Source organism: Malus sylvestris, chromosome 9 (assembly GCF_916048215.2).
Source record: "Malus sylvestris chromosome 9, drMalSylv7.2, whole genome shotgun sequence".
Classification (NCBI taxonomy): domain Eukaryota; kingdom Viridiplantae; phylum Streptophyta; class Magnoliopsida; order Rosales; family Rosaceae; genus Malus; species Malus sylvestris.
In genome coordinates this window covers 14,522,100-14,594,188 of record NC_062268.1, presented here as the reverse complement: position 1 = coordinate 14,594,188, position 72,089 = coordinate 14,522,100, and the positions used below count along the sequence as shown (strand labels likewise).

The following is a 72,089-nucleotide window of genomic DNA, read 5'->3' as shown; positions in this document are numbered from 1 at the left end:
AAAATAATGAAATCATACTTTTCATGAATGCAAGCCTAGTATTTTAATAAAATCATGCAATTTAACAAGGGGTCCACTCACAAAACACAACAAATCACAATGTCATTCATTATATTCGGCCAATACCACCCAAAATTCCATAAAAGGAACCTGAAAAGTGCTACATAACATACATGAAACCACCGACCAGCATGAATGAACATAGGTTTCAGTGTAGCCTAAGACAAATGTAAATAAGAACAAAAACATGAGCTCAATGCACCTTCATTGTCGGGAATAATAAAACCTAGATTTAGTCTTTCTTATAGAGCATATCAAGATTCAAGTCTCGCAAACAAAGTAGCATGATGGTCTCATTTTCTGGGAGATTTATCATTATATCCTCGTCAACCTGACTCAATCCAAGATCTTACAACAACAAAAAAAGATTGTTCAAGCAAAAAAGAGCATAAAAATTATAATAAATAAGAACAAAAATAAGTAAGTACATGGATGCGATGTTTAACAAGATTCCAAGCCGTTATAAAGTATTGTACTCCATCGTTCAATTGTCCATTCCATCTGCTAATTTCATCACCAATAGCACCCCCATAGACAGGGTGTAACATGTCCTTCCACAGCGGAATTATGACTAAGCTTCTAGCAAGAGCGAAGTGGTTATGTAGTAAGTATTGAAATGAACTTTTAATGATAAGGACGGTTTAAGTTCAGTTAATTTTAAAAACATTAATCAAATACATAAATTTTAATAAATAAACGAACACTTACAAGACAAGAGTAATACAGAATCACAAAGAACAGCATGGGAAATGCACTGGCCCACAAAAAATGTCTTGGAAAATTCCTACCAGACCCTCTCGATCATCAATAGCATCACTATCACATTTGTTCTTTCTAAAAATGACCACCACTTGGCTTCCAGTCCAAAACATATTTTGCATTCTTATGTTCCAGTGACCATTTACCCTTTCAAAATCTTTAGCAAATGTAACAAAGTCCTATGAAAATAGGCAAGACAGTACTATGTATAGTCGTTATGTTAAATGGCTCCCAAATTTCCTTCCCAACCAAAAACTTACAAAGTGGGCTTGAGATCCCATCTGTGAATAGCAACAGACCATTTAGGCCATTTACGTGAAAAATTATCCTCAGCAAATGTTGAGAAATAAACGATCTCAAATCAGATATCCACTTTTTTTTATTCTTTCATATCTGTTAATTTAAAAACCGAAACGTTCAAACCATTTAATGTACCGTCATATAACTTGTATGATGGCGTACAACAAACAATTCTACCAATCATATATAATGTTGTGGTTGAATAAACTATTGTGGTTATAAAGCACCTAGAACCATCATATATATACCCAGTGTTTAAGATATCAGTATCGGTGGAAATATCGATATGCAAATTTGTGAAAATATCAATGGATATATCAATATTAATATATGTATTGATTGCCTTAGATGAAAATGATGAAAATTTAAAGTTATTGTCTAGGAAATGTCATATGAAGCCCCAACACACGTATGAATCATGAATTAATGATTAGATACTATGTAAAAAATAAGGTGAAATATCAATCGATATACCTAACTTGTATGATGGCGTACAACAAACAATTCTACCAATCATATATAATGTTGTGGTTGAATAAACTATTGTGGTTATAAAGCACCTAGAACCATCATATATATACCCAGTGTTTAAGATATCAGTATCGGTGGAAATATCGATATGCAAATTTGTGAAAATATCAATGGATATATCAATATTAATATATGTATTGATTGCCTTAGATGAAAATGATGAAAATTTAAAGTTATTGTCTAGGAAATGTCATATGAAGCCCCAACACACGTATGAATCATGAATTAATGATTAGATACTATGTAAAAAATAAGTATGTGAAATATCAATCGATATACCTAAAGCTACTAGAATTGTTGCTATACCGCCAATAAGAATTTGGGGCATTTGGGGTTATCTGTGTGGTTGATCCTACTATGGATCCTACTATGAACCAGCCTTTGAGGATTTTCATCAAACACCTCCTTGGTGTCCTAGGCATTCTCAGTAGAGCCCACATTGGAGAAGAAGTAGTTAGGCGAGATCTTGCCGGAGGTGGCAATGCATTGTATGGAAGGGGAGAATTGACTGGCGATGGCAATTGATTGGATGGAAGTGCAGAACCTAAGATTGAGAAGGCGGTGGATTGACATTCCAAGAGACATGTGTGTGGGAATTTGGGCGGTTTTCTTAAAAAGTTAGAGAAAAGTCAAAGAGTTGGAGAAATGACCAATGGAGAACTTTCCAAAACCTTATTGAGATTTGTTCAGTGTTTAAAACATTAGTATCGACGAAAATATCGATATGCAAACTTATGGAAATATCGATAGATATATCGATATCGATTGCCTTCAATAGAAATGGTGAAAAGTTGCTCAAAAACATGAAAATTTAAAATTGTCTAGAGAATGTCACACGAAGCCACAACACACGTATGAATCATGGATTAATGATTATATATTATGTAAACATAAGTACGTGATATGTGGAAGAAAAAAAACTTATTTCTAATGAAAAGTAATAAAATGCTTTTAAAGCATTTCACTAAAACAAATAAATTAAACATAATTTAATTGAAATTTTCGTCATGAAAGCAACACAAATTTTATTAAAGTAAACAAATACCATAAATAAAGGAATTAAACCAAATAAAGTAGCATAGGTGAAAGAGAGAAAAAGAAAAGAATAATAAAAGTACCGTTGTAGGCATAATTTACTAAACAATTATGGAGGCCATATAGAGAGAAAGGTGTGGCAGTAGTAGAAAGAAGAGAGAGATGTGTAATTGTGAGGTGTGTGTTATTCCACCCCATTGTGCCTTTATTTATAGTAGTAGGGAAGGTTAATTCCTTACCATTTAGGATTACAATATTTAATTGGTAATCTACTCCTAATAGGAACATAAGATACATTCTCATATCTACTAGGATTTACACAATCACATTCCTAATCTAATAGGATTGCAACATTTCCCCTTGAGTGTGTAAATACTCAAGTAAATGGCGCATTAAGTCTTCAGCGATGAAGTAAGTACAGTTGATGAAGTTGTCGGCACAATGAGCGAATGCGAGTCTCAAATCAACGAAAGAATATATAAAAAGTAAAACTCACGAAACCTTGCTATGGTAAAACCCAAGGTGGGAGAAAAACCCATAGGCTAAGGAGAAAAGTGAGAATTTGCATTAAGTCAAAACTATACGTCTTTTGGAAGCAAGTAGAAGAGCTCACAAGGGTATGATCAACCCAAGATGAGTGCCTCATTAAAACCTAGTTAGATAGCAAAAACCCAGAGAAAAAAATGATCATAATCGTAGGGAAAAATAGTACATTAAGATAAAGTGAGTTTACTTCTGGATACTCCCCCTGAGTTTGACATAACTTCCAAATGAGAACTACAAGCATTGCATATGATAGTTAGGCATACCAATTCCTCGGAGAAGTTTCTGGAAGGTTAACTTTGGCAGTGACATCGTGTAGAGGTCGGCAAGGTTGTCTGGGATCGGCTTGCATGACTTCAATCTCCTAATGCTTTGCTGATGTAATGTAGACGCAATATGTCTTGGTGTTAACTTAGTTGATGTTAACTTAGTTGATGTATCATGGCTTGGTTGAGTTGATACATGCGACATAATCTTCATCGATCGTCATTGAGACTTAACGATGGATGAAAAACAGCAAGTACTTCGAATATGCTCAACAAGAACTCCTAATCATGTCTCACTTGTGGCGTAGTGAAGTGAGGTAAGTCTTGGAACGATTTGAAGATTTCGCAACTAAGGTCATATCGTGGACCTCCAAGATATTGCGATATCCCTAACGGTAAAGACATCACCATTTGGGGATTTTTCCTTGTGCGAGTTTGATAAGTAACCTGCATCAGCATAACAAATAAGGCAAGCATCATTCCGAGGATCATGTGGGTTAGATCTGCTCGAGATGCGTTGGGATTTGATTTACCCAAATTCGTAGTACCTTTAGGGTAGTCTTTAATACTAATTCAGTGGTTGCATGTAGGCGCGGTGCTGCATCTTTACCAATAGATCAACAGTGAAGGAGATGTCCTGTCTAAATACAATGAGCTAAGTACAACGAAGCGCAAAGTTGAACATAGATATGGAATTTCAGATTCTATAACCTCTTCAAGGGTCTCATTTGCATATAACCTATGGACGATCATAGGTATACTTAAGGGTAACACATTCAGGGTGTAGTTCGATTAGTAGACCAAGGTACCGTCAGAACAACGATTGAACTTCAGGTCAAGGCATAAACGAGTTTTCCTAAGATCCTTCATCTCAAATTCCATCTTCAGGTGCGAGACGGTTTTCTCAAGCTCTTCCAGAGTCTTAGTGAGATTCGTATCAATGACATAAAATGTAACTCTAGCAATTTGTAATAAGACTTCATAGTTTAACATGCAAGGCCATAATCCCTAACAGATCAAATAATCCCTTAGATGGATATACCACATCCGTCTGATTGTAAGTGAACACCTTAAACAAGTTAAGAGGGTGTTCCGTGGTTTTGGAACTATTTGAACCAGTCCATGTAATTCTTCAGGAACTTACATGTAAATCTCTGTATTTCTATCCCCATGGAGAAAACACTAACCACATTTCATAATGTTACTATCAATCACATGACGTTTTGAGAGAAACCTTACGCCGTAAGGCATGCATCATATCGTAATATTTCATTCATCTCATAATGTTTCTTTTCCCATTTGTCACGCAACAAGGTTACCTTGGGCAGTGTAGGAACGACAGGTCTAATACACACTTTGGTAAGGAATTTGACCTGGATTGTAATTTCGATTGTCCAATCAGTTCTACGTTGTCACTTAATCAACGGAACATGGTTCGATATCGTCGCATTTCATCTATATATGTAGCTACCATATAAGTGAAAACATCATCGATGGTAATCTCATTTCAATTCCATTTAGCTCATCCAAACTAGTATACTGGACCAAGAACTTCAAGTCTTGGGAGTAATCCGGATTAATCTCATGAGATGAAAATGATTTGAAACAGCGATCAAGTATGGATTCATTGTTGTGTCGTGTCTTCCTCTTCTAGGAAAGTGAATCCTATGAACCGAGTGATATGTCGTGCTCCAGGTTAAGACAAATTGATTGGCTATCCGCCAGTGTACTGGATCGTCCAACAAGGGCATCCAAACCATCCAACAAGGGCAGCATGCCCTCCAGAGATGTTAACTCGACGTCCGTTAAGTACGTCTATCCTTGCAAGCATGTTTGCAGCTGGTATATGATCCTGTCACTTTAGCTAGATCAGAAGAATGCGTCTGAAGCAACATTCTGAAAGCGAGAATTCATCGCATTTACTTATCGTACATATGCGGTACGGGGATCGAGATAAGACATAATAGGTAACGTCCACACAAATTCGCACCGTTCTATAGAAAGGTTGACGTTCTTATCTTCCCCTAACGGCGGGAAGATTATTTCATTAAAGTGACAACCCGTAAATGAGCGGTAAAGAGATTACATGCAAGGGTTTTAAGAGAGCTGGTGTGAAAGAGAATCGTGATCGACAAAAGATACACATCATTCTTTGAGAACCCATGTTGGTACGTTGCAACGGCGCAACTTGGCACATAGAATGCACACCCAAATGCTTAAATACAAAAATCGTCAGGTTCGTACCCAGTAACCAACTGTAACGTCAAAATGGTTGGGTGGCAGTGGGCCTCAAGGCGAATCAACATAGCTACGTACAAGATTGCATAGCCCTAGGCAGAAACTAAAAACTTGGTACGTTTACCAAATTCAAGCGATCATTTAAATTGCAATACTTTGGGGTGAATCATGGGAATTCGATGTTCAATTATAAACCTAAAATACATGCAATACTTTATCAAAAACCGTTGATATAAACTCTCTGACATTATCCAGTCTCCCAGACCTTAAGGGATAAGTAAGGTGGTGAGCCCTTAATCGGCCAGGAGGTTTAGTAGCAATGTGTGTGGACAAACATGTGACCAGTTTGTCGATTCATCAACCAAACCATAAGTATTTATATGGTCCGCATTTTGGTTGGATTAGTCCACATATATTCCCTTGAATCCACTGTGAACAGAAAGTCATTTTGTATCTTTGCAAGGGATGATTTAGAAAATCAATTTCCCAAATGAGCGGGCTTTGGGAAAGTGTGCTTATAGGCACAAGATCCTTACTTCGGGTACGGAGATGCATCGTAGCATCATTTTTGACCCAAGTGTCCTAAAATGTGGTGTCAAAGCAAGTAAACTGCTCAATCACCAGGCTCCAGGCCGGCTACATGTGGTGTTTTCCTAGTTGGGAGACAACTCATTGGCCTCAAATCAAAGCTTCAACCTCATTTTTGGAGGTGGTGCAAAGATATTTCACTCTATTTTCTTCAATGGTTTCATTTATGATCATTGTTCTCTCAAATATCCTTAAAAACTCAACGACATGGAGAATTTAAGGTCCCTTAAATGGTGATGCAGTACCATTCATACAACGAGGAACGTGCCAATGCTCTTAATCAGGTTGGATAAACCTGAAGTTGTTGTTAGAGATGTGATTTATGTGTAAAGTTATTATGCGTAGTACACATTCATCCAGACAACTAACTTTCCCACATTCCCACCTAATCACGTGTTTAATTGAATCGGTCACATGTATTAAGAAACATGATTCAATTAACTCATATTCGAGGACAATATCAATAAGATTATCCATAAGTAAAACAAACACCAAACGTGAATCCAAGAACATGGAAAAGTGTTCACAAAGTTAATAGTTTACTAAGGGGATTCGGCCAACAAGGTTATTGTTGGAAATGTGCCCTAAAACTAATCATGTGATGATACTTTACGGACATTTCACATGTTAAACTAATCTAGTTTAATATCAAGGGCAAAGATTATTGTTTTAAGCCGTCTCATATAAATGTTATATGCTTAAACGATAAGTCCAAGGAATATGTAATTAGGAGAATGTAATTTAAACAAGTTAGATTTATGAGACCATTCTCTTTCGTATACATATCCTAAACATTCCTGATCATAGGATTGCCAATTGGGCATTGACAGTCCGTTAAGATCAGTATGTGTTATGTCTTCTCTTAGTGAGAGTGACTGGTCTCGAGTCATTAGTGTGATTGACACCAAGATAAGCATGTAGGTGCTCAATAACGAATGAGTCCACTGAACACGATCAACGAGGAGTTCTCATACTCATGTCACATGAGAACTCATGGTTGGGATAATGCAAAGTAGTCATTTGACCTAAGGCATCATAGTTATCTTGTGGTTAGGTCCTTGATCTTTGATTATGTCAAAGTCACTCCATTCGCGGGTGTCCATGGCATAGTTGGGGTTAAGCCACTTAGCCATGGAGGCAAGTGAATGCGCAACAAGGGATCTCTAACCTTCAAACCGTTTGAGGGAGAATAATCTATGATATGATTAAGAATCTATGGCCAGAGTATGAATGAGATTTAGGAAGTCGTTCCAAATCACATTCAAGGTAATCATATAAGTAAGAGAATCACATTGGATAGAAGACATGAATAAACTATCAAACCAAACAATGTGGTCAAGAGTATTGTATTAGAAAAAGACCGTATTGCATTGTAATCCTAAACTGAATAGGTTCTCCACCTCTTCTGATTAGCTTGGGTAACCATGACATACTGCTAGGTGTCACTCATGGTTTGTGGAAGCCCTAAACATGTATAAACACTAAAGGGAGTATTGAAAGTAAGTTTCAATTCACAATCGATTTGAAAGAGTTTTAATCGCCCACTGCCTCGCTAAAAGGAACATAATGGATCGTACACCGTGTAAGGTAGAGATTGAAGAAACAACGGAGATGAGTAAGAATAATTAAATGGTTTAATTATTTATGGTAAGGATTAATTAATATGTTAATTAATCAAACGAATAAGTTCGTTAAAGACCTCGTGATAGTATTGGACCTTAAGGCCCAATGGGCTTTGAACGTCAAGTCCATTGACTTAAGTTGTATGACAACTTAATGAATAATGATTCACAAAGGCTCAAATAGCCCAATAATACCCTAAGGCCGGCCATTTAAAGGAAGGGTAGTGAACTTTCTTTAATTACAAGTTTGCCACTCCAATGAATAAAGGTATAAATATGACTTTATAGCCAAAATTTATTTAGGGTTTTTTGAGGAAATTGGAGAGAACACAAAGCTCTCCTTTCTCTCTAAAAAGGCCGGCCACCCTTGGAAGGATTAACTAGTAATCTTTATCCTCCAAGGTCACTCATCTCTTCTTCACATCTTACCTTGGTGTGGAGACTTAGAGGTTCTCAATTTTGGGAACTTGGAGAAACCTATTCTTCCATCCAAATCCATGGATCTAAGAAGCAAGGAATGAAGGCCCTATCTCTTGGGTGATTATCCTTTGCTTTTGCAAAGAGGAATCTACAAAGGTATAAATTTCTCAACTCACTTAATTTTGAGTTGAGTCTTGGTTCACCTAACTATTAGGCTTTGAATTTCATGGTTAATGTTTTATTTTTAAGTGCATACAAGCATGATTCCGCCTTTAATTTGTTTATTGCATGCTATAGATGTTGCTTAAATGAACATGTTTTTCACAAAATTTCCTTCAGTTATCCATGTCAAAATTCTACTCTTTAAACGGTGTTCGATTGAGCAAAACTAGTCTCACATATTGACTACTAGAATGGTACTCCTTAACAACATTGGTAAGGACACGAACAGGTGCATAACCAATGATTTATTCCATTAAGACGGAAGTAGATTTTGCAGGGTTAAGGTTTGGGAATACTATCCCTTATTCTTGAAGTTTTAGGTCTTAGGTGCCAACGATCATGCTTCGGGCATGATGCCACACCTTGGCAAGCCCTGATTCTACCATATGTTGTGGTAGTAATCATATCTAAGAATTTGGTAAACTTCCGCTTTCTACATTACTACTTCAGAGGCGAGTTAGAAACATGGAAGGTCGAGAAAAGTATTCCCTAGTTAAAATTCGATCGGATTTATAAACTTCAAAATCGTACTCATTCATGGACGTAACTATGGTGTGCTTCAGGCAATGTCTTTCATGATTAGACAGTCTGAGGAGCAAGCCAAAGAGTCATGGAATCCTCGTTCATGAGGTATTTCCATTTGTAATGCTTCCGATATAAGTCTTCGAATGAAGATCAGAGCAAAGACTTATTCAGCTCTTCCATGCCATTGTTGGCTACAATGGTTTCTCAACTTCTTGATAATCAAGTGGAGATTCATGTCTTGTACCCCACATAAAGTGGTTTACGTTAGAAACGTCCAAATAAGGGAAATTGAACTTGTGACGATTTGACAATCCATTGAATTTGGGGGGAACAAGATTGTGATTGGTGCTATGGGAATGGATCATCCATAAACATCAAAGTTAGAACATTCGAGTTCTAAGACATGGTTTTCATGAAAAACATCGGCTTTTCATGGGTGTATTGTTTTATGAAAACTTCGGGTTTCAAGAGCACTATATTTGAAACTACAAGTTCAATTTAGTTTATGAACGTTTAGTTCATAAAAAAGAGGTTCCTGTAAGAACACAGAAGACAATATACAACTAAGTGTAGTCGATTTAGGTTGCTTCAAGAACTCAAGTGTGAGTGCTTCAGGACTACGAAAGTATGTCAACAGTTCAAAGTATAAAAATAAATTATTGAATCATTAATGTCCAAAAGTGATCTTCAGGTCAATAATTTTGGATTCATTATCAAATTAATGGATTGCATGTCACTTTTAATTAATTCAATAAATTAGGTCATACGGGGTTGATTGTAGAAGCAAAAATAATAATAACATTCGGGTTAAAATGATTTAGAATGCTAAAAATTAGCATTGGATCGAAAAATATAGCCTCAAAAATATTTTAGGCTCGGGTTGGCTACAATATGCAGCCCATGGGTGGCTTAAGGCCACGAGCTGAGAACATGAAGCTCAATAACAGCAGCTGCTGGCTTTTTGGGCTAAATAGGGGCACATATTAGGCCCAACGAAATGCTGACATGTGGGTTGAGGCGCAGGAGCCCAGCCATGTGGCTGGCGTTATGCAAGAACCAAGCCCAATTATGTGGGCTAGCATCGGAGCAGGCTTCAAGCCTTGGTGCATGTGGGACAAAAGCCGAGCAAGCATGACATCTTGCTGGCATGGGCCGAGAGTATAGGGTAGGTCCAAAAGGAAAGCTGCAGGCTTCCTTAATAAAGGTGAGCTACAGGCCCAAGTCAAACCAACAAGGCCGAAGGCCTAGGGTGTCCATATACTCACAGCAAAGATGCTGCCAAGGTCCATTGCAACAGTTTCCCTTTTTTTTCAAAATCCCCTAGGGTTTAGGAAACCCTAAATTTGCTTCTAATTTGATTTACTTTAACTTACAAATTCCACATAGCAATTTAATTGCGCGATGCATGAAACAAATATATATATATATATATATATATATTGACAAATATATAAACATATACAATATATATATCGGAAGGAAAATATAAACACAAAAGGGTTCATGCATTATGGGGAATGTTTTCATGCTTCATGGTCGTTTCAAATATCTTACTTTATTTTAAGCGTACCTAATTGGCAGAAAACAACAAAAGCCTTTGAATTTGTAGAAGATCCTTTTTGGAAAGTCGGAATTGCATCTCCAATGTGTTGTATCATGTTCATCACAAAAAAATTAAATTGAATCAATAGCATGTATATCAATTCAATAAAATAATAAATTAATCATAAAAAGAATGATTAAAACGTAATACTCCTCATATTGAAGATCAAACTCTCTTTAGCGCAGCGTCAAGAGTGTGCTAATAACGTGCTAATAACGTGGTGTATGCATAATTTACTGAACAATTATGGAGGCTATAGAGAGAGAAAGGTACGTCAATAGTAGAGAGAAGAGAGAGATGTGTAATTGTGATGTGTGTGTTATTCCACCCCATTATGCCTTTATTTATAGTAGTAGGGAAGGTTAATTCTTTACCCTTTAAGATTACAATATTTAATAGGTAATCTACTCCTAATAGGAATATAAGATACATTCCCATATCTAATAGGATTTACACAATCACATTTCTAATCTAATAAGACTGCAACAAGTAAAACATAAAACTTGTAGCTAAACAAAACTATGTGGATATGGATCCAATTGAAGGATTGAAAAAGCAAATCCACACAAATTGGAAAAGAAAAACAAAATTAACGAGAGTTGTAATTTATTTACAACTTGAAAAGAAAAGAATAAAAGAAGTAAATCATAAAATTAATACCTAGCTAAATTCGATACAATAAATCCACATAATTGTGGATACGATTGAAGTGAAGGACATTCATCTAGTGATTGGATGGATAGAAAATTTATAAGACATGATGAAAAAAATTAGGGAGAGTTTGAGTTTTGGGAAAAATTAGAGAGAGTTTTGAGTTTTGGGGAGTTGATTTGTGTGTCTTTGCGTTTTTGTTCAAAACTGAAACCAAATTGTTTTTTTGTATTACGGTTAGATTTCAAATCGAAATCGTTTCAAAACCGTAAAAATCAAGTTGTTCAGCGCAATTCGGTTTATGTTTGTGTTTCGGTTTTTTATTTCAAGTGCCCACCCTTATTTGTAATGGGATAAAACTACTTTACGACATGTAAAAGTGCTTCTAATTGAGCTTGACGAAAACACATAGAAACGGTTTTAGCTCATTTAAGCGTCACATCTAAGTGTTTTATGGTAAAAAACACTTGTGAGTGTTTTCCATAAACACTTTAATTATCCTATAAATGTTTTAAATAAATATAATAAAAACACTTTTAACTAAGTTCCCTTTAGATGTAACTTCAAATATGCCTTGAGATGAGAGATGTGGCCGGATCGTCGTTTAAAAGTTGGCCCATCCTTTACTAGACATCAGGCCTTTTGTTTTTATTTAGGAAAGGACCAGTTTGTGACTCTACGCGACAAGTTAGGAGTTCACGATATTTACTCTCCAACTTGAGGGGGAGTATTAAGGAAATATTATTATTCATTTCCTTACCTGGGCTAAAACCCTACAGATCAGGGAAAAGTCATTATAATTATATCCTACCATTCTAGCCTAGGTCAATCCCACTAATTGGGGATCACGGCTTGCATGCCATGATTATAGATGTGTATTGATTGTACAATATTGTATATAATACCTTGTACGAAGAATTGTTTGGTAATCGAAGAAATATATTCAAAAGCCATCACGTCTCCTACATTCTTTACAGAAATGTTATGGAGACTCACTCAAAAAGTGAGTATCTCTGGACTCTCCACCACCACGTATGTCATTATCTTTTCTTTCTATTAAGAGAAATGCTAAAGAACTTTTAAAAAGTGAGACTCTTCATTAACTTTATATTACCTCATGTTTTTTGCATAATATTTTATGATCAGGTGACAGAGAATCAGTGAAGAGTCTCACTTTTAAGATAGTCCTATTAGCATTTCTCTTTTATTAAATCAAATATTGAAGAGGAGTCCCCTCATTAGTACATTAAAAATTAATAATTAAACGATGAAACCCAGAAGCACCAAATTTTAAGAACTCCATGAAAAACTTCTCTAAACCCCATTTCTAATATATATAACCGGAAAGAAAAATATGAAGTTTGAATCTGTAGCGAAGAGAATCCTAAGATCTAAATCTTCATCTATGATTCTCTTTCTCTCACCCAAAATCTAAGTTTGGAATGGGCTTCTCTCAAAATTTTCAACTCCTAGTAGCAAGAGCCCAAACAGATGAGGAGTTAGAGAAGCAGGACATTTCTGTTCATAAATTTTATTGTTTTAAATTTAATTTCTAAATCTTGTAAATCGTATGGCCATGACCAAATTCATAGAAATAGAAGCAGGGAAATTTTATAGACTGGTGCACCCAAATTAAAGTTAGATTAAAGTTGACTTCTGAGTGAAGTGACAAGGGTAAGGGCAATGACATTACCATTATTATTCACTTTATTATTTATTTTATATATATATATATATATATATATATATATATATAAAGTCTATATGAAGTCTATATAAAGTCTATAAATCTATTTTTTATTTATTTATGTTTTCTTGGCCTTATCTTGTCATTATTTCTTAAATAAAGTCTAATTCCATTAATTATTTCAAATACAAGGGAACATCACAACATTACAACAAATATAATTAATTTTAAACAAGAGGATAAATCTTCTTCTCATTCCATCTTCTCTTAAGAGTGTATGGAACTTTCTCATCTTCCACGGAAAATCTTCTTCTCATGATGCAAGGTGTCGGGACATGATCTACCGATCTTTCTCCTCGTGCCTTTCTTGCCTATTCAACTCATTTTCTCTCACTTTTGCTTTATCTCTAGCCTTATTTTGCTATGTTAACCTGTCTCGTTCCATATTCAGTGCATGTTGGCGAGCCAATTCGTCATCTAATTTTGAATAATCATTATTCGAAGAACTCCCTCTTGCATTTTTTTTCTTAGTAGCATTCTTACCAATAGGCCTCAAGATTTTTTCAGTTTGTGCTACCAATTCATTTGGGGCCCTCCAATGTCGATTTAGTAGTTGATTTGTGCAATGGAGTCTCGTTCAATTAAACTTGTGGACCAACAGGCTGAATTTTGTACTTCAAAGTATGTTTCATAATGTTAACATCTATGCCTTGTCGATGATTTCTTGTTATCAAGATTGAACCACATTTGAGCTTGTAGTTGCTATACAAAATTGTGAAACAACATAAAGATTTACATAAAAAAAGTAAAAAAAAAACATATTAATTACATTTTAAAGTTATTAATAATAAAATAATATTACCACATCAGCTAGATTAAGCTACTTCAATAAATTCCTTCAACTTTTCAATGGCATCTTGCCAAGCTTTCAAATCTTTATGCAGATTTCTGTACCTATTCGGCATAGATTGCTCACTCCTGGATGTGCCTTAAATCTTCTCAAGAAATTGTGCATGAATCTTACTTCGCATATGTTGCACCCTTATCTCATTTCCCATGATCAGGTCATGAGTAACAAGCACCCAAGCCTGAAGCATAGCAACGTCTTCCCCAGTCGACCAGTTTGACTTCTCTTTCATTTTTCTTGGTAACAAAAGGATTTGGATTAGAAAACAAATATAGGAGAGATTGTAGTAAAAATAAGTATTGAGTTGTGGTGTGGTGTGGAGAATAAATAATAAGGAAAACTAATGAAAATGACTTGAAAACTTTGAGTTTTAATGATAAGGACAAAATAAAGGGTAAAGTGAATAGTATCAGGTTTGACTTTTTAGTATAAAAATATGGTTTTTTGTTAAAGTGAACAGTACCGTGGGTTTTTCGTTAAAACTCCCATAATAATATGATTGGGTATTTATAGAAAAAAAAATTGTGTATTTTTTGGTATTTTGAAAGTTATTATTATTGGATGCCCAAGATCTTGCCATGTGGCAGCTACATATGAAAAGACAATTTTTTTCACCGTTGGAAGTCCAAAAGCTCGGATTAGGCTTCAGTTGAAAGAACAGCCCAATGGATTGCCTCTTCTTTTGTGGACTGGTGGAGGGCTCTTTTTGGGACCAGAAGCAATTCAACCCAATTGTCTAATCAATTGGAGAATTGGTAGAATTGCTCTGAACGTTTCTATTTGAATTTAATAAAATTTGTACCATGTATTGGAGAAATAAACCCAGTAATTAAAAGATTAAGATGACATATGGTGAGAAAGCAACAACTGTTTTCGAGGTTACGGCCGATTCAATTTGTCGGCCTTGATGTGAATAGGGATTGATTGCTTGAGACTAGCATGGCGGCATAGGACTAACTAGAAATAGTGCACGACCATTTCTGCGGAATTAGAAACCGTATGAAAAAATACGTTTCAAAGCTAAAATATATTGTTACGGAATATTAATGTTATCTACAATGAAAGATGTTTAGGTCTTTGAAAGAATTGTTACATAAGGAACATGAATTGGGTAAATGAAGCTCTTGGAATTCTTTGAATCACTCTATAATTAGCATTACATCTGAATGATTGATCGTGTAACAAAAATTAACAAGAGAGTGTAATATATGAAAGTTTCGTATGTATAATTCAAACTTGCATATATTTATGCGTATTTTACCAATTGTTAGAAACTGCTAAGATAACAATTGGTATCACATAATTGGTATGCTATTAACATAATGAATTCTGTGAAGCAAAAAAATGATATGGAATTTTAACTAATGATGCTAAAGATGTTGTATAAGAGTAGATGGGTCCTCTGTATTTTATCCATCAAAGGCATTGCAACTGTAGATTGTGGAAACTATAAAAATTCATCCAGTCAAAAGACAAAATTCAATAGTTATGGGTAAAGTGAATATGGAACCATGAATGTAAGATATAGTTGACAAATTTGCAAATTCATTACAATTTCATAAAAATTACTAAAACTGAAAATCTTAAATTCATAAAGTATTCAAAATTTGATAAGCATGTTAAAATAAGTATTCATCACAACAATAGCACTTAAATTGAGTTCTTTTGTTTGCCAAGATTTTTCCAGCAACTAAACAGATGAAACTATAGATAATGAAACAATCAATTGAATGAAAGACATTGAATTCAATCTTTATGACAACAAAGAAGAAAAACAATCGATGTTGTTGTAGGTCATTTTAAATGAAATGAAGAACATTGGCTTACATAGTTGGAGGCAGATAGGTGATATGAAATCTATCATCTATGTATACCGCAAAACATTACGGAAGTAGTAAAAAACAATCCTCACAAATGACAGTAAAATAATAAGAAGATAGATTTGTATCAAACGTACAAACAGGACAAATGCATATTAAGAGGAAATAACCAAGAATAAAAAGATGAGGCTTTTTAAAGCTTACCAAATAGAATCACCAAGGAATTTTCCAAAGCATTAGCTAATTTTTTGTAATCCTTCTCTTGTAATTCTGCTAAAAAACACAGGAACAACTATATAAGCTCCTAATAAAAGTTAAAAAGCCGATATAAATTGAAATTAAAAAAAAACTTAGCACAAATTAATGATTAAAATCTTTGTATATCTATAAAGTAACGATTGTGATTTTTTTCCTATTTGTCTTTCCTAGTAGCTATCTATAGACTAATTCTAAGATATGCTGATTGTAATAACATTGTAACGCTCTTCCCCTTGCCTTCTCCCAATCAACTTTGGACCTGAAATGTAAGAAAACCGTATAAGGTAATCAAAAGATACACAATGCTCAAGTATACAACATAGCAGTGAACTCAACGGTTCAAAGTTCAAAGTATGATATCCACCTCTGGTAACAAGACATCCATAGCAGTCACTGTCTTTAAACTATCGTTAAGTTTTCTGTAGAATGCTTCGATCCCTTTAGGATAGTTGTAAACCATAATAGGCTTTTGAAATAATACCTCCGTCACGTATCTAGACAAAATCAGAACAATGAATTGATAACCTCTATTTAATCAGTAAGCATAATAAAACAAACCAGTAGAATAATTCTAAAGGGACTACCTTTCGTGCTCAAATGCCAAATCAATCTCCCACTCTACATGGTTGTCAAACTTCTTACCTTTTTTCACATCATCAATTAGCAGATGCATTGTTTCTGTATAAGTAATCCGTTTAAAGGGTGTTTTAGCAATTATTATTAGACGATCAATGCAAGTTTTATGAAATTAATGATTAGTTCTTATATTTAATTTTCACAAAAACTTGCTACCACCTAAGCTAAAATCCTTTGCAACACAACATGAAACACCAAGTTATTGAACACCATTCAAACTTGTTGGAAATTTTGAGTAGAAATTTTTTTGTCCCACATTGGTCATTCCCAAAAGATTTCTTCACTTTATAAGGCTTTATCCCTTATAGAAAGTGATTGGAGTAATAGGCATTGGAGAATAAAATTAGGCTCACCCTTAGGGTTGGGCTTTGGGTGTACTAATTAATTAGTAATTAATATATAATTAATTATCAAAAGATGGGTAGGCTCTTGGGCTTTGAAAATTAAATTCTTTAATTAGTTATTTTTAATTAATTTCAAATTTAATTAAATTATTTTTTAACAACTCATCTTTTTAGATGAAGTTTGAAGTTAATGAAAAAAACGCAGAGAGCACAGCACCCGTCTGAAGAGATGTCTCCCAAAAATCACATCCCATTCTCATACCTGTTACGAACAAGCATAATCCCATTATATATACATCCATCTGCATGACATTTAGAACACGAAAAATCAACATTCTTCTTCTACAATTACAAATATCCTTTTTGAGAGAACCACACAAAAATTTGTTAGAAGTCAAGTTTTCCGGTGCTAAAATTTTGACTTAATCGTTGAATTCTGGTGAAGCAAACATCCGTAGAATTACAAGCACTAAGTAGGGGCAAAATTTCTGTTTCAAGGATATTGCAGTATGCAAGCCTCGATCTTCAATATTTCTACTAAATATTATTTCATTGTTCATACACTGTTTGCATTTTATTATTTATTAGCATATATAAATTTATCACAAATTGTTGACATATCTCCAACAATCTTGAAACAGAAATTCATGGATCAACAATCTATGAATGTGAATGGTGCTGTGCCAAAATACTCTGAAAAGCCTGAGAAGTTCAAAGGGCCGGATTTCAAGAGATGGTAACAGAAGATGTTGTTTTTCCTCACACCTATGAATCTCGCTTATATTGTCAAGGAATAAGCTTCGAAGCCTAATGAGAATCCAATGACGAAAGAGACTGTCATGGCAATTGAAGCTTATAATCATTCTGAGTTTTGTTGTAGGAACTATATTCTGAATAGTTTGGATGACAATCTCTACAACATTTATTCTCTGTGCAAGACTGCAAATAAGTTATGGGAATCCCTGGAGAAAAAGTATAAGATTGATGATGCCGGTTCAAAGAAATTTGTTAACGGTAAGTTTCTCAAATATACTATGTTGGATTTGAAATCTGTCGTATCTCACGTCGAATAAATCCAGAAATTGATCTATGAACTGCACTCCGAGGGATGCGAGATCAATGAGCATTTCCAAGTTGGGGCGATAATCGAAAGGTTGCCAATTTCCTGGAATGACTTCAAAATTTATCTCAAACACAAGCGTCGTGAGATGAATATGGAGGATTTGATTCTGAGGCTACGAGTGGAAGAAGACCATAGAAAGGCAGACCGTTCTGGTGGGTTTGCTGCCATTGAAGCTAAGGGAGAAAACTCCAAGGCCAAGCGAAAGAAAAATAAGGCTTCAAAAACCAAGCAGTTTGTACAATCTGCCCTTACTCCTAAAGGCAAGAATCTAAAGAAGATTAAGGGTGTCTGCTATGTGTGTGGCAAATCTGGTCACAAGGCACAAGATTTTTATAATCGCAAGGATGGAAATCATGCTTACAGAAACAACAACAACCATGCTAACATGGCAATCACTGATGAAGAATTGGCTATTGTTGTGTCCAATGTTAACATGGTCTCAAATGTGAGTGAATGGTTGATGGATACTGGTGCTACCAAGTACATCTGTGCTGACAGAAATATGTTCACTTAATACCATCTTGCTACCCCTGGAGAAAAACTGTATATGGGCAATTCTGCCTCATTTGCGGTGGAAGGCAAAGGCAAAGTGGTACTCAAATTCACATCTGGAAAGAGTCTCACTTTGCTGAATGTGCTGCATGTTCCTGAAATAAGGAGGAACTTGGTTTCTAGACCTATTCTGATTACTAAGGACTTTAAACTTGTAATGGAATCCAACAAATTTGTACTTACCAAGGGTGGGATGTTTGTTGGAAAGGGATATGTAGCTAATGGCCTCGTGAAACTCAATGTAATTGTCATTGATTATGCTAATAAAATAAATGCTTCTACTTATATTGTTGAGTCTTCTAATATTTGGCATGTTAGATTAGGAAATGTTAATTTTTGTTCCATGCAAAGAATGGTTAAATTAGAATTATTACCTAAATTCAAAATTGATTTTAATCATAAGTGTGAAACATGTATTGAATCGAAATTTACTAGGCAAACAAGAAAGTCAAATTTGGAAAGATCAAATGAATTACTTGGATTAATTCATAGTAATCTTTGTGACTTTAAATCCACACCAACTCGTGGAGGAAAGCATTATTATGTCACTTTTATTGATGATTGCAGTAAGTATTGCTATGTTTATTTGATTCATAGTAAGGACGAAGCTTTGAATATGTTTAAGATATATAAAGCCGAAGTTGAAAATCAACTTGAGAGAAAAATCAAAGCACTTAGATCTGATAAAGGAGAAGAGTATGAGTCTACTGCCTTCTCAGATTTTTATGCACAACATGGAATTATACATCAAACAATAGCTCCATACACACCACAACAAAATGGTGTTGCCAAAAGGAAAAATAGAACATTCAAGGATATGATTAATCCCATGTTAAATAGTTCTGGGCTTCCACACAGTTTGTGGGGTGAAGCTTTACTTAGTGCAAATACCATATTGAATAAGGTTCCTCTAAAGAAGATTGACGAGTCACCTTATGAACTATGGAGAGGACATAAACCCACTTATAAAACCCTCAAAGTGTAGGGTTGCTTAGTAAAGGTGCAAGTTCCGTTACCAAAAAGAACAAAACTAGAACCTAAAACTATTGATTGTGTATTCATTGGATATGCAAATAATAGTGCTACTTATAGGTTCCTTATTATAAAATCTTCAATTTCTGACATACATATTAACACTATATTAGAATTAGCGGATGCAGAATTCTTTGAGGATATATTTCCTTACAAAGAAAAGAAATCTGGTTCTAATACAAAGAGGGTTCATGATCATAGTCATGATGAAGCCTCTTCTTCTGGTGTCCAAGCAAATGATGTGGAACCAAGAAGAGGAAAAAGGACCAAAGTTTCTAAAAACTTTGTACCATATTTCATTGCCTACTACTATCCGAGAATGAACCAAAAACTTTTAAAGAAGCAATGTCTTCTTCCGAGGCTCCTTTATGGAAGGAAGCAATTAAAAGTGAAATGGAATCCATTATGGAAAATAACACATGGGAATTGGTTGATTTACCTCCCGATAGTAAACCAATTGGTCATAAATGGATTTTCAAGAAGACACTTAAGGCAGATGGAACCATTGACAAGTTTAAGGCACATTTAGTAGCCAAAGGTTATCGCCATAAGGAAGGATTGGATTATTTCGACACTTATTCTCCAGTTTCCCGCATAACGTCAATTAGGACGTTAATAGCAATTGCGGCTGTGTACAACTTTGATATACATCAAATGGATGTAAAAACAACATTTTTAAATGGAGAACTTGATGAAGAAATATACATAGAGCAACCTTAAGGGTTTGTGCTCAAAGGACAAGAAAGCAAAGTGTGCAAATTAGTTAACCCATTATATGGACTTAAACAAGCACCAAAACAATGGCACGAGAAATTTGATCATACTTTGTTGATACATGGGTAAAAAATAAATGAATCTGATAAATGTGTCTACATTAAGAGTAATGATAAAACTTGCGTTATTGTTTGTTTGTATGTGGATGATATGCTCATAATGGGAAGCGATAAAGATGTAATAAACAAAACAAAGAAAATGTTGAATTCATGTTTTGTCATGAAAGACTTAGGTCAAGCCGATGTCATTTTAGGAATTCAAATTAAGAGAAATAGTGAAGGGTATGTCCTTACACAGTCTCATTATGTAGAAAAAATATTACAAAAGTTTGGTCAATTTGACTACAAACCTGCTGCAACTCCTTTTGATGCTAGGTGCAAGTTGGAGAAAAATAAAGGCACTGCCATATCTCAACTTGAATATTCTCAAGTAATTGGAAGTTTAATGTACTTGATGAATTCAACTAGGCCCGATTTAGCTTATGCAGTATGTAGGCTTAGTAGATATACAAGTAATCCAGCATAAGAGCATTAGGATGCTTTAGTACAAGTGTTACGATATTTGAAAAATACACTTGACTACGAATTACACTACACAAAATATCCACCTGTTGTAGAAGGCTTCAATGATGCCAATTGGATTTCTGACACTACTAAATCCAAGTCGACAAGTGGATATGTTTTTACCTTGGGAGATGCAGTAATATCTTGGAAATCCTTTAAACATAAATGTATAGCTCGTTCCACCATAGAGTCAAAGTTTATAGCTTTAGACTTGGCTGGAGACGAAGCCGAGTAGCTCAAACATTTTCTGGAGGATATTGTAACTACTATATGTATACATTGTGACAATATGGTCGCACAATCAAGGGCCAAAAGTCATGTATACAATGGAAAGTCGCAACACATCAAGGGTCGGCATAATAATCTTAAGAGGTTGCTATCCAATGGAACAATATCCATTGATTATGTAAAGTTAAAAGAAAATATAGCTGATCCTTTGACAAAAGGCCTACCAAGAGAGCAAATATTATTTACATCGAGGGGAATGGGTCTCAAGCAAATTCAATGAACCGGACTGGGCGGAAACCTAACCTAGCTGATTGGAGATCCCATGGTCTAGGTTCAATAGGCAAACTGGTTGAGTTTGATTCACAAGTTAAACACAAAACTTACCCATTCTTATCATAAAATGTGTGTTGTCTATTGAGTTTGAGGGGTTATGTTTTATACATTTAATGACATTAATATCTTGTTAGCAAGAGGAATATGACAGACTATTCTTAATTAATGTCACTTATATAGGAGTAAATAGGGCCGCATTTATGAGAATTGAATTGGCTAAATTTTCTAAAGCTTCTACGAAATCCGGGATCTGTTCAGGGTCAAAGTGAACACAACCGTATAAATTGACGTATGGCAGACATGATATGTGTGTAGCATGTTGTCTTGGTTTACTACTGTGGTGAACAGCTCAAGATCTTCCACATCCACTGCGTCACCAAGTAAAGCCGATATGTTTTCACTAAGGTAAGTTCAACTCCAAAAGACACTTCACCCTATGCATATCATATCTATTCTTTCTCAGTTTTAGGCAGTCTGGTCATACATTTGCATTCAAATGTGGGGTAATTGTTGGAGTTTGAATGAAATTTCAACTCAAATGTGGGGTATTGTTGGAAATTTTGAGTAGAAATTTCTTTTCTTCACTTTATAAGGCTTTATCCTTTATAGAAAGTGATTAAAGTAATAGGCCTTGAAGAATAAAATTTGGCTCACCCTTGGGGTTGAGCTTTGGAGTGTACTAATTAATTAGTAATTAATATATAATTAATTATCAAAAGATGGGGCTAATTATAATTAATATATAATTAATTATCAAAAGATGGGCATTGGATCCTGGGGCTCTGAAAATTAAATTTTTTAATTAATTTTGAATTTAATTAAATTATTTTTTAACAAACTCATCTTTTCAGATAAAGTCTGAAGTCAATGAAAAAACACAAAGAGCACAGCACCCCTTTGAAGAGAGGTCTCCCAAAAGTCACATCTCATTCTCATACCTGTTGCGAACAAGCATAATTAATTATCAAAAGATGGGCATTGGATCTTGGGGCTCTGAAAATTAAATTCTTTAATTAATTATTTTTAATTAATTTCGAATTTAATTAAATTATTTTTTAACAAACTCATCTTTTCAGATGAAGTCTGAAGTCAATGAAAAAACACAAAGAGCACAGCACCCCTCTGAAGAGATGTCTTCTAAAAGTCACATCTCATTCTCATACCTGTTGCGAACAGGCATAATCCCACTATATATACATCCATCTGCATGGCATTTAGAACACCGAAAATCAACATTCTTTTTCTACAATCACAAATATCATTTCTAAGAGAACCACACAGAAATTCGCCAGAAGTCAAGTTTTCCATTGCTGGAATTCTGACTTGATCGTTGAATCCTGCTGAAGCAAACGTTAGAACTACAAACATTGAAGTAGGGGCGAAATTTCTGTTTCAAGGACATTGCGGTACGCAAGTCTCGATCTTCAATATTTCTGTTAAACATTATTTCAATGTTCATACACTGTTTGCATTTTATTATTTATTAGCATATATAAATTTATCACAAATTGTTGACATATCTCCAAAAAAACCAAACAAAAACCCAAAAAAAAATATCGAAATCAAACCAAAAAAGCAGAGAAATTAACAACCCTGACTACTAATCGAATAACAACATATGCGAGCCATAATCAACCATTACACATATTTGGACAATAATTTAGGAAATCAGTGTATCACAAAGAGAAAGCAATCTCACACTTGCAATGACACTTCTTATTAGTAGAGCTAAACTACAAAAGCATTCAGCAAGTTATGCTGTGAACAACCGAGGATCGATTACATCTACTCTACAATATAAACATAAATTCGGAGGGATGTGCACCATTAATTCGATCCAAGATCTTAGGCCTCGTTTAGCACACTGTATAAGACACCGATAATACTAATAATATGAAGTACGGTGTTTGATGTCCATTTGTATTAAATAGTCACCGGATTAAATAATCGGGCCCACCAACTTTATCAGGTATACACCCGTTTGCTTATACCATCCAAAACCACGGTATAATTTAATCGGGTTCTCTCCTCACTCGCAGCGCTTTCCTTCCAATCTCGCATCTCCTGCTCACTCTCTCATCTGAATAGTAGGTTCGTCTCCATTATCTTCTTCTTTTTCTCTCTTTGTTCCTCCCTTCTCCTTTACACACACAACTCCCACTTCCTCTGCCTCTCCCTCTCTCTTTGTCACTCTCTCTCTCCCTCTCTCTCTCTCCCCGTTACAGTGGTACAGTAGTAGTTGTAGTAGTAGGAACCCTTTTTAAATTTTCATCTGTCCTTTACATGAAATTTTGGAAGTAGGGTGTTTGTTGTATTGATTTGGTGGGTTTTCTATTCTGGTTGTGGGTGTGCTCCTGCTCAATTGTTTGACAATTGTCTGAGTTAGTTCGCCTTCGATCTTTAACAAGAACAATTTTAATCCAACTTTCCATGGGTTGAAGGAGGAAGAAATGATTCAAATTATTCCGATATGGGCTCCGACGAGGAGAGGGATATCAATTTGCATCTGGGCTCTGCTGAGAAGGACGAAGCCGAGGAAGGGAGCTTGACTTTCCTCGATTATGGTTAATTTCTGGGCTTCGATGAGAAGGATGAAGACGAGGAAGACGAGGAAAACGATCTGGGCTCCAATCATTAAAAATATTTATTTTTGGGATTTTTGTTTTTGGTCGATCTGTGTGTGGATTTTACAAGGATTCTAAAAGTTGGATTTTTCCATAAATTTTTGTAATTCTTTTGGAATTCTGCTTAAATTCATATGTATATTGCTGAAACTGTATTCAAGAAATGCTGTATACCAAATAAATAATACGATTTTAGTCCGATATTGCACCAAACGTCGGGCTAATTAGTCAGTACTATCCAATGGCTATTTATCCTATCCGACTGAAATAGTTAATACAGTCCGAGCCGCCAAAGATGATCTTAGAGTCCATCTAGTAATAAGTACTAACATAACTACGGAATGAAAAAATACGAAAAAATCGATCTCAAATTGTTTGCTGATCTTAAAAACAAAATCCATGCAACTAAACCTAATTAATACACAGCTCGGCTGAGCCAAATATTTCAATTTACTGGACACAAAAGCAAAAAGTCGCAGAATTTTATTAAGATTTATTTTGCTACGTTTTCTCGGCTACCAAACAATGGAACTCAGATGTGCTTCTCACCCAGATTATCAATGAACGCCTATTTTTCAACTAAATAGGAAATTTTTCCACAAAACCAAAAGCTAGGAACTTCGAACAATGAAATTAAAGTTCAATTAAACCAATTTACAATCGAATGAGATGGAAAATCAGCTAATTAATGCGATTCAATTAAACCAAAGGATGTTGCAAATAGTCTCATTATTGTAAAGATATCATCTCGGTATGCAATTAAAATTGTCATTATATATTGTCATATTATATAAATCATCTTCATATGTAGTCAATGCTATCGATGACAAACATTTCAAATAATCTTTTAGATGTCGTAAATAAAGCATCAATATGTTGTCAAGGTTGAATATTTTCTTATTGATACAATATACAGAAGTGATTTTCACACATTTTTTAGCCTCTTACACTCTCTTGCTTTAACATGATTGCTGATATTCAATCCGATAACCATAAATAAAAAGAGATGAGTGAGAAAATAAAAATGGTTGTGAAAATAAAAATGGTTGTTATGTTTGTGGAGCCAAAAATATTCACAGGGCGACATGTGGATTTTTGGACAAAAATGACAAAAATACCCTTGCAGTACAACGAGGTTCCTACGCGCAAACAGCGGGCAACCCTCTTTCAACCAAGACAGAAGTGCTCAAAATAGGTAACAATTCAAAGTCCATCTCATCAAATCCTTTCTACAAGGTAATTCCCAAATACATTCCTTTTAAATTATGTTAATTGGCTAATTAATGGATTTATTGCCTAATTAACCCATTAATTGTCAATTAAACCATCCATTATATCCAAATAACTACAAAATACATCCAATTCAACCCTAAAACACCACATGGCCGGCTATCCCCATTTCAAAACCTAATCCATCACTTTTTTCTACCTTTTTCACCATTTCTTCCTTTTTATTACCCAATAAATTCAAAAACCACCAAAACATTCATCTTATGTTTAATAGCCAAATAAATTGGCTAATTAAACCTAAATTAAACCTAAAAACCCTAGCCACCTCCTATCCCTATAAATATACTCCCATTCTCACCAAAAAGCTAATTCCAACACTTTGGCAAAAATCCCAAAATTCTCTAAACACTCTTTCTCTCTAAATTCTAACTTTGGCATCGGAGGTTCTTCGGCCAAAGCCCCCCCCATTCATCGTGGGTGCGTGAGGCTCTTGGCCTTAACCTAAGGTGCTAGTTGTTTTATAGGTGCAAAATCGTCCAAGATCGAAGAGGAGAAAATTTGCATCCACAATGTTATTTGAGAACGAGAACAATGTTATAACATTGTTCTAAAAGACGCTAGGCGCTAGTCAGGCAGTGGGTTGGGGCTTAGCGCTTAGGCGGCTAGGCGACCTAAGCAAAGTAGGCAGATTTGAAGAAATTTCATTTAAATTAATTAAATTACTACAATATATACAAATACAGTAATATGGTACAAAATAAATAACAACATATACTTTTATATAATAAATCTTTACAAATAAATAAACACATGTTTATAGATATTATATGAGGTGGGAGTTTTAGGTTAATAGTCTGGTGGAAAACAGGTGGGGACTTAAAAGGATAAGAAAGGGATGATAAAAACAAGGGGTGTGCTATCCACACACCCGTTTTTACTTCTCACACACCCTTGTTAATTTCTGTTCGTTGATCTTTTTTATTTCATCCGATCCGATGGCCGAAAACTAAAAAGGTGTGAGAGAAGTAAAAAATAGTGTGTGGATATTACACCTTAAAAACAAAAGTTAACAGAGGAAGATGGTGGGCCTTTTAAGTGAGGGAACAAAAATTAAATAATGAAAAAAAAGTCAGCAAAAGAAGGACGAATAAAACGACGACGTCAAGCATTACAGTAAAGAGCCAACTCATCATCTTCCCCACAATTTTGTGCCCGTCCGTCGACTCTACATCTAAAAATTTCCAAATTCTGGCTCTCCTTCACTTGACCCCTTTGTTACATGCACATACGGACATGCCTACCCGGTTGTTTATACCCTTTGCATGGCGCCCTGCGCAAAAGTGAGCAACAACTACTCTAATTAGTAACTATTTTGATAACTGTTGTTCGGAGAGCAATAATGGTGCCAATGAGAAAATGGTGACAAAAATTAAAAAAATATACGTATTTTTAATACATTAGTCATCATTTTTGTTACCATTTTTTTATTGACAACATCATTGTTACCCTAGCAATAGCTACCAAAATAGTCACTAATTAGGGTAGTTGTTTCTCATTTTTATTATGGTGACAAGAAACCTTTTCCTCCATACTAGCGAAAAAGACTTGATAAAAGACTCGATATAAGCAATTTGCATGGATGCATGCATTATGGTGGCATAAACAAATACTACTAGTTCAAAATTGAACCTAGATCCATGGCGGCTTAGTTTTGCTTGGCTTGCAGTAGGCATATTTTATAAATGCGGTATCGTCTCAGGTGGAGAAGACCCACCGTTTAACTCTTTTCTTTTCCATAAAAGTATATCATTAAAAGTCTATGAAATTAAGGATATCATAGTAAAATTCTATCACTTTAAAAACTCAAGAAAAGTCCATATAAATCTTAATACACCACACTCCCCTAAGCTTCCACCAATCAAGTTGAAAAATTCAAACTTGGATTCTCTCGTTCAAGATGAAATTTAGAATCTATTTCCAATTGGAACATAAAAATGAGAAGTACAATTAAGTCTCTTCCAAGATTGAGAAAAGATACATTACTAAATTAAAGAGTTAGTTGACGAACGCTTCGATAGTAGTTGAGTTCGTGTTTATTTTAGAAAGTCTTTTGGATATAAACATACATCTATACTCCTCTAATTCCAATTTGACACGGTTTCATACACAAATTATTTATCAACAATTATATTCAAGAAGAAAGGATAAATTAAAAGGTATGATAATGATAGATTTAGATTATGCATCTGTAATTAGGAACAACTAATCATAATAAATAATATCTGAATGTTCTGTCCTTTATGGCTTTGAGTAGTGTGTAAGCTGTGGAGCTGCGACTTAAAAAATAGAAAATTGTGTGATCAGGATCCGGATTTACTTTGATAGATCTTAGGAATCTTTACATCTTAACCGTTTATCGTATATCGTGCGATCAATTTTTATCATATACTATTTGTGTTTAATTTTAAATTAAAAAATTAAATAATTTATGATCGCATGATATACAATAAATGACTAAAATCTGAGCATGATGGGATCCAATTCCGTGTGACCAAACTCCAGATAACCAAATTTACATGCGGCAGAAAGAATCTTAATACTCGGCCAAATATGCTAATAAAATATATAGATAATTATATTCACCTTTAGTTTTGTATTTTTTAATTCTGTTTTCTCTTTATTTACCCTAATATTATACTTTCTATTTTATATACACAAAAAATATCTTCAATGATCGCTATCTCTTCAACGTTTCTGCTCAAACTTTCCTATCGATCTAATAACCAGTGGCGGCCTTGAGGGTAACCGGAGTAAGAGGTCCGACCAGAGCCCCATTTTGGAGGGGTCTTATTTATATTTTTATTTTTTGAACAATTGATATTATCTACATTAAAAGAGAGATAGTGGAATACCCTTACAATGAGCTAGCAATGGTGTGGTTCAAATTCGTCTTTGTCAAGAATCGAACATAAGACCTCTCACTTACTAGTGAAGATGAATACCACTAGACCCGTAGTACTAAGTGACATTTTGTTATAAATTAATATTACAAATTTCGTATATGTTCAAGTAAGAAGTTTACATACTTTGGGTCTTTGCTTTATAATTTGCAAGTACTTGCCTCTGCAAAAGAAGTTTTTCAAAATTAAAGATTGATCAAATCTTTATTCGAATATGTCACATGAAATATTGAATGAGTTAGCTATTTTATCAATTAAAAAAGAATTAGTTGGAAAATCAGGTTATGTAAACTTAATTAGTACATTTGCGTTTAAAAATTTGAGACGTGTAATATTTAAGTAATATTTTTATATTCTTCTTTTTTATATTAAATTTAATAATATTTGATGTAGAAATCAACTTTTTTATGTCTTTTTTTTTAACAAACGATATTGTATTACAAGGGAAGAGAAACACTACTAGACCGTAATACTAATGAATTACAAAAAGTTGAGAGTCAAGGAATTTTAGGGCCTTACTTCAAAGGCTTGCCAAAGACCTCTAAATTCTCAATGTTGGATCTGCCAATAACAAAGATTCTTCCTGCAACTTTCTTTATGTGCCCGTATATTTATTTGAACGTTCATCAACAAGTGAGCGTCAAGATTTTAAATTACGCATTATAAGATAAATAAATAATTTTTAAACGGTGAATAGAAAAAAATATTCATGCCAATAATTCCTATAAAATATAAGATTACAGCTTCCAAATACAGCTTTCTTCCCCAAATCAAAAGTTAAAAAAATGGATAAACATCACGCAAAACAAGCATCAAAACAATTAAATTGGAAAAAAAACATATAGAAATTTAATAGAATTTTGTATTTCTTGCCCTTAAAATTAGCATGTTTGTTGAGTATAAATGTCAATGGGCTGCTGACGCGTTATTGTCAGTAAATATCCATTTGGATACTGTGGATTGGAGACATAGCAGATAATTGCTCGTCCTTTGGACAGCGACATTAAAATTACCAAACTGCACACGGGCGTCCGTCAAACGTAACATGCGCACAAAATCTATGTTTCCCGAGGAACACACGTGAGGGCACTCTCGGTATTTCACTTTTCTTGGCCTGTTGTTCCCTTGTCGCCAAAGTGACGTCGTTGCTCGCTAACACAGAGAAAAATAGACGAACATTATATTTGCAACCACGTTAATCGGAGCCGTCTTTGTCTCTGCCACAAGAAAAAATCATAAAATAAAAAAAAAGCGAAGAAAAGTACAGAAATTTTTTAAAAAATAAAATAAATCTGTCGATCAGATGTTGATGTTGAAGTTCTTTGATATAAATATTACAAAAATTTGTCTTCTGATTGTTGCTGTTCTTCAATGCGGATGCAAATACGACGAACGAACTGGATTCAGAGAATTAATTTTCGAAAATCGACGGAGATGGTTGCTGTTGCATTGATACTCTGAGATGTTTCTGGCTGCAAAGATGGCGGATTTGTGAATTGGGATCGAGAATTGAAGCGTAGGGCATTGAATTGGGGACGAATGGATTTCTGGGTAGGTGGGTTTTCGCAGTTTTATGTACCCTCTCTGTAGTTTTTCTTGGAGCTTCCGGTTCGTCGGGGATTCTTGAGGGCACGTGGCGGCAATATACGGGTGCCCCTTTTTGGCTTTTCACTGGAGGGAAGATCTGAAAACGGTTTCTGTTTCCATTTTACTTGAATCGCAAGGTAAACTTTTAATCTTTTTATCCGAATTTTATAGAAAAATAAAGACTCTGTTTTTAGAATTTGTTGGTGTTGTTTTTGGAACGTTTGGGTTTGTGTTTGCGTGTGGGAGCTTATTGGATACGGATGGGTCTGAGTTGGTACATGCAGAGAAGCTTTCTGGGTTTCCTGAATTTTCATGGCAGTCGTTGGGAGGTTGCTGTGTGGTTTTTTTTATTGAGTTTCTGGGTTTTCTGAATCCAGTGTTCATCTTTGTTTTCATTCGATTTCGGAACTTGGGTTAGTTTTGTTTGGTGAATTGAGCTGCGGTTTTGAGGATTTTTTTTCCCTTTCGTGCCAGGTTGTTGAATCGAAATAGAGAAAGAGGAGTTGCTGATGGGGTGCCTTTAGTGTTTTGTTTTGTTAGTCTTTGTTCTTATGGGGTGAATTTGGCGCGGTTGCAATCAAGAGTATGATTGTGACGAGTTTAGTGTTTCGATTTTAGTATTGGGGGTGAATTGGTCAGGTTTCCCATCTAGAGTTTGGCTTGTTAAGAGTGGTGATTGGCAAATGAGCAGGGCAGCAGAATCGTTTGTCGATGGCTGCGCCCAACAAGATGTTCTCCCATTTCATTTCCATGGTGAAATCATGGATCCCTTGGCGATCAGAACCTGCTAATGTTTCGAGGGATTTTTGGATGCCTGATCGTAGCTGTAGGGTATGCTACGAGTGTGATGCACAGTTTACTGTATTTAACCGTAAACATCATTGTCGACTTTGTGGACGAGTTTTCTGTGCTAAGTGTACAGAGAACTCAATTCCTGCCCCCTCTGGTGATCCAGGAACAGATCGGGAAGAGTGGGAGAAGATTCGTGTATGCAATTTTTGTTACAAGCAACGGGAACAAGGCGTAGCTATTCCTGATAGCGGAATCCTGATTGCCAACTTAGATCTTAGTTCTTCACCATCAGAAACAAGTTTTGCTAGCTTTAAGTCATGTGGCACTGGTAGCAGTAGTAGCTTCACTAACTCAATGCCACACTCAGCTGGACCATATCAACGACTTCAACTTGGTTCTGGCCTCAGCCCCAGTCAGTCATCTCTAATGGAAACTAACACAGAAAAGCAGAGCAAATTCGGTCCATGGAGGAACACTGATTTTGGTGCCAATATGTCTCCAAACCAATATGAAGTTGCAACTGCCAGGTTTATATTTCTTCTTTGGCAGGTTTATATTTCTTATTATTTGTGCCCTTAAGATTTATGTTCAAGTTAACTATGATTCCCATTCTGTGCATGGTTTATAAGAAGATAACAATGAATTATATATAGTTTTTTTAGCAGCTGCTGAACCGCTTGTTTGTTCTTTGGTATCAGGAGTGATGATGAGGATGTTGAGTCCGGTATTTTTCAGTCAGATTCAAAGAATTATTCTCAAGTCAGTGACTACTTTAGTCACATTGATTTTGATGAGATGAGCAATGATGATGGATCCCATAAGGTGCATCTTGATGGTGAAAATATTGATGCGAAAAATTTAAGTAGCTCCTCGTTACTTCCCAGTTATGACTCGCAGGTTTTGGAGGGAATCCCACAGCTCGAAAAAAAAGAAGATGAACATGATATTGGGGATGAATGTGAGGCATCTTCGTCTATGTATTCTGCAGGGGATGGTGATATACAACCTGTGGATTTTGAGAACAATGGACTTTTATGGCTCCCCCCCGAACCAGAAGATGAAGAAGATGAAAGGGAAACTGTTCTGCTTGATGATGACGATGATGGTGATGCTACAGGAGAGTGGGGCCATTTACGTGCATCAAGCAGTTTTGGAAGTGGGGAATATCGCAATAGGGATCGGTCAGGTGAGGAGCACAAGAAGGCCATGAAGAATGTAGTTGATGGACACTTTAGGGCTTTGGTAGCTCAACTATTGCAGGTTGAGAACCTTCCAATCGGCCAGGAAGGAGAAACAGAAGGTTGGTTGGAGATCATTACGTCTCTGTCCTGGGAGGCTGCTACACTATTAAAGCCAGATATGAGCAAAGGTGGAGGGATGGACCCAGGTGGTTATGTAAAAGTAAAATGTATAGCTTCTGGATCTCGCTATGATAGGTAACTGATGCATTATGATTCATTGAATTTTTCATGCGTAATTAGTATGTACATTTGTGATTTCATGGCTTGATTTATGTGCATGAATGATTAAGAAAACACAATTGAAACGTATCGAAGACCATATATTAGTACAAATCACTATTGCATAGTTACCCATTTGCAATAACAAAAGGAGAAATTTTTTATAACCATTAGAAAGAGAACTCAAAATCTAAAAGGTAGCAGTGTTACTTCCATATGATTGCAGGATTACTTTTTCTGTTAAGCGAATTTGTTCTGATGAATTATTGCAATGCATATCTGATATGAGTTACTCTGCTAGTGATGTACTTCTATATAGTACCTTCTGCTTCTTATTTATAGACATGTAATATTTCTGTTTTTAGGTTATGCCTACTTCGAATGAGTTTGACTTATTTTTAATCATTTCGGAAGAAAAAGAAAAACCTGCACCGAAGTCACATGTTTGTATTTATTGAAGTTGATTTGTCGGGGCTTATGGCCCCAGTGGTATGAATGTTGCCTTCCATCTGAATAAGAAATTAAAATCTATTGTTGCTGTAAAAGCAATTGTTTGTTTTCTAAGGTTTTGAGTGTTTTTCTTCTAGTATGGTGGTCAAAGGAGTTGTGTGTAAGAAAAATGTGGCTCATCGACGAATGACATCCAAATTAGAGAAACCTCGGTTTATGATACTTGGTGGTGCTCTTGAGTACCAGCGTGTTTCTAACTCCTTGTCAAGTTTTGATACTCTATTGCAGCAGGTTCTGATTGCCTACTCTTCTCTTCTCTTAGTTTGTCACTTGGTAGTTTCTAGAACATTGGAAACTGTTTTTATTTCCTTAATAATAAATTAATCATTCTTATGCACTTATATCCTTATCTAGGAGATGGACCACTTAAAGATGGCAGTAGCAAAGATCAATGCACACCACCCTGATGTCCTTCTGGTAGAGAAATCAGTTTCTCGATATGCCCAAGAATATCTTCTTGCAAAAGACATATCACTTGTTCTGAATATCAAGAGGCCACTTTTAGAGCGCATAGCTCGCTGCACAGGTGCTCAAATAGTCCCTTCAATTGATCATCTCTCATCACAGAAGTTGGGCTACTGCGACTTATTTCATGTGGAGAGGTTCATGGAAGATCTTGGTTCTGCTGGTCAGGGTGGGAAAACACTGGTGAAGACATTGATGTATTTTGAAGGCTGCCCAAAGCCATTGGGTTGTACTGTAAGTCCTCGGATTATCCCTGCTACACCTGTTTATGAAGATTGCGTAAATTTGACACTGTTGACAGTTTTTTTATCCTTGCGATTCTGAAGTGCTATGAAGTTTTCATTTAGCTATTTTGTCCATGTCATTCCAGATTCTACTTAGAGGTGCTAATGGGGATGAGCTGAAAAAAGTGAAGCACGTGGTTCAGTATGGGATTTTTGCCGCATATCATTTGGCTTTGGAGACATCCTTCCTTGCCGATGAAGGAGCCTCTCTGCCAGAACTCCCATTGAACACTCCAATTACTGTGGCACTTCCAGATAAACCATCAAGCATTGAGAGGTCCATTTCCACAGTGCCTGGTTTTAGTGTTGCTGGCAATGGACAGTCTCGCAATGAACCACGAAGATCCAACAGTGTCCCAGTTTCAGATTTGGACTCGGCTATCAGAAGTATACAACCTCCTTTACTAAGTAGTCGTACCTCTCTACCCACTCCTCCCACTTCAGGTTTCACCATTTCTACATCTGTGTACCCCACTCCGTCTGGGAATGCTTCAGATACCACATCTGTGTACTCTACTCCGTCTGGGAATGCTCCAGATACTTATCACAAGAGTCTTTCTTCTTATCATATGTTTGATAATCAAAATGAAATGGGTTCTAAAGAATTTTCACAGGTGGAAAATTCTGCAACCAAAATTTGCTCTGATATCATGTCTAGTCATCTCGCTGGCAACAATTTGAGGTCTTTAGAGACTATGGGACAGGGTATCTTCTCGGTTGCCCAAAATGATGAAAGTGTAAGTACTGGAAATCAACTAGGTGGTTCAGACAATTCATTTCTGCATGAAGATGGTAAAACTCAAGCTGATGAACCAGGACCTATGAATGAAGAGTTTCCTCCGACACCTTCTGACCATCAGAGCATTTTGGTTTCCTTATCATCCCGGTGCGTGTGGAAGGGGACTGTCTGTGAGAGGTCGCATCTGTTTCGAATCAAATACTATGGAAGTTTCGATAAACCATTAGGACGGTTTTTACGAGACCATTTATTTGATCAGGTGAGCTCTTTTTGACTTTTGCGTTCTCTCTCTCATTCAACTTTATGATACAACTTGAAACTGAAAATGCTGAATCATGTGCAGAGTTATCAATGCAATTCTTGCGAGATGCCATCAGAAGCACATGTTCACTGTTATACTCATCGTCAGGGTACTCTCACTATATCTGTTAAGAGGCTGCCAGAAATTCTCTTACCAGGTGAAAAGGAAGGAAGGATCTGGATGTGGCACAGATGCTTGAAGTGTCCGAGGACAAATGGATTTCCTCCGGCTACTCGGAGAATAGTGATGTCTGATGCCGCATGGGGTTTGTCATTTGGGAAATTTTTGGAGCTCAGTTTTTCAAACCATGCGGCTGCAAGCAGGGTGGCGAGCTGCGGCCATTCATTACATAGAGATTGTCTTCGTTTCTATGGGTATCTTCTCTGTCCCAGAATTTGCATAAGTGGTAGTACAATATAATTGATATGATATTCTTTGCCTCTTGTTGGTTGGGTTGAACCCAACTCTGATGGTTATGCTTAACTCTCTTTTAATTTCAAGTACATGCTGACAAATAACTTCATCGATGCCCTTCAAGTTGTCGAACATAACTAATATGTGGGTGGAATATATAATTGCATAGAAGTCCCAATCTTTCTCTCTCTCAATATGTGTATTCATGCAGATTTGGGAAGATGGTCGCTTGCTTTCGGTATGCATCAATTGATGTTTATTCTGTCTACCTTCCACCCGCCAAAGTGGATTTCAATTATGAGAAGCAGGAATGGATACAAAAAGAAACAGATGAGGTACAATGGTTCCATGTTTGGATATTTTAGGATTGCATTGCTTTATGTTGTTGATTTGTTTATCTGGTTATAATAGGTTATTGATCGGGCAGAGCTTCTTTTTTCTGAAGTACTTAATGTTCTTCGTCAAATTGCGGAGAAAAGATCTGGTTCAGGATCGCATAGTAGTGGCATGGTAACACCTGAATCGAGACACCAAATTGTCGAACTGGAAGGAATGTTACAAAGGGAGAAGGTGGAATTTGAGGTGAGCCCTTCAATTATTCATGGGCCACTTTCCAGCTTTAGTTGCAAACTTACATGTTCTAGAATCTGAACTTTACACATGGCTGGAAGATACATGTAGAGTTTTCTTTTTGTCGCTGCACATTCATGTGCATGGACCAGAAACAATACTTGGTCAATCAAATTACTTTTTATAACCCTTGTGATTCATCCTCAAGCTCCTATAATGTAGCACGAGTGGCGGAAATATCTTTGATTGTCACAAATTCTTCTCGTCAATTAATGGATAATCTTGTTGGTTTATATATTCATTTACATCAATATGGCCTTGTCTGTGAAGATGATTCTGACCAATCTTCGTATGTGAAGTAAATTCTCTGTTTTGATATTTGGCTTAATATGTTTTCCTTGATGCTTTATTTTTCAGGAATTGCTCCAGAAAACTTTGAACAGAGAAGCTAAAAAGGGCCAGCCTGCTATTGACATTTTGGAGATCAATCGGCTGCGAAGGCAGCTGCTTTTCCAATCTTACATGTGGGACCATCGCTTAGTTTATGCTGCCAGTTTAGAGAATAACAGACACAGCGATGGTTTGAATAGCTCAACTCCAGATGAGGGGAAACCTGCAACTAATAGTGAAGATATTGCTGATAATGTGGCAATAAATCCAGGAAAAAGTTATAATAGTTGTGATTCCTTTCTTGTGGATGCAATGCTTAACAAAGGATTTGACCACGGGGAAGACATTGCCAACACTGTCCACTCTGAAATGGTGAATAAAGAGAGAGACAGCGGCCGAAATTCAAAATATGAAAACGAAGATCAGTGTAATCTCTCTGATGGAGTTAGCACCTGTGATCAATCTGATCCTTTGAAACCAAGGGCAGGTATTCGTAAATCCCTCTCTGATGGTCAGTTTCCTGTCATAATGGATTTGTCAGATACCCTTGACACTGCATGGACTGGTGAAAATCAATGTGGATTTGGAACAGCGAAGGACAGTACCCGCACAGTTCCTGTTTTAGGTCTAGCAGATTCAAGTGCCTCTCCCGTGAAGGACGGATTGAACTTAGACCATGCAGAAGACCAGAATGGGCCCAAGCTTGCGCATTCTGCTTCTGGATTATCTACCAAGGGGTCTGAAAATATGGAAGACTCTGTAAGCTGGTTGAAAATGCCCTTTTTAAACTTCTACTTCAATAAGAATTTTTTATCTGCTTCTCAGAAGCTTGATACACTTGGCGAGTATAATCCGGTCTATGTTTCATCCTTTCGGGAGTTGGAACTTAAAGGTGGGGCTAGGCTGCTTCTGCCTGTGGGGGTAAATGATACTGTTGTCCCCGTATATGATGATGAGCCCACGAGTCTTATATCTTATGCCCTTGCCTCACCAGATTATCAATTGCAAATAAGTGATGAGGGGGAAAGAACAAGAGACAATGGCGATGTTAGTTTGTCTGACTCTCTCACTACGCAGTCACACCATCCTGATGATGACACAACATCTGAATCCCATCGAAGCTTTGGGTCTACTGAGGAGAGCCTTTTGCCCACATATGGATCTCGTAGCTCCCTGGGTTTGGATCCACTTTCATACACAAAAGCTTTGCATGCAAGAGTTTCTTTCGGAGATGATAGCCCACTTGGTCAGGTTAAATACTCAGTGACGTGTTACTATGCAAAACGTTTTGAAGCCTTAAGAAGGATTTGCTGCCCATCTGAGCTTGACTATGTAAGATCTCTCAGTCGTTGTAAAAAGTGGGGAGCCCAAGGTGGAAAGAGCAATGTCTTTTTTGCTAAAAGCTTGGATGACCGGTTTATCATCAAACAAGTCACCAAGACGGAGTTGGAATCTTTCATAAAGTTTGCTCCCAGTTATTTCAAATACCTATCTGAATCAATTGGCACAAAAAGTCCAACATGCCTGGCAAAGATTTTGGGGATCTATCAGGTACTTACTTTTAGATTAACCTCAAAAGCTGTCAACTATTTTAACCAGATTAACTTGACAGCTTGCCGTAAGAACTATTTTTTATTACCGCTGAATGATACCTACTCTTTCTGTGGTTGTATTTGTATTGAAGGTTACATCAAAACATCTTAAAGGAGGGAAAGAGTCGAAGATAGATGTCTTAGTTATGGAGAATCTTTTGTTTGGAAGAAATATTACGCGGCTCTATGATCTCAAAGGATCTTCACGGTCTCGTTATAATCCTGATTCTAGTGGGAGCAACAAAGTACTGCTGGATCAGAACTTGATTGAAGCAATGCCCACATCTCCGATCTTTGTGGGAAACAAGCCAAAGCGTGTGTTGGAGAGAGCTGTCTGGAATGATACTGCTTTTCTTGCTGTAAGTTCTGAAACTCTCTTCTTTGTGAGTATGCTCGCGTGCCAAATTCTGATCGGCTGAACTTTTATTTCCATGTATACTAAAATTAGGTAATCCCTTGTCCAATCTAACATGTTATTATGTATTCTTATGCAGTCAATTGACGTAATGGATTATTCACTACTGGTTGGGGTGGACGAAGAGAATCATGAGTTAGTACTTGGAATTATTGATTTCATGAGGCAGTATACATGGGATAAGCACCTTGAAACTTGGGTTAAAGCTTCGGGCATCCTCGGTGGGCCAAAGAACGCTTCTCCAACTGTAGTTTCCCCAAAGCAGTACAAAAAAAGGTTCCGGAAAGCAATGACAACCTATTTTCTGATGGTTCCAGATCAGTGGTCTCCTCCGTCGATTGTTGCAAGTACATCCCAGTCTGATTTGGGCGAAGACACAGGTGGTAATTCGGTTGAATGACGCTGGGAGTCAATCCACATGTACATGTAAGCATGCCATTCAGGAATTGACCCTGCCACATGAATTGTTACCTCATTTCATTTACTTCCCTTTTTTGATATCTCTGTCCCAATTCTTTTGTATAGAAGTATATCGTTTTGCATTTTCTCGTTTTACATGAGAAATTCATGATTATTTTGCTAGAAGATGCAGAAGAAGGCTGTTGAAGCCATGGAAATTTTGGTCGGGTATAGTATTGGATGACCTCCCCATTAAATCCTTGTGTAGGAAGGAATATAATTCTTGATGTATTTAGCATTAAAATATCTATGTTCAGTGAAAGTCCTTTAGATTTTTGTACCTGTATATTAGATTCATGTTCATCTCTCTCTCTCTCTCTCACCAAACTTTTGATCAAATGCAAGTTGATCAAACTTTTGATCAAAGAAAATTGGTAAGTGGAAATATAATAGGGGAGCTGTCTTATTAATAATCAGGGAGTGGTGGAAGAAAAGGCATATGATATTTGTCCTTATTCTCTAATGTTTATGTTAAATTTTGTTGATAACAAATTGTCGCCCATGATTGAGACTCTTTACTTTTCAACTTTGGTCAGAAAATTATGTAATGTTCACTTATACGAAATGTGAGTTACACATTATATTCCGTAACACAATATTTAAAAAATCAATTAGTAAGAGTAGCTTATCTCATTCTCATTCATTCTTTCAGCCTTTTTCGATTCATGATTTTTTCCATTTCAACGAAATAAATGTGTCATTAAAATACAAGAAAACGGAGTGCAAAAAAGAGGATTGGAAATTGGACCTTGTATACGTCCTGGATTAAATTTTATAAAAATAAAAAAAAATAAAAAAAAGGAGAAGAAAAAAAAAAAAAAAAAGAATGTGCTTCAAAGACACTGCATTTATGTATGTTATTCAATTTTATGATTGATTGAAGGATATGCGTTTCTTTATATGTTACATACTGTAATTGGGAACCGTTGATATGGTTGGCAAGAGTTGCTTGGAAACACTTGGCATGATCTGGTTAGCGGAGAGTGTTGAAGCCATTGCAGTTTTTTATGTCCTCTTGCAGAAAAACACTGCCTTTGTCGCCACGGCTCAATTCTGTGCCTGTTATGAAATTAATCCACCTCTGTTGAAGATGATCAAAGATCTCTGTGTCTCTGCTGTAATTTGTGCCAAAAAAAATAAAAAAATAAATAAAGAGATCAGAATCAGATGAATCGAAACTAGCCGGCTAGCGATTGTGACAAACTGCTCTTTTTTTTTTGTCCGCGCTTTAAATTGAATACTTAACAAACGTTTTTTTGTAGTCGCAAGTAGAAGTTGGTGCGCAGGAAGCTAAACGAGTAGTGTTAAAATTGCTAGCCGATCAATTTCATATGTCATGATCAAACTTTACTTGTGTTAGAATGTTGATTGGTGATTAAGAATATTACCTGGGTTGCCAAGGTGTTCTTGGATTATGTTGGTGATACCTAGGACCCTCATCAAACCCTTCACAAATTATCTCCCCTCTGTCATCCTTGTAGCATATTATTCCATTGGACCGATCCTCAAAAACCTGCAACAACCAAAAAAAGAACATCAGATATAAACGAGAAATCTTTGTTGACATAAAATGAAAACGTTAACGTAGTTTTATTGAAGAACTAATATCGCATAATCCTCTATTTAATAGATAATAATAATCCCATTTCACTCTATATTTTCATAGAATTCAAAAAAAATAAAAAAAATACTGACCTCTTCTCTCAAGGAGGATCTGATCTGGAGGGTTGAGCTTTTGATCTTCACTGTTAGTTGACTGCTTTTCAGCCTCAGTACTCTGCTGAAAGGCTTTAAAACTGGCCCAGATTTTTGGATGGAGAGAGAATTAGCAGGAGAAAAGCAACATGCTGTTGCTGCAGCCATTGACTTGAAATATATGTTGCAGAAACAAGAAGAAGATGGAGAGGAAGAAGAAAAGAAGATAATGTGGTTACTAGAAATGGAACGATGCTCGAGTTTATTTTATGTTTTGCAGGCTGATTAAGTAAGAGAGATAAAATAAATAATTGAATTATTGAGATGGCTTTTATCCTTGGTCGAAAATTGAGATAGGGTAATGGTCTTGTCATGGTTTGCATTATATTTGTAAATATAGGTGGTGTGGGGCCCCTTTTTCTTATCTTCTACCTTTTGCTGCCGGTGAAACCCTAGTTAGATTGTTTGTTGATGATGCTACTGCCCTTCTTTATTTTCTGTTTGAGTAATTTTGTAATGCATTGGTGTTTGAACAGTTAAATAATTCAATCGTATAAATTTAATTATATAATACATAATACACCGGTATATTACATGCACAAATACATTGTAAAACTTTGGTACTATATGACTCCTTATCCTTAAGGAGATTTTCATTCTTAACTGACAACCATATAAACTCAAGTAACTTAATAAAACAATAAAAAGAAAAGTTTATGCATATGCACCACGAGTTTGATTTGTTTGTAAGAAGGAAAAATGTCACCTTTTTTTTTTCATGTTCATACAAAGTGACAGATAAAAACAATAAACGAAAAGCTTTTACACATATTTGATGAGATATGTTAGCAAGAAAATAAAAATCATCCAATACATCCAATTTTTGTGTTCGTATGTTTGAAACCCAGAAAAGAAAAAAGCTATCAGTAGCTAGGAAGAAATAGATGATATTGATGAAAATTATATAAGAAATGTTAAGATGACTCTCTCAAAAGTTAGACTCTTCATTGACACTTTATCACCTCATGTTTTTACATAATGTTTATAATGTTGGCACGAGAATTGTCGTTAAACTATAAAGTGGCACAGAATTCATGAAAAAGTTCTACTTTAAAAGAATGCCTTTAGAATTAAATTATATTATTGGATGGGGAAAGAAGTTGTGTAAAATAATAGGGAGTGATGTTGCATGATCATTCAATTGTGATGTGTACTGTGACTATAATAAGTTATCTTAATTTTTCAACTTTTAATCGGTGCAATTGCTTCTAAATGTCACTTGCACAAGGATTGGTTCTGCATCGGCAAGATTTTATTTATTTATTCTTAAAAAAGTTTAGGCATCAATCAAAATCAAGGGTTAATAAAATAGGAATTGGATCCCATCTTGATCAAATGGTGGGGATCCTCATGACCACACAACATGGGCTATTGGATTTTGATCCAACGGTTACAAACAGGGTCCCTCTAAAAATTATAATAATTGTAGTCGTTGGATTACCATTTGCTCAGAAGGGGATCCAATTCCAATAAAATATAAATCTCTTCTTTTATTATTGTTGTTTATACTGTTGGTTTGAGGCAATGATTTCCAACTAGACTTAGCACCTTCCCATTTGCATTACTACACATAACAGTAGTGGCCTAAAAAGTGTTGAAGAATCCAGACTTCGAATATATTTCCGTGTTGACATAATTAGAATATGTTCCTTACAATTTGGCCTTATTTTTATGTCATGTAGCATATATTTCTCTTTATTTGTAAGTAAGAGATTTTAAGTTTGACTCTTATAAATGACAAGTTCATAACCAAAATATTATGACTGGCCCATTATGTGGCTTACTCAAATTCTTCACCTATTAAGAGCATCAGTGGCGGAGCCACTTTAAAACTAGGGTAGACTCGGGCCTATAAATTTGTTGTATTGGTTAGTCCAATTAACTCCAATCCAACAAATACAAAGCCTTTTAACTTTTTACATCAAATATTCAAAACTATAGTTACATAATAATATTTGTTGATCATATTCTCCGTTTCTTGCATATATACCATTTTTTATCTTTGCTTGTAGACTATTATTTTGGTTTCCCGTTAGTATATCATCTATGAAATCAAGAAGACAAAAAGACTTCCTGTGTCCAAATTAGCACAAAAAGACCCTCCAAATTATCTCATGCCTAATGGTTTTTACAAAAATGCTCCCTTGGTCACCATGAGAAAAGAAATACATGGTCACTCACTCACCTTTGAATTTGATATCAAAAATGAAGAATAAATGGATATGTTTTTAATGTTTTATTTTCAACTATTGATATAGTTGACCATGTATAATGAAGAATATATGCATAGTCACTCACCTTTGAATTTGATACCAATGTGACCAAAAGAAAGAGACAATTTAGATATATATTATTTCCATTTTAGTCTAAAGTGTGCCCCCCTTAACATAAATTTATGGCTCTGTCATTGAAGAGCATCTCCAACAATTTTGTTAGATGCTTGCTAGTCTAGTGGGTAAACAATGTCAAAAAATTATCTTATCTACTCACTTTAACTTTTCTTCTCGTACAACACTCTCTATTTTGGGTAATGGTAGGGAGACTAAAAGTATAGACTAAATTTTGTAAACTAAATGATATGGAAGTTGATGATTGGATTATTACTAAGTGTTAATCAACATGTTTATTTATTATTTGTGACACATCATTTAGTCTGCAAATTTAGCCTACAAAGTTAATCTTCCTAGCATTATCTTTTTAAATATTTAGCTTTTGAGCATTGCTCTGTAAACTTAAAGAGGAACTGTTCATTTTGCTATTATATAGACTCTTTCATAGATTTTGTTGGAGATAAGATTTTTTTAGAGTGATTCCTTAAAAGGAAGTTTTAATGGTTTTAAAGCTTCTCATGGAGATGTCCTTTGAGTTTTTTACAATATATAACATCAAATGTCAACATTACATGGCCCTAATTTTGTGTGTGGTTTAAGAACTAGGATACAGAGAGTCAAATGTTAGGCAACTTTAAGTTAGAAGTATTTCTTTTATAAGGTGAGATTTATCACCTCTCAAATTTTAAAGAACCAAACAACTACTCTTTAGGCGCTGCAGTTTGCTTTCGTGCAATTTTTGTTCAATCTTTATTCATTTTTTTATTTTTTATTTTTTTCCTCCACTTTCTAGTTATCTTCTGAGTTCTGCCCTCATTACCATTCAATTATTGAAAGATTTTAGCCCCATGGAAGTCAGCCTTAATCCATGTATTTTAAATTATCCCATTCAAAATCAATGCAAATAGTTCTCGTTTTGTATACGTGATTGGATTAAGAAGAATAAATAATTTAGACGATTGGATTAGAAAGAATAAATAATTTATGACCAACTTAGGGTTGGTTTGAGGTTGCTTAAATTTTTTTTTTAAAGCTGCTTATGAAAAACGTTGAGGCCTTAATTGTGGTTAGTAAATAAAAAAAAAGTATTTTGTTTTTCTTTCAAAATCATGGGTCCAAAGCAGCAAAAAGTAGAAGCATCTCTACATATGCCTCTCAAAAAAAACGTTATTTTTTTAATTGGAGGCAAGTGAACAATATCAATTAATGAAACTTTTATTTTTGTCCAAAAAAAAAACATTCATTTTGACAATCATACCCCCATCTTTTCTTGTGCTAAAAGGCCTCTTAACACTACAATTTACCCAAACACTTATCTGCTTTTTTTCACATATATTTATTTTTACAATACAACGGAAACAGTTAAAAAAAAAAACACAATAATCCCAAACTAGCCCCTTGAGGTAGGACAATGATTACTTGAGATGGTAGTATTGGAATAAATAAGTTTTCAACATGTTTGATCATCTTCTAATCCCCTCAAAATAATAATAATAATAATAATAATAAAATTCTCATATATCTTCAATATGCCTTAAATTTAGGGAGATTATATTCACACACCCCAAATTACTTCTCTCACACCTTTTTAATTTTTTAATATTTTTCTATCAAGTGTTAGTGGTGTGTAGAAAATATTAAAAAATTAGAAAGGTGTAGGAGAAGTAATTTGAGGTGTGTGAATATAATTTCTCTAAATTTATAAGACTATCCCTAACAGTTTAATCTTTTATAATAAACATGCCCTAGATTATAGGCGGCTTTCTTGTCATCAATCTTTTATATACCTTGTTTGATATATGTAAAGACAAAAACTCTAAGAGCAACTCCACCGTTGCAAAGGCCCCCTAAGGCAAGTCACTATTGAATAGTCTCCAATGAACAGTAACTACATTTTGCATCTCCACCCCTACACTGAATAGCCATGACAATAGGTAATAAAATATTTGTATTTTTTATTTTGTAAAATAATACAAAATAATTACTTGTGGGATTTCTTTTACTTTGACCAGTTCCCTCACCTAGCTCTCTGTCTCATTTCCCTTATACTTTCTCTCTCTCTCTCTCTCTCTACCGATGCAACCCTTCCCCCTCATTTCTGAAACCTCTCTCTCTTTAATCTCTCGACCCTTTCATTCTCTTTCTACAGCTCCGAGAACTCTCATCATTCCTCTTCTTCGAAACCGAAGCAAATCAAACTAACAAACTCTGAAATCGCAATCCCTTGGATGAGAGGAACTCGAATGTATCCTTGCATGCATCATCAGAGCACCATTTGGGTGATCCACCATTGAAGCCGAGAGCTTCAAGCTTCCATTGCTCAAACCCAGGTGAGGTTATTGCCCTACTTCAATTGCTTGAGTTATTCTATGGTTTTTGATGTGTTTTGAGTTGAAACCTTTGGGTTTAGTCTCTGCCATTTGTCTGTGGGTGTATCATCAACCACGGCGACGAACTCCGGCGAGAGTCGTTGAGTTCAAAGCCTGCTGGGTTTTACATTTTTTTTAAAAAAAATTTATTAATTTTTTACTTTTTTTTTAATTAATATTTTATATTTTTATTAATTTTATATTGTGGCTGACGTCGCCTTGACGTCACTTGGCCCTCGGGCTCTCAGGCCACCAATTCTTGCCGGACCTCTCGTTTAGGCCCCCTCCTGCGCAATCGCCCCCATAGGCTAGACATGATTACTGGGGCTATTGCCCCTTGTTCTAGAGCCGGTCCATCGGGCTACTCCACACGGTGGAGTTGCTCTAACTATATAACAATTCAGGACATATATTACCTTTTTTGTTAGGTGAATATATTTTTCATGTGAATAATGGACCACTAACAATAAATTCCCAAAAAAATTCATCCTCTCTAGACTTTGCTGTCATTATTTATCCCAAACTATTCTATGACGTGGGTCCTCTTAATGCAAAAGTCCATGATAATTGACGTTGTCTTTCCCATCAAGTATCTCAACTAAGGGTGGGCACGGGTGGGGCCAGGCCCAATTTTGAAGGAACCGAACCTTACTCGTTTTAAACAGTACGGGGCGGGACGGGCCGGGTAGAGGGATTTTGAGTTTAGGAACCGGATCTAACCCGGCCCGTTTTAAACGAGCCGATTCAGGACGGGTCCATGGGTCCAACTCTTTTTTTTTTTTTTTTGTAATTTATATACTGCACAGCAACAGAGACATGTTGTAGAAAATTACAAGATCTGTTTCACAAGCTTCTACACACATGAGCTATTTTTTTTTAAATTGAGGATGCGCTGCACATCAATTCTTATATATTTTTATACACACACACACACACATATTAATAAACCGGATGTGGGAACTCGGCAAGTATCATTATCAGTCACCAATAAGGCACTGAACTCAAAACTATATAAATCCTTATGTAATGGACTGTACAAATTCACTGAATTTCTAAATCCTCAGCAACTTCATCTCTTCAACTAGTGAAAGAGTACAACCATACTGTTGTTTGGCATCATATAGAGACTAAGAAAAGAGGAAAACAAAATGAAAACAAAACACTTTCCTTTAATAATAACAATATTTGGTATTACAATAGCACCTTGACAAGAGGGTACACAGACCCTTGATCCTATCATTGTAAAATAAAAGGCTAGAAGAAGTATGATTCGACATAGCCTAGTCTCCCACTAAAACAAATGACATTTTTGCATTCAACGGACAACACTAGATTTCATTAACCAAACATAAATATAATCGTAAAAGAAAGGCAAAATTAAATGTACCAGTAAATGAATGAAGTTCTATAGCCAATTTTGCACCATGTCTCAATGCCAGTTCAAGCATCTGTGGTACTTGAGCTAAACAAAATGTGGCAAATTAACCACAATAGCAGAACGTCATCGGTCGTAATAATACATCGAATATGCTCTAGATTAACCACAATAGCCTTTTCTCTTCCAAGGATGGTTGAAGATACATCTTGTATAAAGCTTTGAATGTAATTCATCTTTGAAGAACATCATACAAATTCAATCTACAAACTCATATTTGACTTACAAACATCAAGATTGCAGCTTCAATTACCAATTTTAGTTCAAAAATAAATATCTTCAAAAAATTGTAACAAATTAAAATACCAACAACTTAAAATCTACAATTTATAAGCAGATCCATAAAATTCAAAACCAATCGAAAAGTTTCAACAAGTAATCAAATCACAGCAGTCCATATAATGAATCGAAAAACTTATGCAATCACAGCCCCAAAAAACCTAAATTCCCAAATAAGAAACCCACATAATTCCTAAATCAATTGAAAAGCTTATGCAAAAACCCTAAATTCCTAAATCAGAAACCCTAATTCATAAATTACCCAGGGATTTGTAGGATGGTGGTGGTGCTCTCAATGGCGAGGATGGTGTGGTGGTGGCCAAAACTCGCGATGGTGTGGTTGTAGTGTTCTTCCCCGATTAATGTCGACACAGTCTCAATGAGTCAAGTTCAGTAGAGGTGGGAGGGAGAACGAGAAAGTGGGGGAATGGACGGAGATGACGCCTTATCGAGGCCTGAAACGAGAGATAAGAGGAGATTCAGGGAGTGAGTGCGACTGTGCGAGGTCTGAGAGAGTCGGAGAGACAGGTCTGAGAGAGTCAGAGAGATGGACCCTGATATATGTTTTAATGCAGAGATTTGATCAACGGACTAGGTTAAATCTCATATTTTTCAATGGTGGAAACGGTCTGGGTCGGGGACTCGTTTCCTTAGCAATTAGGACTCGCCCCGCCCCGCAAATAACGTGGAACCGCCCCGTCCCATCCCGTTTCCGATTTTAAAAAATTGGACCCGCCCCGAACCGCTTGAACCCACTCCTACCCGCGGGTCCATGCCCCGTTTGCCCACCCCTAATCTCAACAAAGGACTCTAATAATAGTTTAGATGGTCACTTGCTTAAACGACAACGCCTTTGATGTTGTTACATAATCTCCTAAACCTTTTGATTAACTTCAGTGGAAAGGGATATGGATCCCTTCCATCAAATTCATTCCATCAATTAATTCGGACCCTTAAAATTTGATTCAACAGCTAAAATTATTATAACTTTTAAAAAAAAACCCCATGTTTGTAGCCGTTTGATCAAATTTCAAGGGTCCGGATTAATTGATGAGGTGGATTTGGTGGAAGGGATTTGAAGATGATTCATTTCCAACTTCAGTTAACCCTTTACTTAAAAAAGCAGACACTGTTGGAAAAAGCATGAAAAAAAATGAAGCTGCAAACACAAGTAGCTATGGTGGTTTCTTTTGTATAAGGATCCTCTCCTGATCCTCTGTTCATTGTATATCGTCCAACCAGTTTTCGTCGGGTATTGTTTGTGTTTAATTTTAAATAAAAATATTTAAATTGATTTCTGACCGCACGATGTACGATAAACGAACACGATGTGAGGATCCCCGAAATCCTCACAAAGATGATTGTTTCTTTTTAGTTGTCACATTGTTGTGGAATAAAGAATTTTATTAATTATTACATAGCTTTTGTCCTTAGTGTTTTGAAGAGATTTTTCAAGGTAACCAAAACGCAGAGTGATACACTACGTGTTATTAAAAAACTAACAACTCAAAAAATAAAACTTTACTTATATAATGATACGTAGTATACCACTTATGTTCCGGGTATGAAATTTTTTTTGGTGTTTTGGACTTGTTCTTTTACAAAGAAAAGATTGTTGAGTGACAACAATATGAATGGCAGACATCCTCTAGTTTAGATTTGTTAGAGGTAGGTCATTAGAGAGGAGATCTTTCTCTAGTAAGAAAAAATCACTTTCTCGACCTAGAGGAACTTCTAAAGGTAGAGAAAGTTTGGAAAGGGATGAATGTGCTTTTTGTCATAATAAAGGCCATTGGAAGAAAGATTGTCCTAGGTTGAAGATCATTGGCATGGAGATCATTAGAGATAGAGAAAAGGGTTTGGTATGCTTGAATCAAAGACAATACCCTGAGAAGTTGATTCGGAAGTTTGGAGTTCATGATTCAACCAAACTGGTTAGTACTCCTTTGGCTCCTCATTTTAAATTGTGTTCTCTACAATGTATAAAACTAATAAGGAGAAGCTGCAAATGAAAAATATACCATACGCAAATTTGGTTGGTAGTTTGATGTACGTAATGGTATGCTCTAGACCGGATATTGCTCATGCAGTTGGTATGGAGAGTCGATATATGCATAATCCTGGTAAAGAGCATTGGCATGTAGCTAATTGGATATTAAGGTATCTCCATGGTACTCGAGATGTTGGTTTATGCTTTGAGAGGGATGGCTCTGGTATTGGTCACTTTGCAGTTGGTTATGCTTTCAGATTATGCAGATGATTTGGATAAAAAGAAGTCTACTACAAGCTATGTGTTTACTATGGCTAAAGGGCCAATTTGTTGGAGGTCTATTTTGCAGTCTTCTGTTGCCTTGTCCGCTACAGATGCTGAATATATGGTTGTTGCCGAAGCTATAAATGAGGCCATTTGGATACATGGACTGATTCGAGATTTGGGGGTTGATTAGAAACAGGTGGAGGTGCATTGTGATAGTCAGAGTGCCATTTATTTGACTAAGTATCAGGTTCATCATGTGAGGACCAAGCACATAGATGTGCATTATCACTTTGTTTGTGAAGTTGTTGGTGAACAGGATATCATTCTCCAGAAGATTCCAACTAAAGACAACCCTGCTGATATGTTGACAAAGGTTGTTGGTGTAGCCAAGTTTGTTCATTGCTTAAACTTGGCTCACATTTTACCTATATAAAGAAGGAGTTAAGCAGTAGGAGATTTGGAGCATTTTGGCTAGGCTTGAGTTATTCTCTTGCTACTTTCTAGAGTGGTTTTGTGTTGATTGTTGATTATGTTGGTTTGGCTCATCATGGCGCTTTCGGAATTTGGCCAAGGTGGAGATTGTTGGATTTATGGCCAAATTACATTGGGCCTTAAGTTAATCTCACTAGCCCATTAAGTGGGCCTTTTATTTAGCCCATTTTGAAAAGCCACGAGTGTGGCTAGGGTTTTAATTGGTAGCAGCAGCTGCCTTTGTTTTTTAGTAGCAGAAAAGAAGAAAAAAAGGTGCCACGGCTTCCATTTTGAAGAGAAGAAAGAAAGGTGATTTTATTTCTTTGTTAGTACTCACTCAATCAAAGTTGTATTTGCGTATTAGCTTTGAGCTTTGTATAGAGAAGAAATTATTCACTATATTCTCTTATCTATTTGTTTCTTTGGTGAGTGAGAGTTAGTGAGTGTATTGGGGTTTTGGGTTGTGAGATTGCCAACACTTTGTAAACTCCCATTTGGTTGATAGTGGATTATTGGGTGAGCTCCTATTGCTCCAAGGACAGGACATACTCCAATTACACTGACTATTAAGGAACCTCATTAAAATCTTGGTGTCTTTTATATTACATTCTTGCATTTCATTTGATATATTTCCTGTGGAGTAGCTTGAGTTGGTTCCCAATTGGTTTGGTGCTATCCTAGCACAACAATTGTTATCATTTAAAGAATCCCAGGAATTGCAATATTCTAGACAGATTTTGAGCAACCGCACACTAGGGCGATTCAAATTCATCTAAATTACAGGAAGGGATGGAGATAGTCTAATTCGAATGATGATGAAGACCAATCGACAAGAGAAATCCACTAGTTTTTGTGAAGTTACAAATTTTGGTCTCCACATTTGTAGAGTCCACTGTAGATGCTCTAATCGTATCATTTTCATTTGTTCGAGTAATATCGCGCTGGTGCTTGTTCTTATACCCTGCGTTGTCTTCCATGATTTTCCCAAGTTTATGTCAATATTATTGTATTCTAATAACCTAAGCAACACTTACGTGACTGCCAATTTGATGTTTCATATGTGCCCACACTACACATATTAAGTTTGAATATCATTTTGTTTGTGAGCGGATCCATTTGGGTTCTCATCAAGTTTATTACATACCATCTGACGATTATCCAGCTAAAATTCTCACCAAAAGGACTGTACAAGTATCACTTGTTCGTATTCTGGCCAAAATTGTCTCTTCCCGGTTGTCGTTGGGGAGAATACCCTCTTAGTTAGGATTCCTTGTTATGCAAAGGAACGTGGTTCCTGATGCCCCAAGAGCTTTTGGTGCATACATGTCATGTACATTAATTGTCGGTTTGATAACCATTTAACTGTTTAGTTTTTTAAAGTTTGTCCAGTAAATACTATTAATTTTTTATAAAACATAAAATAGAAACTGAGAAAAGAAAAAAAACTAACAAAAAGTCCTTAAAAATTTTAGTTTTAATCAAAATGATAAAATAAAGGTATAAGTGGATAGTACTAGGAGTGTTTCATTAAGATTCCAATAAAAAAAACAAAAACAATAAACTGAAATTCAGAATTTTTTAAAACTTAAAAAAGGGTAGCTTTCGCTTTTTGGTGTTTAGTATTTAAAGTAGTTGTCAAATATGCTTTTAGTTTTCAATTTGAAAAAGAAGTGAAAATAAAAAATGGAAACGAATTGCTCAGCAAATGAACCCTTAGAAGTATAAACTCTAGCCAAACACATGCATGTTATAATATGGAAGAGTGAGTGAGACTACCATGCTCAAACCAATGCACGAACCAATTGAGCAATAAAATAATCTATGCCAGGGTTTTCCATACATCAGAAATTTTGAAACTTCAAAGATTACAAAACCGTAATGAACGCCTTCTGAATTATAAGACATAATTAATTGTATTAGTATTATCCCTTGTTGTTTAGTTAAGGACCCATATCAACATACAATCTTAAAGTTAAGGACCCATATCAACATTACCACACAAAAAGATAAAGGTTTAGCGTCAAACCCAAATTATATTAAAGATTAACATATAATCTTACAGGTCCATATCAACATACATTCTAGGGCACGTATACGTATATTGCAAATCAATTTTTGGGGCACGGCGATAGATCCATCGAGAGGCCATTATGTAGTACCTGGATCGACTAGTATATAAATCCAAGCAGCGTACCATTTCAGTATTACCTGCTCATATCATTTACTTAATCAAAACTTAGCTGCTTCATTCCAGTACACTAGCTAGCTGGCTAACATGGGGTTCATTAACCTGCAGCCGTGGAAATATATGTGCTTGAGCTTGATCCTCATGCTGGGGGCCTGGTCATCCGGAGCCACTTCTCGCACTCTACAAGATGCATCGATGTATGGGAGATACGAGCAATGGTTGACTCGTTATGGTCGCGTATATAACGACGTTAATGAGAAGGAGACTCGTTTCAAGATATTTAAGGAAAATGTGGGGTTTATAGAATCTTCTAATAAGGATGCCAACAAACCTTACAGATTAAGTGTCAATCAATTTGCAGACCTTACAAATGAAGAGTTCAAAGCCTCAAGAAATGGATTCAAGGGACACGAGTGCTCCACGAAGACTTCTTTCAAATATGAAAATTTGACTGCATCATTACCAGCAACAATGGATTGGAGAAAGAAAGGAGCTGTAACCCCCATCAAGGACCAAGGCCAATGCGGTAGTTATATAAACGTCTAGCTTATTTTTTATTTGTTCATATTAAATGGTTTTGTTTGATACTTGTTCTAACTACTTTTAGATCCAATATCAAAATACAGGATGCTGTTGGGCTTTTTCAGCAGTGGCCGCCACGGAAGGAATTACACAGCTTACAACTGGGAAATTGATCTCTTTGTCTGAGCAAGAGCTCGTTGATTGTGATACCGCTGGTGAAGACCAAGGATGTGAGGGCGGCTTGATGGATGATGCCTTCCAGTTCATCCAACAAAATCGCGGGATTAGCACAGAAGCTAATTACCCTTACGACGGCGTTGATGGTACATGTAACGCCAAGAAGGAAGCCAGCCGTGCAGCTAAGATAACTGGCTTTGAAGATGTCCCTGCAAACAGTGAAAAGGCCCTTCTTACCGCAGTAGCTCACCAACCTGTTTCTGTTGCCATTGATGCTAGTGGTTCTGACTTCCAGTTCTATTCTAGTGGTGTCTTTACCGGGACCTGTGGAACGAGCCTTGACCATGGTGTTACCGCTGTTGGTTATGGCGTGAGCGAGGATGGGACCAAGTATTGGCTAGTGAAGAACTCATGGGGTACGGAATGGGGTGAAGCTGGATACATAAGAATGCAGAGAGATGTTGCTGCGGGAGAAGGACTTTGTGGCATTGCTATGGCTGCCTCTTATCCCACAGCTTAGTTAATTTTACCATCAACAATAAATCAATATGCCTACTATATTTATGCGTTGTTGGTACTATGAGATCTAAGAAACTCCAATGTGTAAAATACTTGTAAGATCTATGTGTTTTGGCTGAAAGAACTAGCCATTCTATTGAACTTTATATCGTAAAAGCGTAGACTTTCCTATCAAAATGCGGTAAACAGCCTTCCATGTATCTTTTTAATTAATAAACTGTTAACAGCTAATTAAATCATTCCGGTCCGATCAGCGTGATGGTTTATTCTTATCATTTAAAGAATCCCAGCAATCGCAATATTCTAGACGGATTTTGGGCAACCGTACACTAGGCATTCAAATTCATCTAAATTACAAGGACGGAGAGAGTTTGAACTTAAAATGCAGTGTGTTGAAGATAAATACCAATCCACAAGATAAATCCACCAATTTTTGTGAAGTCACAATTTTGGGTCTCCACATTTGTACTTTGTAGAGTCTATTGTGGATGCTCTAATCAAATCATTTTTATTTCATTACACGCTTTTCCGTTGTACAACAATCATGCCATTATGGAGTAATTTTTTAATGACCGTAACATCACTGAATTGTGTTATCAAATCTTTGTTTACGTACATGATAGAATAGCTACCTAGTTAGGATTCCTTGCTATGATTTCATCGCTTCAATTTGTTATTCGCAATGGCTTGACTTAGAGCACTGTCGACTATTCCCTTTATATGTACACACACACACACACACACATATGTTGTAGGCCTATTTGATTGAACGATCTATAGGGTTTAGAGAGAGGAAAAAGTGATTTAATTGTGAGGTGTGTTTGTATCACCCCATTGTGCCTTTATTTATAGTAGTAGGATAGGTAAAAACCTTTCCCCTTAGGATTACAACATTTAATAGGTAATCAACTCCTAATAGGAACATAAGATATATTCCCATATCTATTAGGATTTGCACAATCACATTCCTATTATAAATATGATTGCAACACTCCCTCTTGAGTGTGTAAATACTCAACAAACCATTGCATCAGATCTTCAGTAGATAAGGTAGAATAGTTGATGAAGTCATCGGCATAACGGATGAACGCAAGTCTCAAATTTAAGAAAGTATGCATTTGTAGTAAAACTCACAAAACCTCGCTATTGTAAAACCCAAGGGTTTGGAGAAAACCCATAGACTAATGAGAAAATTGAGAAGTATGCATAATGTCTAAAACAAACGTCAAGGACAAAAGTAGTGAACTCAACAAAGTATGATCATCCCAGGATGGGTGCCTCATTAAAATCTCATTAGGTAGCAAAGACCCAGTGGGAAAAATGCTTCTAATCATAGGAAAAAGAGTACATTAAGATCAAGTGAGCATGCTTCTAGATACTCCCCCTTAGTTTGATATAACTTCTAAATAAGAGAATTACAAGCGATTTAACTCAGATAATTTACGTATACCGATTCCTTGGACGAGCTTCTGCAAGTAGACTTGGGCAATGACTTGGTGAAGAGATCGGCCAAGTTGTCCTGGGAACGGATTTGCTTGACTTCAATGTTCTGATGCTGCTGCTGCTGGTGTGAGTAAAAGAACTTCAGCACAATGTGCTTGGTGTTGTCTCCCTTGATGTATCCCTTCTTTAACTGCTCGATACATGCTACATTGTCTTCAAAGATCATCGTAGGAAGGTCAACGACTAATGTAAGACCACTAGTGCTTCGAATATGTTCCATAACTTCTCTCAACTAAAAGCATTCATGCAATGCTTCATGTAGGGCGAGAATCTCAGCATGGTACGATGAAGTCGCAACTAACGTTTGCTTGGTAGACTTCCAAGATATAGTGGTGTCTCCAACGGTAAAGACATAGCCCATTTGAGAACGTGACATATGTGGGTCAGACAGATATCCAGCATCTGTGTAACCAACAAGGTGAAAATCAATCTGATGACCATAAGGGACGGCAACACTCGAAGATTCGTGGGTATAGAACAAGCCCAAATCCGTCGTACCCTTGAGGTAGTGGAAAATGTCTTTAACACCATTCCAGTGCCTGTGTGTAGGCTCATTGTTGTATCTTGCCAAAAGATTAACAGCGAAGGAGATGTCGGGTCTAGTGCATTGAGCCAAGTACAATAAAGCCCCAATTGCACTTAGGTAAGGAACTTTGGGTTCTAAAATCTTTTCCTCATCCTCCTTTAGACTAAAGGGATCTTGTTTAGCATCTAGAGTCCGAACGACGATGGGTGTACTCGAAGGCTTTGCTTTATCCTCATTAAAACGTCGCAACACCTTTTGGTTGTAGTTCGATTGATGTACTAGGATTCCATCCGAACAATGCTCGATCTCCAGGCCGAGACAATATCGAGTTTTCCTAAGATCTTTCATCTCAAATTCCGATTTCAAGTGTGCAACAATTTCCTCAATCTCTGCAGGAGTCCTGATGAGGTTTATGTCATTGACATAAATTGCAACGATTGCAAATCCAGAATGTGACTTCTTTATGACCATGCATGGGCATAATTCATTGTTCACATAACCTTGACTTGTCAAATATTCACTCAGACGGTTATACCACATATGTCCGGATTGTTTCAATTCGTAGAGTGACCTCTTCAACCTAATTGAGAGAGTGTTCCGTGGTCTAGAACTATTTTCAACCAGTCAATGGAAGTCATTTTCGAACTTTCATGTATATTTCCGTATCTAGATCCCCATAGAGAAATGCAGTTACCACGTCCATAAGTTGCATATTCAGTTTTTCAGAAACTACCAAACTAATTAGGTAGTGGAACGTTATAACGTCCATTACGGGGGAATACATCTCCTCATAATCAATCCCAAGGCGCTAAGAGAAGCCTTGTGTTATGAGGCATGCTTTGTATCACACTATTTCATTCTTCTGATTACGCTTCCTCACGAAAACCCACTTATAACCAATGGACTGTGGTGTAGGAACGATAGGTCCAAACACTTTACGTTTCGCGAGCGAATCGAGTTTGACTTTGATTGCTTGTTTCCAGTTTGATCAATCGATTTTACATTGGCATTCATCGATGGAATGTGGTTCAATGTCATTGCTAAGCATGATGTCAGTAGCTATTGAGTACGCAAATGCATCGTCGATGATCATCTCATTCCTATTCCAAACCTCATCCAATATTGCTTAGTGGACCAAAATCTCACGATTCTTGGTAGACCAGCATGTTTCATCTGAAGCATCACTATAGTCTAGAATAACCTCATGCGTTGGAACGGATGAGTAAGCGATGTTCAGATTCAAACTAAGGTCACTAGTTGGTGCCATTTTCCTTTTCTGGGGTTGTGAATCTTTTAAACCAAGGGGTCTGCCATGCTTTAGGGTTAGAGCAGATGATTGGCTAGCCGCCAATGTACCTTACCGTGTGGAAAGTGTGGCCTCTTCACCTTCAGGGACGGTTTGGCCTTCCCAGGCAGGTTGTGGACTTATGCGGGGTACATCTATCCTTGTAGGTGAATTTGCAGCGGGTATATGTGATCGTGTTACCCTTACTAGATCATTAAAAGCATCCGGCATGCTTTGAGTAATCCTCTGAAGATCTATAATTCGTCACACCTCAGTTTCAGACTGGGCAGTGCGGGGATCTAAATGAGACATAGCGGGAGCATACCACGACAATTTGAGGCATTCTACGGGAATGTTAGCATACTTATCTCCCCCTAACAACAGGAAGACTGTCTCATTAAAGTGACAATCCATAAAATGTGCGGTAAAGATATCTCCTGTCAAGGGTTCTAAGTAGCGAATAATTGATGGCGAATCATAACCGACAAATTCCCATTTTTCTCTGAGGACCCATTTTGGTACGTAGTGGCGGCAATATTGGCACATAAATGGCGCACCTAAACACTCGTAAATGGGAGATGTCAAGCTTGTATCCAGTGACTAACTATAACGATGAATGTGGTTGAGTAGCCGTGGGCCTCAAGCGAACCAACATAGATGTGTGCGATATTGCATAGCCCCAGGCAGATAACGGCAGTTTGGTTCTCATAACCAAAGTCCAAGCTATCAATTGAAGGTGATTTAGGAAAGCTTCTGCCAGGCTGTTTTGGGTGTGAACATGGGATACAGGATGTTCCACATCAATCTCTACTGACATGCAATAATCGTCAAAAGTCTGTAATGTAAACTTTCTAGCGTTATCCATTCGTATCGACTTAATCGAATAATCAGAGTGGTGAGCCTTTAGCATAATGATTTGAGCTAAGAGTTTAGCAAATGCAGCGTTACATGTGGACAATAGGCAAACATGTGACCATCGTGTCGATGAATCAACCAACACCATAAAGTATTTAAATGGTTCGCATATTGGTTAGATATGTTTACAAATGTCCCTTTGAATCCTCTAAAGATATTTAGGGGGTCGTGAATAATCTTTGTATGTGAGGCTTGAGTATTCAACTTCCTTAAAGAACACGTTTTTCATGGCGGGAGTGCAACATAGGGAGGTAACTAATGCCCATAAGATGATTTGAGGGTGCAGCACATTATGCCACGTCTAGGATGTCCCAAATGGTCATGCCAAAGCAACAAACTGTCCTGAAACTCAGGCATAGGGCCGGCCACACTGTGGGCTTCTATGCCGCGAATGGTTGTGATGTACAACCCACTCGGTAGATGTTCTAACTTCTCGTGAATACACTTCTGGCCATATTTGTACAAAGTGATACAAAGAAATTTAAAACCATTGTCTTTAGTGGTTTCAATATGATATTGATTATCTCAAATATCTCTAAAACTCAGCAACATTCTTCTGGAACGTGGAGAATAGAGTGCTTCTTTAATGGATAAGATAATACCACTGGACAATATGATATAGGCATTTCCGTATCCTTCAATCAGGTTGGATGGGCCTGAGAGAGTTGTCAAATGAGCTTTCTTGGGTATTAAGTTAGTAAAATAATGTCGTTCATGCAAGATGGTGTGCGTGGTTGCACTATCTGTCAGACAAGTAACTTTCCCACTAGACATACCTAGAAATAAATTGATTGAATTGGCCACATGCATAAATATATGTCCATTCATTCAATTAAGCAATTCAAGAAAATAATATCCATTCAAAATAAGAAGCCATAATTCAAAACAAACCAAAATCAAACAAATTATTCCAAATACATAGAAAAATTGTTCAAAATTAAACCATAAACCTAGAAAATTAAGGGGGGGAAGGGCCGGCCACTCCTAGTGGGTTCGGCCACTAGGGGTAAACACCCTAAAAACATGTCTAATTTATGCATCCATAGAAGCTGACACATCCTGAAAATCCGATATCTCCATTGATGTAGTAGCATCTTCCGGATGATCCATATGTGCAAAGTTAGATTCACGACGGGAATGATACTTGGCAATAGCCTCAGGGGAAGCTCGGCATATGCGTGACCAATGATCCCTTGATCAACATCGGTATCATATGTCCAATTCAGTAGAAGTAGGCTGAACGAGAGCTTTGCCCTTATTCTTAAAGTTTGGGGCCTTAGGGGTAAGTGGTGGACGCTGCTGGGTCATATTTCCTCCATTTGGTGCGGTGCTCTGTTAACCTTGGGCCCGTGGTTGGGCTTGCCGCCCATTGCCACGGCCACGACGATTCCTTTGTCGTTTGTGGCTGCTAGAATTGGTTTTATGCGTTTCAGGCACGGTGTTTGAGCCAGTGGGTTGAGCTTAATGATTCTTCATCAAAAGCTGGTTCTGCCTTTCAGCGAGAAGTAAAATAGAGATCAAATATGAAAACTTGGTGAATTTATGTGCCTTATATTGTTGCTGCAGGATAATATTGGTGGCATGGAAGGTCGAATAGGTCTTCTCTAGGATATCTGATTCGGATTCGGTTAGTTCAACTTTGCAGAATTTCAACAGTGAACAAATTCTACAAACTTCAAAGTTGTATTTATTCATGGACTTAAGGTCTTAGAAGCCAAGGTGCTGCCAGTCGTATCTTGCTTCAGGCAAGTATATGTCTTTTTGGTGATCGAAACAGTTGGCCAGAGCAAGCCAGAGGGTGCGTGGGTCCTCCTCAACAAGGTACTTGGTCTATAGTGCATCATGGATGTGTCTTCAAATGAAGATCATTGCAGTAGCCTTCTAAGCTTCATCAATAAGTTTGTTATCGATACGTGCCCTAATGGTGACTCTAATACCCTTTGCAGTCAGATAGAGCTTCACATCTTGAACCCGCTTCAGATAGTTTCTTCTGGAGACTTCTAGAGCGGAGAAATTGAGCTTGTTCAAGTTTGGCATGTCCTAAAACGGAGGGAAAGAAAACGTGATTAGTCATATGGTAAGCCATAGACATATATTGTTAAACATACAGGTTATATAAACATGTATTGGTTTAATTTATGCATCAAAACTACAAGTTTCATATGGTATGTTTTGAATGAAAACTTCAAGTTTCAAAGGCACTAAATTTGAAACTACAGGTTCAATTTAGTTTTTATGAACAATTAGTTCATAAGGAGAGGTTCCTATAAGAAACACAGAATGCAATATAATAATTTAAATATAGTGGGTTTGAGTTTCTTTGGGAACTCAAGTGTGAGAGCTTCATTACTACGAAAGTATGTCAACGATTCAAAGTATAAAAATAAAGTATTGAATCATTAATGTCCAAAAGTGATCTTCAGGTCAATAATTTTGGATTCATTATCAGATTAATGGACTGTAGGTCACTTTTAATTAATTCAATAGATCGGGACCAAACAGGGTTGATCGTAGAAGCAAAATAAGACTAAAATAATAGTATTGGGTTGAAAATACCATAGCCCAAAAATTTGGGCTGGGTGCCGCGAGCAAAATAGCTCAAGTTGGGTACAGCTGCAAAAGCAGCCTTCAAGGTGGTCTTCAGGTCATGGGCCAAGTTTGGGAGCCCAATAGCAATGGCTACTGGCATTTAGGCATGAGAGCAAACCCAGCAAAATGCTAGCTTGGGGTTCGCATGGGGAGCCCAGTCGAGGCAGGGTCTGGGTCGGGGCAGGCTTTAACACAGCAGGTTGGGGTGCATGACACAGCCCAATGGGCTATGAGCTATTACAAGCAGGCTCAAACCATGGGACAATAAGCCAAGAAAGGGCTGCAGGTTTTCTTAGATAGGTTTAAGGGACTTTGGGCCCTAAAGATCTAAGTAGGCCGAAGGCCTGGGTTGTTTAGGTCAGTGCAGCAAACCCAAAGGGTGCTGTCATGTGGTTTACAAACCTTAGATTTACTTCTAATTTATTTTATATACATTGACTTACAAATTCTACATTGCAAATATAATTGTGTAATGCATGAAACAAATATATGAACATATAGAATATAAATATATCATAAGGGAAATATAAACATAGAGGGGTTCATGCATCATGGGAATGTTTTCATGCTTCGTGGACATTTCAAATATCTTCTTTTATAGTGTACTTGATTAGCATAAAACAAATATAAGCCTTTGAATTTTATGGATGATAGCCTTCTCCTACGATCCATCAATTACTCAGCTTCTGGCAAGAGCGTGCTGATAACGTGTTGTAGGCCTATTTGATTGAAAGATCTTTGGGGTTTAGAGATAGAGGGGGCCGACGACAAGTAGAGAGAAGAGATAGTGATTTAATTGTGAGGTGTGTTTGTATCACCCCATTGTGCCTTTATTTATAGTAGTAGGATAGGTAAAAACCTTTCCCTTTAGGATTACAACATTTAATAGGTAATCAACTCCTAATAGGGATATAAGATACATTCTCATATCTACTAGGATTTACACAATCACATTCCTATTCTAAATATGACTGCAATATATATATTGGAGAACCTTGATGGTACGAGGGAAATTTATTGATATGGAAAAAAGAAGTTACACCTAGTTGCGGGGGGAGGGGGGACATACACTTTACCCCTCTTGAAAAAAGAAATACAAGAAAAAAAGGGCGGGGGGAGGGGGACATACACCTTACCCCTCTTGAAAAAGAAAATACAAGATAAAAAAGTGTGGACAGAGATAGGACCAAACCCCTCTAATATAAAACCTAAAAGGTAGAAACCTACAAGACAAGCTACAAAAAAAAAAAAAAAATCCAAAGGATTACGTAAAAAAGGAAAATCACATATCAAGAAGAAGAGACAAACCAGTAGGCCAACATGCCCAAGAACTTGACCTTGGCAGACTCTTATGCTTTGGTAGAAAAGCACTCCCTTTGGGATGAGGCCAAGCGTTCCCAGAAGTCACCTAAGCAGCCATGCAAGGATGCAGAGCCAATTCAGAAGAAGGCGAGCGACAAACCGCTCAACGAAAAAATAAGCCAGGAAGAAGACACTGGGATCGATCCCCTACGAAGGGAGGCATGACATCAAGACGTACACCAAGTTCTCAATATCGATCAACCAAATCCTTCACAACCTCAAGGACAAGCCATGGTTCAAGCCACCGCCACCTATAAGAGGGGACATCTCCAAGATGGACCAGACAAAGTATTACACATTCCATAGAAGCCCCGGGCACACAACCAACGACTACACCACATGGACGAAGTAATTTAAGATGGTCATGAAGGAAGGCAAGTGTAATCAGTATGTCGACAGACTAGCTGGCCAGCCAAGGTGAGAAATAGATGCTAATGTCAAACCCATAGCCAAGACGATCCAAATCAACAAAATATTTTTCGAATCCAAGCATCTGGGGGCCACTAACAGTTCTAAGAAAAAGAAGATCTAGAAGGCGAGGTCAATCTTTTAGGTTCAAGCCGAAGATGCTGTACATAGACCAATCGTCAGTTTCACCGAGTAGGACGCTGATGGTAGGGCTAGGTTCGGTTCTTATCGGTTCGGTTTTTTGCCAAAACCGAAACCAAACCGAAATTTCGGTTCGGCCCAAATTTTTTTCGGTTTTTTTCGGTTCGGTTTTTTTTTCGGTTCGGTTTCGGTTTTTTTTCGGTTTTTTTTTTTTTCCTCCAAAAAATGCAAAACAAGCACAACATAATATAGGAATAGAAAATATGACATGTTTCCATCTCTACATATAAAGTCTCATAAAACTTAAAGTCCAACTATAAATAGAATCAATCATCAATCAAGTTTAAGTCTTCAAAAAGTCCAAATTAAACATCAAAGTTTAAGTCTTCAAAAAGTCCAAATTAAACATCAAAGTTTAAGTCTTCAAAAAGTCCAAATTTAAACATCACAAGTCAAATAAACCTTCAAGGTTTCATCACTTCATGTCTTGCACAAATAAAATCTTCCAAGTCTTCAGGCTCAAGCTCAACGCATAGGCGGCCTAGGAGGCAACATAGCACCTTTCTTTGAGCTTCCCCTTGCCATTTCTACATACAAATAAAAATAAAAATAAGAACATGACATAATTGGCACACATACTTGGCATAATTGAAATTTCAGATTATATTTTTGGCACACATACTTGGCATAATTGAAATTTCCAACAACTATAGTACATAGTTACTAGCGAAGAAAACAATACCGATTGATGAAAATAACATCTTGGAAAATGCCTTCATCTCTCTTAGACCGATTCTCATAATTGCAGCCTGGTCATTCAAAATAAGCAGTCACAATGACATAGAAAAAGCAGATGAGATGTGGGTTCAACTTTTACCAAAATTTTTGAGCTTACCTTTGTGTTATTTCCCATCTCCAACCCATCCACAAAACCTGCTGCTATGGCCACAACATTTTTCAGGGTTCCACATAGTTCTACCCCTTCCACATCTTGGATCTATAAATTTCAAACACGGAAAGGTGTCAATGGAGCATTCCAATATAAATTTGATGTCAATCGCTAAATCAAATTATATGCTGGGATAAGCATTTAGCGTAGCTAACATACTACCAAATTTTTACTAAATGTGTGGGAAACTAAAGTAGTTCCCGTCCGTGCCAAACATTCATGATAGTAAAAGACTAAAAGTACACTATTATGACATTCATTGTAACAACGTATTCGATGTACTCACAGGTGTCATATATCCCATTCAGAGTGCAGTATGATATCCAAATCTAGGGAGACAAATTGGTGATCCATGGTGAAGGAAAAACATAAATGAACGCAAAGATTAACCACGGAAACAAGGGCCTAGCCATCAGTGCGTCTCCTACCGACAACCATATCGAACAATAGGCCCAAAAGTCAAAACCTTTTCGATTTTAAAGTATAATACTGATTCATGAAACTAAAACAGAGAATTGTAGCTAAGTGTGAGATAGGTAAACGCAAGATCTATAAGTTTAATCGACGAAAAACTCATTACAATTTTTGCAGATCCACAGTTTTTAAAGCAAATGAAAGATGATTTCTTCAAAATTCAGCTAAACAATCCCATTTCTACAACCCACAGAATGCAAATCTCAAATCATAAGATCCAAATTCGCAATTAAAAACCGATTCCAATCAGATCTACAGCAAGCAGTGAGAAACTACAAAGATCTACACATTCCAGCACACCCAAACAGCATCACAAGTAAATGAGCAACCTTTCTGAATCAAACACCGCAACACACAGAACCCAAATCGAATCATGCAAAAACAATATCGAAAAATATCCATAAACAAAAAAAATCGAAAACAACCCAATTGAGCAAAACCACGGAGCTCGACGAAATACCAAATGAGCAGAGCAGATGAATATTACCTCAGTCAATGTGAGGCGGGAGGTCGACAGCGGAGAGAGCGAGAGAGATCTTATGCGGAAGAAGAGTGAGAGAGAGAAGAGAAAGGATAGGGAGATCCTTCTCCTCCAGATCCGCCAATCGGTGGGCCTCGGACTTCCGCGTGGCAGCCTCCGCCAGCTTCTCGGCTTCTTCCTCGCGCTTCTGGGCCGCGGGGGATTTGCTGATGAAGCATTCTCGTTGCAGCCATCCCAGGGAGTCGGTGACCCCCAAATCCTTCCTCGCGCTTCTTGGCCACGGGGGATTTGCTGCCCTTCACCTCGCACCAGTACTACTCGTCCTTCTCGCGAGCCTCGCGTTCCTTGCGCTTGGCTTCAATGAAGCCCTTCACAGAGAGACAGAGAGAGTGAGAGAGATGAGGCTCGGCTGCGCGAGAAGGTTACTGGGCTAGGTTACACTGGACTGGAGGCAGGGAATGAGAGAGAGAAGAGAGGAATGAAAAAAATAAAAGGTGCGGCTAGGGTTAAAACTTAAAAGGTTTGTTGATTGCTCAAAAAAACTAAAAAACTTTTTTGAAACCCTGGAGGCATGAGGATTCGAACCCATGCGCAGGGACTTGAAGAGTTTCAAGCAAACCAACTTGGTACCTAGTTATGTCTTGTTATGATTGTATCACTAAATTATTTATAATATTGAAAAAAAAATTAAATATATATATCTGTTCAGTTCGGTTCGGTTTGGTTCGGTTTCCGAACCTTAAAAACCGAAACCGAACCAGCCAGGTTCGGTTCGGTTCGGTTTGGCAGTTTCGGTTCGGTTTTTTTTCGGTTCGGTTTTTTTCGGCCTCGGTTCGGTTTGGTTTTCGGTTTTTTTCGGTTTTCGGTTATTTGAACCCACCCCTAGCTGATGGACTAAACTTTCCCCACAATGATGCCTTGGTGATTTCTGTTTAACTGGCCCATGCTATCGTTGACAGAGTTATGGTGGACAACAGCAGCTCCGTCAATATCCTACAATTATCAGTCATCCAGAAAATGGACTAGGAACGCACGATCAAACGCAAAGCAGAGGTCTTGACCGGATTCAACGAACTTACCTTCACTGTCATTGGCACCACCACACTCGACATAACCAGTCCTTCGATTATCTCATCGCAGACCTTTATAATCCTCAGTGACCCATCTCTCTATAATAGGATATTAGGCCGACCTTGGCTAGTGAAGATTAGAGCTGTGACATAGATTGAGTATCAGAAAATTCGATTTTGCATCCCGGAATGAGCAGTCGGAGAGATCAAAGGCGACCTGCCTATGTCTTGGAGATACATTGTACAAGTTCCCAAAGAGTCAGAGAATAAGTCTTTCATCCCAGCAGTAGCAGCTGAAGTGTAGAAAGATAACTCTACCTTCGCCAAATAACTATTACAGCAGGCAGGTCAAGAAGATGGCGTCAAGGTCGACAATGCCTTGAAAGATGAATCAGGATGGAAATCCAAAGAGGACGTTGAGAACATCATTCTTGACCCCTACCAGAAAAAAAAAACGGCTATTATTGGCTCATGTTTAAGCTCGATGGAGAAGTGATATGAGCATATTTATGCGACTGAGTTAGCTTGTTCTCATGCATTTATGTTGTTATTTCTTAGTTAATTATGTATTTTAAGCTATTTTCGTGTGTTTGTAAGTCTATAGGCCTTATAAAGCAATAAAATGCATTTTGGTGGATTTTGGAGCAGTTTTGGGCTAGGAATGAATAGCACATGCATGGAGCAAGGTGGATGGACGAAATTGAAGGCTAAAGAGGCTAGGAATGTGTTAAAGAGAAAGAAGAATTAATGTAAAAATGACAAAGAGCTCAACCACAAAGGGGTGTCACTCCACCATTCACCTTTCCATCATTGTCGTGCACCACCATTGCACTCGCTTCGGATTCTTATGTCGTGCATCATCATCCATGTTCCCTCCATTGACTCATTTGTTGCATCATTCCACTTCCTTTCCTTTGTTTACCATGTGCACAATATCCTTTCACCTCCTTGCACTCATTGATTCACCACTTACTCACCTTTCCACCTATGCCATGCATAATCACCCTTGTCCCCTTTATTATTTCAAATTTCATGCATCATTACATTGAATCATTGCACTCAATTGCTACACCATTCCTTGTTCCCTCCATCATTTCAAATTTCATGCATCATTACATTGAATCATTGCACTTAATTGCTACACCACTCCATGTCCCCCTTCATTGCCATGCACTTCCTCTATAAAAGGAAGTGTGTGTAACATAAATGGAGTACATACTTGGTTATATCATTCACTCCCATTTCAACACAACCTTCATCCAAACACATCCATTCATCTTCACATCAATTCCTCCATATAAACAAACCTTCAAACACTCACCAACACCTTGTGCCGTAGCAAAGGAAGGGAAGAAGTGCTTGGACGTGCTTGCTGTCCAACTTGGATCGTTGGAGCATTTAGGTGTTTTCTTTCTTTTTTTAATGTTTAAATTCATTTCCTTTCGTTTTGTTGTAAATATGAGTGGCTAAACCCCTCTTGGCTAGGGGTGATTTCAAAGCCATGATTATGTGTGCAATATAATTTGATAAATTCCAGTTATGAACTCTTGAATCGTGAATGCAATTGGCTTAATTATTTGATTGATAACTTATTTGTATTTGTTAATTAAGGGTCGACACTTAATTGGCATGCATAAATCCGTTGCTAGAATATAAGGAAGTTTCACATAATCGTTACAAACTTATATTCACATGTAGTGAAGGTCGCTTATAAACGATCGCGTTAAGTTTAATTCCTAACATGAGTGACATGATGTCATAGTTGCAAGTGCTTTGTCAATGCTTATGATTTTCATTAAACGTAATGATCTTTGATTGTATCTTTATTATGATGTCATGTAGGGAACTTTAGAAGAATGTTTTGGGTTGTCGAATGATGTCATCCAATCCAATAAAACAAGGAAAATCTGAGAGTTAACTAGTGATGTCACGGTTAATTTGGAGCATTGTCGTTCATAATTCAATGAAGTAGTAACTGGAAATCGAGTTATTTGCATACATGTCCTGTGTGGAGAAAAAGCCTCTAGCTATCCCATCCATCATCTTATTTCTCACATTCGTTTTACAATTTGTCTAGTTTTTCATACTTGTTTGTTTGTTTCAACTTCATCCAAATCAAAACCCCCCCTTTTAGTTTCTTGTTTCAAAGTGTTTCAAATCTATTTTAGTTTGTGTTTTTAAGTGTTTTGATTCAAGTAAAAGTCAATTTTCGTCCAAAGTCATTCCTAGTGTCTAGTTTAAGTTTATTTGGTTGTTTTACGCTGTTTTGAGTAATTTAAGTTTGCTTTGAGTCTTGTGAGTCTTGTGAGTCTTGTGAGTCTTGTTAAGTGTTTTTAAGTTTAGTTTTATGTTTTTGAGTCAATTTAGAGGTTATTAGCAAGCCCACCTAATCCCCGGTCCAGAACGATCCCTACTTATACGTGTACTACAATTGTCAAAAGAGGGTTAAATTTGTGTGTTAAGATAATTTTCGCATCAAGAAGGAAGAACTCACCGTTTTCCTTAGGAAAAATCATGACGTTTTCGCATGGTCACCCTCTAACATGCCCCGTATGATCCAACAGTAGCTTGCTATAAGCTGCACATCGATCCTACTATCAAACCTATGATCCAGAAAATGTGTCATTTCACACTCGAGTGAGTAGCAATTATCAAGGCAGAGATCAACATGATACTCGAGACTAGATTCATTGAAGAAGTGCCATACTCAGCATGGTTGGCAAACATCATTCTAATAAAGAAAAAAAAAACAAGGGCAAATGGAGAGTATGTGTGGATTACACTAACCTCAATAAGGCATGCCCTAAAAACAACTACCTAGTTCCCTGAATTGACTTGCTCGTTGACTCAACATCCAGGAACTAGCTGCTCAGCTTCTTAGATGCATACTCAGGCTACAATCAGATTGTCATGCACGAGCCTGACAAGGAGAAAACCACATTCGTGATCGAGCAAGGCACATACTGCTACAAGGTCATGCCCTTTGGCCTCAAGAACACATGAGCAACCTACCAGCGGCTCATAAACATGATGTTCAAGAAACAAATCGGAGTAACCATAGAAGTCTACGTCAACGACATCATGGTGAAAGGCAAGCAGCGGTCATACCACATCAGCAACTTGGTGGACTTTTGACATCCTCCGAGAGTACAAAATGAAGCTCAACACAGCCAATTGCACTTTTGACATCTTCTCAGGCAAATTCTTAGGGTACCTTGTAACCCAGCGAGGAATCGAAGCTCACCCAAGGCAGATCAGAGCAATCCTGGACAGGAAGTCTCCTATAACTCTGAAGGAGATCCAAAGTCTAACTAGACGATCAGCTGCACTCAATCGTTTCCTCTTACGATCCACCATCCGATGCAAGCCTTTCTTCAAGGCAATGAAAAGGGCACAGGAAGATAAATGGAACAACGGGTGCAAGAAAGTGTTTCAAGACCAAAGTAGTACCTGACATCACCTCTACTACTTTCCAAGCCGGAAGCAACGAATAACCTATATATGTATGTGGAGGTATTAGAAGTAGCAGTGAGTTTTGCCCTCATACAAGAAAAGCTAGGGACCTAACTACCTGTATTCTATACATCCAACGCTCTTCTCAATGTGGAAACTAGATGCCCGAAGACTGAAAAGCTAATTTTGGCGCTAGTTGTTGCAGCTTGAGAGCTCAAACCTTACTTTCAAGGGAATCCGGTAATCGTCATGACCCAATACCCACTGTGATCAGTTTTGCATAGTCCGGATGCTTTTTAACGAGCGATGAAGTGGGTGTTGAAACTTGGCCAATACAGCTTAGCATACCAACCCCACATGGTAATAAAGGCCCAGGCCTTGGCGGACTTCGTAGCAGAATTCACCCCAAGCCTGAAGGATGCAATAACACAGCCTGAAAATGCCCCGGAGGCAGCATAGTACGCTGTAGCTACACTAGCCCCACCTGTAGGAGATTTATGGTGTCTGCACATCGATGGATCATCTAACTACCAGGGATCGTGAGCAGCCTTAATTCTTACTACCTTAGATGGTTCGATGCTTGAGCATGTGATCATTCTAAGCTTCAAAGCATCAAACAACAAAGCAAAGTATGGAGCCCTACTAGCAGGTCTCCGATTGGCAAAAGACCTAGTGGTGAAGAAGCTCACGATTTATTTCGATTCCTAACTAATCACCAACCAAACCTCAGGGAAGTACGCAGCGAAACATCTAAGGATGACCCGATACCTCAAGAAGGTATGAGAGCAGCTAGTGACGTTGCAAGTGTACACACTCATTCTGTTTCCACAAGCATAAAATGCCCACACAGATGCACTAGCAGGTCTAGGCTCTGCCTTAGACCATCAGCTCAGGTGCTTCATCCTAGTTGAGTATTTAGAAAAATTAAGCATAGATAAGGAACCAGAAGTCGAGGTGGCGTAGATCAACACAACTTTGAGTTGGCAAGATCCCATCATCGAATACATAGTCAATGGAATGCTCTTCGTAGATAGAATGGAGTCTAGAAAGCTCCATATGAAGGCAGCACGCTACTATATGGGGTGAAGGAAATTTTGTGAAAAACATGTTCATTTGAGCAACATCTATATAGCATGCAATTAACAATTAAAGGTGGAATCATGCTTACATGCACTCAAAACAAAACATTACCCATGAAATTCAAAGCCTAGTAGTTAGGTGAACCAAGACTCAACTCAAAACAAAGTGAGTTGAGAAATTTATACCTTTGTTGATTCCTCTTTGCATAAGCAAAGGATAATCAACCAAGAGATAGGGCCTTCATTCCTTGCTTCTTATCTCCATGGATTTGGATGGAAGAATTGGTTTCTCCAAGTTCTCAAAGTTGAAAACCTCTAAGTCTCCACACCAAGGAAAGATTGATGAAGAAATGAGTGACCTAGAGGAAGTAAGATTGCTAGCTCAATTCCTGTAGGGTGGCCGGCCTCTTTAGAGAGAAAAGAGAGCTTGTGTTCTCATCTTTTCTCCAAAAGAAACCTTAAATGAATTTTGGCTATAAAGTCATATTTATACCTACATTCATTTTAGTGGCAAACTTGTAATTAAGTCCAAAACCCACTCCTATATCAATATGGCCGGCCATAGGGTTTCATTGGGCTTTTTAGGCCTTTGTCAATTATTTGTCATTAAGTAGTCATACAACTTAAGTCAATGGGCTTGACGTTCAAAGCCCATTGGGCCTTGAGGCCCAAAACTAACCCGTGGTCTATTAACGAACTTTATTCGTTTGATTAATTAACATATTAATTAATCATTGCCATAAATAAATAATTAAACCATTTAATTATCCTTACTCATCTCCGTTGTTTCTTCAATCTCTACTTTACACGGTGTACGATCCATTAGGTTCCTTTTAGCGAGGCAGTGGGCGATTAGAACTCTTTCAAATCGATTTTGAATTGAAACTTACTTTCAATTCTCCCTATAGTATTTACACATGTTTAGGGCTTCCACAAACCATGAGTGACACCTAGCAGTATGTCATGGTTACCCAAGCTAATCAGAAGAGGTGGATAACCTATTCAGTTTAGGATTACAATGCAATACGGTCTTTCTCTAATACAATACTCTTGACCACATTGTTGAAGGAAAATTTTGTGAAAACATGTTCATTTGAGCAACATCTATTAGCATGCAATTAACAATTAAAGGCAGAATCATGCTTTCATGCACTCAAAAACAAAACATTACCCATGAAATTCAAAGCCTAGTAGATTGGTGAACCAATACTCAACTCAAAAACAAAGTGAGTTGAAATTTATACCTTTGTAGATTCCTCTTTGCATAAGCAAAGGCTAATCACCCAAAGAGAGGGCCTTCATTCCTTGCTTCTTAAATCTATGGATTTGGATGGAAGAATAGGTTTCTCCAAGTTCCCAAAATAGAGAACCTCTAAGTATCTTCACCAAGGTTAGATTGGAGAAGAAATGAGTGACCTTGGAGTAGTAGTATTGCTAGCTAATCCCTCCAAGGGGGCCGGCCTCTTTAGAGAGAAAGGGAGAGACATGTTCTCTCCAATTTTCTCCAAAAGAAACCCTTAATGAATTTAGGCTATAAAGTCCTTTATATAGTCCCTTCAAATAAGTGACCTAAAGAACCAAAAAGCCATTCTCTCTAACATGGCCGGCCATAAGGGTTTTATTGGGCTTTTGGGCCTTTGTGAATTAAGTTGTCATACAACTTAAGTCAATGGGCTTGACGTTCGAAGCCCATTGGGCCATGAGGCCCAAAACTAACCCGTGGTCTTTTAACGAACTTATTCGTTTGATTAATTAACATATTAATTAATCCTTGCCATAAATAATTAAACCATTTAATTATTCTTACTCATCTCCGTTGTTTCTTCAATCTTTACCTTACACGGTGTACGATCCATTAGGTTCCTTTTAGCGAGGTAGTGGGCGATTAGAACTCTTTCAAACCGATTGTGAATTGAAACTTACTTTCAATTCTCCCTTTAGTGATTATACACGTTTAGGGCTTCCACAAACCATGAGTGACACCTAGCAGCATATCATGGTTACCCAAGCTAATCAGAAGAGGTGGAGAACCTAGTCAGTTTAGGATTACAAATGCAATACGGTATTTCTCTAATACAATACTCTTGACCACATTGTTTGGTTTGATAGTTTATTCATGTCTACTATCCAATGTGATTCGTGTGCTTATATGATTACCTTGAATGTGATTTGGAACACCTTCCTAAATCTCATTCATACTCTGATCAAAGATTTTCAATCATATCATAGAGTATTCTCCCTCAAACGATGTGAAGGTTAGAGATCCCTTGTTGCGCATTCACTTGCCTCCATGGCTAAGTGGCTTAACCCCAACGATGCCGTGGACACCCGCGGATGGGGTGACTTTGACATAATCAAAGATCAAGAACTTAACCACAAGACAACTGTGATGCCTCAGGTCAAATGACTACTTTGCATTATCCCAACCATGAGTTCTCATGTGACATGAATATGAGAACTCTTCGTTGATCGTGTTTAGTGAACTCATTCTCTATTGAGCACCTACGTACTTGTCTTGATGTCACACACACCAATGACTCGAGACTAGTCACTCTCCCTGAAAGAAGACACAGCACGTACTGATCTTAACGGACTGTCAATGCCCAATTGGCAATCCTATGATCAGGAACGTTTAGGATGTGTCTACGAAAGAATGGTCTCATGAATCTAACTTCTTTAGATTGCATTCTCCCAATCACATATTCCTTGGACTTATCGTTTAAGCATATAACATTTATATGAGACGGCTCAAACAATAACCTTTGCCCTTTATATTTAAACTACGTTAGTTTAACTTGTGAAATGTCCGTAAAGTATCATCATATGATTGGTTTTAGGGCACATTTCCAACAATTGTTTGGTTTGATAGTTTATTCATGTCTACTATCCAATGTGATTCATTTACTTATATGATTACCTTGAATGTGATTTGGAATGACTTCCTAAATCTCATTCATACTTTGGCCAGAGATTCTTAATCATATCATAGGGTATTCTCCCTAAAACAGTTTGAAGGTTAGAGATCCCTTGTTGCGCATTCACTTGCCTCCATGGCTAAGTGGCTTAACCCCAACTATGCCGTGGACACCCGCGAATGGAGTGACTTTGACATAATCAAAGATCAAGGACCTAACCACAAG

The 72,089-nt window shown here is 37.0% G+C and overlaps 3 protein-coding genes and 3 long non-coding RNA genes across 8 annotated transcripts; 3 read left to right on the top strand and 3 right to left on the bottom strand.

The window, feature by feature from the left end:
- Nucleotides 1-15,159: 15,159 nt before the first annotated feature.
- Nucleotides 15,160-15,936, bottom strand: LOC126583446 (uncharacterized). The gene is made up of 2 exons (XR_007609748.1): nt 15,785-15,936; nt 15,160-15,404 (listed from the first exon to the last, which is right to left on the bottom strand). It is a non-coding gene; the product is annotated as an uncharacterized LOC126583446 (long non-coding RNA).
- A 7,730-nt stretch (nt 15,937-23,666) lies between these two features.
- LOC126583234 (uncharacterized) lies at nt 23,667-24,475 on the top strand. Its single transcript, XR_007609701.1, has 2 exons — nt 23,667-23,711; nt 24,062-24,475. It is a non-coding gene; the product is annotated as an uncharacterized LOC126583234 (long non-coding RNA).
- A 5,151-nt stretch (nt 24,476-29,626) lies between these two features.
- On the top strand, nt 29,627-38,698 carry LOC126582202 (1-phosphatidylinositol-3-phosphate 5-kinase FAB1B-like). Of its 2 annotated transcripts, none has more exons than XM_050246248.1 (12): nt 29,627-30,158; nt 30,496-31,340; nt 31,512-32,249; nt 32,861-33,014; nt 33,138-33,482; nt 33,619-34,530; nt 34,615-34,946; nt 35,198-35,321; nt 35,398-35,568; nt 35,974-37,497; nt 37,631-37,897; nt 38,033-38,698. In XM_050246248.1, exons 2-12 carry the CDS (start codon nt 30,733-30,735, stop codon nt 38,351-38,353), a joined length of 5,496 nt encoding a protein of 1,831 aa, XP_050102205.1. In that variant the 5' UTR covers nt 29,627-30,158; nt 30,496-30,732; the 3' UTR covers nt 38,354-38,698. The 2 variants fall into 2 exon arrangements, with proteins under 2 accessions (XP_050102205.1, XP_050102206.1); XM_050246249.1 differs by having other exon boundaries at nt 29,628-30,158; nt 30,977-31,340.
- Nucleotides 38,699-39,259: 561 nt separating this feature from the next.
- Nucleotides 39,260-40,446, bottom strand: LOC126582203 (uncharacterized). 2 transcript variants are annotated; one of them, XM_050246251.1, is made up of 3 exons: nt 40,108-40,446; nt 39,801-39,925; nt 39,260-39,524 (listed from the first exon to the last, which is right to left on the bottom strand). In XM_050246251.1, the coding sequence occupies exons 1-3, from the start codon at nt 40,273-40,275 to the stop codon at nt 39,386-39,388; spliced, it is 432 nt and encodes a 143-aa protein (XP_050102208.1). In that variant the 5' UTR covers nt 40,276-40,446; the 3' UTR covers nt 39,260-39,385. The 2 variants fall into 2 exon arrangements, with proteins under 2 accessions (XP_050102208.1, XP_050102207.1); XM_050246250.1 differs by having other exon boundaries at nt 39,260-39,527; nt 40,108-40,443.
- Nucleotides 40,447-51,566: 11,120 nt separating this feature from the next.
- LOC126583176 (senescence-specific cysteine protease SAG39-like) lies at nt 51,567-52,891 on the top strand. The gene is made up of 2 exons (XM_050247488.1): nt 51,567-52,022; nt 52,123-52,891. Exons 1-2 carry the CDS (start codon nt 51,584-51,586, stop codon nt 52,713-52,715), a joined length of 1,032 nt encoding a protein of 343 aa, XP_050103445.1. The 5' UTR covers nt 51,567-51,583; the 3' UTR covers nt 52,716-52,891.
- An 8,778-nt stretch (nt 52,892-61,669) lies between these two features.
- LOC126582942 (uncharacterized) lies at nt 61,670-63,395 on the bottom strand. Its single transcript, XR_007609632.1, has 4 exons — nt 63,354-63,395; nt 62,339-62,440; nt 62,186-62,252; nt 61,670-62,030 (listed from the first exon to the last, which is right to left on the bottom strand). It is a non-coding gene; the product is annotated as an uncharacterized LOC126582942 (long non-coding RNA).
- Nucleotides 63,396-72,089: the final 8,694 nt, after the last annotated feature.

Excerpts from the sequence above, each read along its gene's own strand:
- LOC126582203 (XM_050246250.1), bottom strand. The coding sequence starts at position 40,275 with ATGGCTGCAGCAACAGCATGTTGCTTTTCTCCTGCTAATTCTCTCTCC. Across the intron at positions 39,926-40,107 it reads GATCCTCCTTGAGAGAAGAG|GTTTTTGAGGATCGGTCCAA; the intron begins GTCAGTATTTTT and ends TGGTTGTTGCAG. Across the intron at positions 39,528-39,800 it reads AGAACACCTTGGCAACCCAG|CAGAGACACAGAGATCTTTG; the intron begins GTAATATTCTTA and ends CACAAATTACAG.
- LOC126582202 (XM_050246248.1), top strand. The coding sequence starts at position 30,733 with ATGGCTGCGCCCAACAAGATGTTCTCCCATTTCATTTCCATGGTGAAA. Across the intron at positions 35,569-35,973 it reads GGGAGAAGGTGGAATTTGAG|GAATTGCTCCAGAAAACTTT; the intron begins GTGAGCCCTTCA and ends TTTATTTTTCAG. Across the intron at positions 37,898-38,032 it reads ATGATACTGCTTTTCTTGCT|TCAATTGACGTAATGGATTA; the intron begins GTAAGTTCTGAA and ends ATTCTTATGCAG.
- LOC126583176 (XM_050247488.1), top strand. The coding sequence starts at position 51,584 with ATGGGGTTCATTAACCTGCAGCCGTGGAAATATATGTGCTTGAGCTTG. Across the intron at positions 52,023-52,122 it reads CAAGGACCAAGGCCAATGCG|GATGCTGTTGGGCTTTTTCA; the intron begins GTAGTTATATAA and ends ATCAAAATACAG.